The sequence below is a fragment of the Patella vulgata genome, chromosome 3, assembly GCF_932274485.2.
Source record: "Patella vulgata chromosome 3, xgPatVulg1.2, whole genome shotgun sequence".
Classification (NCBI taxonomy): domain Eukaryota; kingdom Metazoa; phylum Mollusca; class Gastropoda; family Patellidae; genus Patella; species Patella vulgata.
The window spans coordinates 14,786,773-14,858,861 of record NC_065881.2 but is presented as its reverse complement, the minus strand read 5'-3'; the positions used below and the strand labels follow the sequence as shown (position 1 = coordinate 14,858,861).

The window sequence follows — 72,089 nt, the reverse complement described above, 5'->3', positions numbered from 1 at the left end:
AAGAGGTTTTGACTGCCTCCATGTGTATTTCTTTAATCAAGGGTTTTTATTCTAAATATATCTATCAGTCCGAAACTTTGTATTATTTTGTTAATGGTGTATCTACCGTTTTTCTTGACTTTATAATTGCCTCCTGCCCGATCTACATTTAAGTCCTTTATGTTGTTAAAATCTCCCCCTACGATGAAAACATCAAGTTTTAAATCATTTTCTAGTTTTAACATTAATTCATGTAAACGAGTAAAATATTTATGTTGTTCAGAATCAGTATTCGGGCTGTACGTATTTATAAGAATATAATTTGTATTAATATATATCTATTATGTATAATAACCTTTTTCGTCGGTTATTTCACTAACAATATTTACATCACATGTATCTCGAAATGAAATAGCTGTGCCTCCCGAGTTGCTTTTACCGTGTGAGTAGACTATGTGCCCCCCCCCCTCCCCAGTCTTGCAACCAGAGATTTTCTTCAGTTTTAGTACTGTGTGTTTCTTGTAAGAAAAAAATATCAACATTCTGTTCTTTTAACCAGATAAATAGTTTGACACGCTTAAATTTTTGCCGCATACCTCTAACATTTAGCGATAATAATTTTATATCAGCCATATTGAGCTTTACTTGGTAATCCTGTTATATATTTATAATTATTTGTATCCTCTGCAAACAAATGATGATATACTGATTTAAAAATAATCTGTCTAAAATATATAATAGCGCATACAATAGTCTCGAATGTACAGTTTACCCTTTTAACATATTTACTACATAAATTAATAGCAATTTTAAAATATATTACAACATATACAATATCCCGAATAATTAATCGAGTGTGTGGAAACATCCTTAAACTATATATTTTTTTATCGAGGTATATATTTCAATACTGTTTGAAAGGCATTTAGTAATTGAACTCATAAAATTAAACACAACAGCTCCACGTATAACAACAACCACACCTCCGCCAAAGCCACGCCCCAACAACGACTCTCCCGTCGCTATGAAGCGCTTGATAACGACAAGAGAATCACCGCTGAAAAGCAGCCCCAATGTTGTTCTCAATTTATATATTTCTACTTTGAATTTCTACTTCGATTAAGCGCAAGGCATTCATCTATAAATGAGGCGTGACGATACACCAGTGCTATTGCTGCTCCGGTTATAGCTGTGCTGATTTCAATAACATTACTAAAGCTAGCTTGTAATTCTTATGAAAACTATTTATAATTTGTCATAATATTCTTAGGTAATCCTCTGTTTAATATCGGTAGTGGCTACTAACAAAAAAGCGACAAAACAAAACAAAAAAACAAAAAAAAAATAAATTAATAAAAAAAACCAAAACAACCCAAGAAAACTAAAATAAAAAGGATAACGTCACTTGTCGCTATTCTCCGTTCAGTGTTTCAGATAAGTTAATTATCCTGGTCGTCGTGAATTTCTTCAAAAGGGGTCGAGATCAACTTTTCATCAAGATCATCAAACAAGTCAATTTGTATCTTCTTTCGACCTGTTGATTTAGCGTAAACACACTCGTTAAAATACCATACTTGATCAACTTGTTGATGGTTGTAAGCTCTATTTATCAGACTTAAGTTTCTTCTCGTAATGTCGTCTGCTAATTTTATATTATTTATAAAGAGAGTATTTTTACATCTCATTATTTTGGATTTGGAATCAGTGTTTATCATTTTAACTAAAACAGGGGTAGGTCTATCAGGGTATTTAGTGGGAAGTTTTAGGGCAATTATTTCTTCCCTCCCAATATCAATTTGGGTTATTCTTTTGATATGATCTATAAATGTTACTTTTAAATCCTGTGAAGGTAAGCCAAAAACTCTTATGTTCATTTTACGTGAATATTGTTCATTGAAATTGGCCATTTTTATTGATTCGTTTAAACGTTTATTTTCTTTGTTTAAGCCTGTATTTAAGTCTTCAACTTTTCTCTGTTGCGCACTTTTTTCGACCGTTAGTTGTTCACTCTTGATTGTCGCGTTTTCATATTTTTCGTCTAGCTTTGCTGTGGCCCCCATGACTAAATGTTTTACTTCAGTCTTCATTTCCTTCCTGATTTTATCTAAAATTCTTTCATTTATTTTGTCTATATCACTTTTTTTTTTATCGTATTCATCATTTCATCTTTTATCGTTTTTAAGATTTCATAGATTCATGAAATGTCCTTCCCCTGCCAATATTAATACATTGCCAAATCACAGTTGATAAGTCGACAATATTACAAATAAGGTGAAAATAAAAAAAATAAGTTGGAATATTATCGCAAAATGGCTACTCTCAAATAAGGGCCTCCCATACTAACGTTAACATTGGGTTTTTTTTATCATTAAACATCACAACGTTCAAAATAAAGCGGATTCCACGATTTCTACCCGAAAAGCCGTCGGATGGGAATTATGTAACAAACCTAATCGGACTAATTACTAAATAGAATCTTAAATAATTATATCTCTTATAATTGCAATATTTAAGCAATATATCGTCCGGGCACACCACAGGTTTGCTCTTTAGAAACAAGTTTATGGAGTACTGTTCGTAGCCTTTAAGCCAAACACCCGGATATTACCTTGAGCATTGGTATGGTTCGGAAAATTTTCAACTGTCGCTTATCTCGCTTATCCTTATAAATTACAAATATCATACCTCTACGCATTAATCGTGGCAAGCTCCGTTTTATAAAACATGAATTTAGTATATTTAAATACACGGTATCTAGAGGGTCCCACATGGTTATGTAAAAATGTGTTGTCAGTCCACTCAAAACTGGGCTCTTCTATTTAAACATTGATTTAAGGGCTTGGGTAAGTTCCAGAAGTGCAATATTTATGTCACAGTAATCTCTATCCGACTCTGTCAGGGTTCTATTAATCGATTTACATATATTATTAATTTCATCTAAAGTTTCATTTACATCTTTTGTATATAGTCATTTATAAAACGCTACGCATTCATGAATAATTGAGCAACTATCTGTTAGTATTTCTCCTTTATCTCTGAGATTTATCAATGTAATTTTTTGTTTTTTGTTGGGAGCCACGGTGGCTACGTGTGTGAGACTTAGCCTGCATGCCGTGGGTTCGTTCCCGGTGTTGGCCGAGAAAGTTCATCGAGATTTTCCGGTGTGGTTTACCCTTGTCAGTGGTGCAGGGCAGCTGTCTACTCGTTCAGATTGGACGAAAAACAGATGTTCCGCGTTCACATTGGCGTGCACGTAAAATATCCCATGGTAGTTTGAATTCGATATAAGAGTAGGCCTTAGGACGTTAAACCCCATTTCATTCAATTTATTTTGTCGATGCTTTTCTAGATTCATGAAGTATTGTGTATCGGTTCCGGTCGCATATTTGACATCTTAAAATAACAGCGCCACACCGTTGATTTTCAAATGTTACCAGGTCGATTTCTATCTCAGTTATAACAGTATAATCTGCCCTAACACCACGTGCCATTAAACTGTATTCCTTTTCTAGTTTATTTGAAGATTCCAAAAATATTTTTTCTTCTTGTGAATTATAGCTTTCGAAAATCTATAGTTAAGACCATACTAGTGGTTCAGATATGTAAATAGGGTGTTCAACTCCGTGTCTACATCGAATCGGAAGGGAGGGGACGAATAGGTCCCTGACCCCCGCCCCCCCCCCCCCCCCGCCATGATTTTGATGGCCAGGACAGATTTTTATAGGTTTATATCCACACGAATGTCCCGTTCTGAAGGCTATCTAACCAATGCCTTGGGTCTCGCCACAGTTACTGATCTTCACGATATCTTCCCCCTTAATTGACCGATCGCAGCTGTTAATCAAAATAATAAATCAACCAATTAAAAAACGCCCTCCCTTCTGCGTGAGCCGGCTATATTTCATGGTCTACGAATATAAGCAGGTAAATTTGTTAAGGGCAAGGTAAAGTGACAAAAATTGTCACAACACCTGAAATAGGGGTCCTCAAAAAATCCTTCACAACACTTTTAGTGCCTTTATTTTGGTGTCTAGACGTGCTTGAGATGATACTGAATAATAAAAAATGGATGAAAATAAAAAAAATAACGTCTATGGAATTTGTAACTTTGGAAAATATGAAGCAAATATATCATTCAGCACTGCGCAGTTACAGGGTAAACAACTCAACATGGGAAATCACAAAGTCTCACAGAGATACCTGAATATATAAACTACAACCATCAAAACTTCAAATTTTGAAACACCACGTCCATAATTATATGCTTCCATATTATATGGCATTTACACCAACGTTCCAATCAATCAATATGTTCATATAGAAATACAATATTTATCAGCTATGTTAACTCAACTAAGAAGGGGTATCTAGTGTTCTAGAATGAATGAATGGAATGGGGTTTAACGTCCTACTTTTCTATACAAACCGGGATAATGAAGAGGTGTAAATGCCATACAGGATGGAGGCCTATAACCGGGGACGCCGGAACCCGGGTACCAGGGTATAAAAATGGTACCCTGCCCTTTTCTGGGGTATACATGTATACCCATGCCCTAATGATGAAAGTTTTCAACCTTCTTTTCTAGTCTATTCATTTTTAAAGGATAGATATGTAATTGCTCTCTGGTCGGTCGCGAACCGGCTCTCGCACTCTTTATTATCAGCTATCAGTGCATGCCTTGGCCAGATGCCTATAAGTGGTTAATCGAGTTCATGAGATGATATATAAAGGCAAGTGATTTAGTGATTGTAGTTCCTGTTTATAGTTATTAGCCTTTTCAATTACACAATTTTTTATGAGACGAATTGCTCATGATACGAAAATTGTGAATAATCAGGCTTTTGTCTCTTTCATTATCATGTATTTTAATGCTAGAGGCGCTCTAAACAGCCCCTGCCTGTAACTAACATTCGTAACTTAAATTTTCACCCCTTCAGAACGTTTAAGTAAAAAATTCAAATCTACGACAAATAGGAGGCGACAGCCCGCTACACAAGCCAAAATCATCTCGAAAATAGGAAATTAAGAAGTAAACACACCGGGATAATAGCACCCCTCGTTTTGTGACTGCCGAAACACAGACAGTGACCAACTACACCGCTGGAGTCTATGGTCCGTACCTATATATTAATTCATACCGATTACTGATCTTGTTGTCTATACCTATATATTAATTCATACCGATTACTGATCTTGTTGTCTATACCTATATATTAATTCATACCGATTACTGATCTTGATGTCTATACCTGTAATTCATATCGATTACTGATGATACTAAAGGATGATAAGCTTGAACCTGTAAGTTAATGATCCGTCGGAAATTAGACATTTTTTAAAATTTAATAACTCTTTAAGAGTAGAATCTCTTAATTTGTTGACTTTGGTTGCTGTGACGCTTTGTCCTCATCCTCAAACGTTTATTGAAAATTATAAATGAACCATGCACTGTGATACACAGCATATCGGTTGGTATATTAATGTAAAACGCTTGGAGAAATACAAAACGTATGTTTTGTCTTAAATTTATTACAGGACCTGAATATCTTTTTGTTTTCTGAACAACTGAATATGATGATAGGCTAATATCTAATAAGTTGGAGGCTAGCTGTTATTTTACATGTTTATCCGTAGGTTAGACCCTAAAATGACTTCATTTGTCCGTCACGGATTAGCTACCGGCTTAGTTTGTCTTGATATGGAGTCTAATATTAACAGTGTTTTATTTAAAATACTGGAACACTGAGTAATTATGGAAGACCAAACGGCTCTTTATTCAATGTTCTTAATTCTTAGTTCTTAATAGGTATGAGGTTCAACTTTGAATGGCTTCTGATTTAAACTCTTAATTGTATATAACCTTCTGTAACATGTTTGATTGTATTATTGCTTGATAACGTTGAGAGTATCCTCATTGAAACGTTGCAGTTAATAAACCTAGTGAATGTTATCCATAAAGTTGTCAGTTTAGAAGGGTTTCACATTGCGAAATCACCGAAGATGTGGTTTTTTGAAATATTGCCGTAATATTGTCGGATTTTAACATTTGATACATTTTGACATAGCCTGAGACACGGTAAATAGCTACGATTGTTTTGATTTTTGATTTTCGATTAATCTTCGAAGATATTAGGCGCCAAATTTTTAAAATTTAAATTTTGACAAAAATCTTTTTTATTTATGAATATTTTTTTATGGCGCTTCACCCATAATTATAGGGTCATGTGATTTGAGCAAAAATATGAAAAAAAAATTGTATCGATAATTCAACTTGGCCGCTATTGGCTAATTCATTTAATGGTTCTAGGTTAATTATTTATTGCTCGATTTGTATAAAACAAAGTTCATATGCTCAATGGTGCAAAGTCTCAACTTTTTTTTATTACCGATAAAGCTTTCTGTCAGCAGTGGAAATGACGGAATTTTGACCAAAACTACAATTTTGGCGGTTAGGAACGTCTTTTCGCAAGCAAATATTATTTTTTTTAAAATAAGTAAAAAGTAAGAAGATGCGCCATGTAAAGGCGCAAAAAAAGTCGGAAGCAGTTTTTTTAATTTCGATTACATTTTTGCGCCATTTCGATTTAAAGGTGAAAAACGGTGTAAAATTGAACTATTTACAACCCTTTCAGGCGTTTCATATTTTAAAATGTTTCTTTGTGACTTTCATAAACTTGTAGCATTAATTCATACGAAGAGAATCTATCTCAAAATAAGTTTGTAATATGAGCAGTTGCCAAGAAATGGTCAATTTTGCAAGTGTCACTTTTTACGCTATTTTGCCTGTAAAAGAGTCAATTATGATTGGATTTTCAAAAAAGAGATACCATATGATGCGTAATGTCAGTTGTGACTAGGTCAAGCCAATTTAACATTTTCAATATCGCCGGAAATGACGTAATTTGCCAAAACTATATTTATAGCTTTCGAAACAAATAATTTATTTGTTATTTGTTTAAAATTTGGATATTTGATTCCAATCAACTAATAGAATGAACCCATAGGATCATATAGATATCACAAAATGGTTTCTAACTTGTACAGTTGCGTAGAAATAGGCAATTTTCAACAGGTCACTTTTCAAGGTTTTTGGTCCATAAGAGTGTCAATTATTATTCGATTTTCATAAAATTTTGACTGTGTGATACCTAATGCCTTTTACGATTTCATTCAAGTAATTTAAGATTTTCATTATCACCGGAAGTAACGTCATTTTGGCAAAAAAACTGTATTTTTAGCCTTTAAAACAGATATTTTATTCAAATGAGTCTGATTTGTAATGTTTTTAAAATTATGATATTTGATTCCAATCAGCAAATAGATTATTTTATTCAAATGAGTCTGGTTTGTAATGTTTTTAAAATTATGATATTTCATTCCAATCAACAAATAGATTGAACCCATACAATCATACAGATACCAAAAAATGGTTTCTAACTTGTACGGTTGCAGAGAAATAGACGATTTTTTACAAGTCACTGTTCAAGGTTTTTGGTCCTTGAAAGTGGAAATTATTATTAGATTTACATAAAATTTTCACTATGTGATGCCTTATGCCATTTCTGATTTCATAAAACTAATTTAACATTTTCATTATCACCGGAAGTAATGTAATTTTGTCAGGATCACTTACATGTAACAAATGTATACAATGAATTGATATTGCTAGATTTGGTTGATTCTGCGTACATTTTATTAAATGTGTGCTGCTTATATGGAAACCTGTTTAATGGTTTCATCGGTACCGGAAGTGACATATGTTCAAGGGTAACGGGGCTCCGGTGAAACCCGTCATTACTGCGTCGCAGTTCTAGTTATATATCCCGTTCACTAAATGCCTTTCAAAGATAATATAGACTGTTGTTATATAATATTGATCGGGTATAGTGTTGAAGGTGGTATATATAGGCGACTATATACTGTATAGATATATATACCTTTTATACGAGTATCTGGTTTAATGGTATACGTCACGTATGATAATCTGGTAACATTAGATGTAATCACCATTTTTTTTTAATCCTTTCATCTTGTTGTTGTCATGCATGGTTTCTGAATTGCTGTTATTGCTTGTCTATATATAATTGCTCTACACATTTGTTACTACTTGAGAGAATACTCTTCGAAACGTCGCCCAAATAAATCAGTAATTGTTCTTCCATAAGTATGTGTTATAGTTTATTGGTATATTTATACAAGTGTCCATAGATATAATAGTTTATAGCAAACATATTTTTTTATTATTTAGTTTAATTGGTAGATAGTTCTCCTTAACTAAGACAATGTCCCGAGGGCATAGTTTAAATTGCTTTGCCTTTGAAATGAGCATAAAACATCTTTGAATCCGTGATTCCAATTGTCACGCAATTCAGATTAACTAGGAATAAGGTTATCTTAAAAACAGAAATTTACGACGAAAAAAACACATTTTAAAAAACTGACTACAAAAAAATCAAATTGTGGATAATTTAATTCAGGACAATAAATGAATCTTTTTTTTTAGTTTTAATAAAAGCAAACCTATTGTGAACATAATGCTACGCCAATAGTAACATTTGACTTTTCTACTTTATATACCATGCTTTAATAACATTCCGATCTCAAAGATGATTTGGATTGGTTTGGATAATTAAACGTCGGAACACTGACACTGCTGCTTTTGACAGAGTTAACATTCCAAAGATAATACATTTTCTTAGTGAGCACGCTATATATGACCTTGGGGATCAGATAATAATAAATAATAATAATTATAGTTTATTCTTATATAGCACATTACATAGCAGCATAACAATGGCATAAAATCTCAACGCGCTTTACAATAATAATAATAATAATAATAATAATATAATAATTATTAAAACAAAAATTCCATTTAAAAATTTAAAAATTAAATTAAATTCAATGAACCATACATTTTTAAAAGAAAAATTAATGTATGGATGAAAATTTAATTGTACGTTTAAACATAATTATTTAAAATTTAAATGTAACATAAAGAAGAGATTAGTGTATGGGTGAAAGAACAAAATGTCGTTTGAAAAGGATTGTTTTAATTGTGGATTTAAAAACATCAATATTAGTTTCTGAACGTATTTCAGGAGGTAGAGGGTTCCATAGAGTAGGGGCATATTGACCAAATATACAGCAAACGATTTGCTTACCAATGGGAATTGACCCCGCCCCATTAATGGCAGTGCACATTTATAGATATGAATCTGCTTTCAGGAATATAAAAGAAAAACTGATTATAAAGTATCTAAAAGTCTAAACTATACACTTCGATACATTGTTGCCATAACAACTCAATAATAAAGGAGTTATGAAGCTCCAAAAGTACATTTGGTGGATGTTTTGAATTTATGCAAATTAGACCCACGACAACAACGGAACAAAGAAACATTCTGTTGCAATTTGTTCTAGGTTGCCCTAAATTCAACGTAGACTGACTGGGCTCTGACCAATAGCTGCATCGGTATTTTCAACAAAATGGACAAACTTGGTATTGGAGTTGTAAAATATCCGCCACTTTATAGTAAAGTACCAGATTTTACTATATATAATGTATTCTATTTACAGGCATAACGATGTTTAACAATATTTAACAATCTTTCTAGAATAACATCTCTTTATTTTAAATGCTCTGCTAAAGGTAGAATACAAATACGTTTTTTTTAAAAGAAATTTCGCAACTTCTATTTCTTCATCATACCAAGTTTGACCTTTCTTAAAAACATACTATAAAGCTGATTATATTTTGTGAAATTATAGAATTGAATAATACCCTGTTTTTTCCTAAATTGTTAAATCTAAAAATGTTGGCGTATGCATAATTGGGGGATGGGGTGGGTATGGATGGTCTAGTGGTTTAACGCGTGCAGGTGGAATCACGAGGTCTGTCATTGAGTCAAATGGCGTGGTTTCGATTCCCCACATGTAAAGGAGGAAGGTCGCCTGTCCAACCTCGTGGGTTTTCTCCGGTATTTCCGAAATCCTCCCACTGCTAATGACCCCTACATCTGAATTGTTGCCGTTAGTATACGGTTTTTTTTTAAAACAAAATACTTGTCGAAGGTTCCATTTCATAAACATACCCAGTTTGACATGTATTATAAGTAATAGTTTATCATATTATATGTTTTGTAGAAAAAAGGACTGTCCTAACAAACTTGAATTTTTTCACACGCCTTTAATGTTTTGATCCTTATTTTTGACTTAACACATTTAATGTTTTACTACATTTCACGAAAATTGTTATTTAAATGTTTATTTCCTTGAGATATGTTTCATTACATAGCTGATGATGATTGACACAAGTATGATATAAATACCAGAAATTACTTATGATGTAAATCAGACAAAATAATATACACCTTATTCCTATATACGTCACGGAATATTATATCAAATATTACCTCAAAATATTATATTACCGTGGACCTTTATGTTATACGCATTGTGTAAATTTCTTCTAAAACATCGATTATTTCCCCGTAATCCTATTTTAGATTGAGTCACCATGATTCAACTTCCATAGTTTTTATGTAACGGGGAGCTACGGTAGCTCGGTAAGTGTTGGCCGGGAAAGTTCATCGGGATTTGTTGTCATGGTTCCCAATTGCCAGTGGTGCAGGACTTAGGTAATGGCAAGAGACACCGTATAGTCGTTCGGACTGGACTACAAATCTAGGTCCCTTGTACACGTTGGTGTGCAAGTAAAAGACCCCTTGGCAGTTCCAATTGGATAAGAGTAGACTCATAGCACACATTATAGCGTTCGGCCGTTTTTATTAGCCCAATCGGAGCAGAACAGCCGAAATATTGTATCCCTTCCATAAATAGATTTAGACGTTTTTGTTAGAAATATATAATCTGTTGGCATATATCGTCAGATGGCGCTATGGTAAGACCAATGGTTAACTCGAGGGAACATTACAATGCTGCTTACAGGCAAAGACAATATTGGGTCAATCTTGGGTCAAAAGTGTCGATAAAATTCAATTGTTATATCATCATTTCCTGGAGATATATTTATTTTTTAGTCAAATTTTAGTTCGAAGAAGTCAATTTTGAAATCAAATATATCTTTTTGATATTTATTTAGCTTTTCTAGAGGTATAAATATTTTTGTATAATAGAAATATCTCACCCGATATTTCAATGGGGTTAAATATTAAAGAGGCGCCTGATTTGTTTTAGCTTCTTTATTGTAGTGGCACTCTTTCCTTCATTTAATAAGTTAAAAAATAATTTGGTGGGGTTTTTGTTCACCATTTTCCTACCAAGTTTGTTTGACCCTAAGTATTGCTCCCTGTGTCCCTTCATATAACTTTGTCTAATGATTGTCCAACCGCAGTATATTGATTATAAAGTTTTTCGATAATTGTAATGTCTCTGGGTTCAGATCTGCAGCAACAAATTTATAATTGTCGTCATATGTATCAAGTTGAAAATTGAAATCTCCACCAATTATTAACGAAAACATGCCAAGTTCACAATATTTCAGTAATTTTATATACTACGCTTATTGGTCATTATCAGTTATAGAACTATATATATTAACTAATACTAAGATGTCATAACAGATACTTATTACCAAAATGTTAAAATAACCTATATCATCTGATTGAGTTTTAATAACGTTTATGTTGTTGCTACTTTTTAAAACAAATGACTGTTCTGCGGAGTTAGTTCTACCACGTTAAAAAAACAATATGCGACCAGCCCATTCTCTCTGCCAATCGGTTTCATCGCATACACTGCATTGAGTTTCATGAAGGAAATTAACAGCGCTTGATTGTTTGTTTAAACAATTAACCAAATAACGAACAAAACCACGAGGGACTAGACCTTTTTCAGGTTCCCCGCCCTGCACCACTGACAACTGGATACCTTGCCGGAAAAAATCAGAGGAACATTCACGGTTAACACCTAGAAGGCAATACGCCATGCAATGTGCTGTGACGGGCAATTTTGTCCTGAGGGCTTCGGTTCCGCCTACTCTTTTTCAAGATCTGGGTGTTGGCCTCTGTCTCTGGCGTTGGAGTGCACATAAAAGAAACAATCACTCTTGGAATTCCCTATAAGAGATGTCGTAGTGCCACTGCCTAGGCAACATTTCTATCTATTTTCCATGTGCACATAAAAGAAACAATCACTCTTGGAATTCCCTATAAGAGATGTCGTAGTGCCACTGCCTAGGCAACATTTCTATCTATTTTCCATGTAAAAAGAATATGGGAAGCATACATTTATTTGGAACGGCTTTCCTGAACTCATTACTGATACGGATTTATAATCTTATTTGGCGCAAAAAATGAACTTTGAATAAAGATGGAGGAATCTAATTGGACAGTGGTTCTTCAAGGTTTCTTCTCCGTACACAAATGTGTACACGGACACTCGATATTTCGTCCCATCCGAAAGATTGACTATACGTTGTCTCTTGTAAGATCATTCGTCCGGCACCAATGACGAGGTGGCACCACGCCGGAAAATCCTGATGATAGTTCTCGGCCAACAGCGGGATAGAATACTGGACGTCCGGCTTACCGAGCCACCGCGACTCCCTGTGGAACGCAACTGATTCACGATTCGCACTAGAGCGGAAGAAGATAATAAGAGCACCAACATAAATAATCCCCCATAAAACAAACCCGCCACAAGCAATTCCTGATAGCACTGAGATCTTGTCCTATGTGAACTAAAGAATGATGGGTCTAGCAAGGCTCTTGACTCATGTGCCTAACTACTAGACATAGACACATGGTTCCTTTTCTCCGATTCAAAGGTCCTTTTTTATTGGACTTGATGACCCTTTTTCTGTACTGGGGATGATGTCAGGACAGACTCTACCGATATTCAGCGTTTACCTCCCCATGCCTAAAACATCGAGAGCTCTTCATACAAAATGGAAGTTAAAACCGGAAACTGGTTTCGTGTTTACAAGGTTAACACAAACGGCGGGATAACTTGAGGACGCAAAGTTACGGAATGCAGTAAATAAATAGGATTCGTCCTCTCATGACCAAGGTGTAAGAAAAGGCTGGGGATAACTTCAGGACGGAAGGTTACGGAATGCTGAAAATCCTCTCATAACCAAAAATTCTTAACACCAAATTTATGAAAGATCGTGTAAAAACTGTAGACTCTATTGCGTTCACAGGGTGTAGGGACAGGGCGGGGTAACCCCAGGACGCAAGGTCGCGGAATGCAGAAAATCGATATGGATTCATCCTCACGCCAAATAAACAAAACTACAGCCTCATTACGGCTGTTATTATATATATCTTCATTAATTCAAAAGGGGGTGGAAGAATGGTTAAACGCCGGCGCATTAGATCGTAAGGTCTGACATTGAGTCAAGGGGTATGGCTTCGATCCCCGCCTGTACGTAACAAGGAGTAGGGTCGCCTGTCCAACCTCGTGGGTTTTCTCTGGGCCCTTCGGTTTTCTCTCACTGCCAAACACACCTGCCCGTAAGCGACTTATTCAAATGAAATCAGACCATAAATCAGTCCAAACATGACCTAGTTTGTGTCTAATGGACGTTTCACCCCACCCCCCTTCTCTCTCTCTCTCTCTCTCTCTCTCTCTCTCTCTCGTAACATCCCATCGACACAAAAAGATCCACAAGTTTGGACAAGAGGCCCTACTCTTTCCTACGCACAAACTTATGCTATTAGTTTATAAGATAAGATCAATTTATAATATATAAAATAAACAGTTATAAGATAAGATCAATTTATAATATATAAAATAAACAGTTATATGATAAGATCAATTCATAATATATAAAATAAACAGTTATAAGATAAGATCAATTCATAATATATAAAACATACAGTTATAAGATAAGATCAATTCATAATATATAAAATAAACAGTTATAAGATAAGATCAGTTTATAATATACACAGAATATGGTAAATAGTCGTTACAACGAAATGAAATGAAATGGGGTTTAACGTCCTACTTTCTGCACAGCCTGGGCTATTGAAGACGGACAGTTTATAACGGGTTATCAAGATAAACAACATCTGGTAAGTACTAGATAGAATAAAAAAAAGAACAATTTATGACACGTGGTAAATATTAGATAAAAGATTAAAATAGTTAATAACACGTGGTAAATACTAGATACAATATGAACACGTTGTAAATATTAGAAACAATACGATAAGAACAATTTGTAACACCTTCTAGATACAATCAGAAAACAACAATTTATAACACGTGATAAATACTAAATAAGATAAGAAAAGAACACGTGGTAACTACTAGATACAATACGATGAGACCAATTTGTAACACGTGCTAAATACTAGATACAATAAGAAAAGACCAATTTATGACACGTGGTAAATAATAGATACAATAAGAAAAGAACAATTTATAACACGTGGTAAATACTAGATACAATAAGAAAAGAGCAATTTATAACACGTGATAAATACTAGATACAACAATTTTTATTGATAGATAAACAAGGCGAGGTAAACATTAATTTAAATCAGTTTAAATCGGACTGTTTACGACATTAAGAACACGGTGTCAACAGTGGACATAAATTATATAAGTCGCAATACTTTCGAGACCTTTCATTTTGTTGTCCCCGAAAAATAGCCAACACCTGTTTAGTCTAGTGTGCACGCATGCGTGTTCTCAAATGTTGTATCAGTTTGGGAATATCAGATATGATTAGAAGGGCGAATGGCAGGACAACGAATATCAGCCCAAAATAACCAATAGTAGCTGAACTTGGTCTCTCATCTTTCTGACTGACTTTCTTACGAATAACAGCCGATATTTTACTTTTGTTGAGGGTTAATTCCTTGTAGATGCTGCTGACAGCTGCCTCCTTCATTGCTGATTCAGATGTCACCACCACAACGTCTTGACATACCTGCGATCTCAAAACTCCGTCAGATCCTAATACAGCCACCCCTGTTGATGATGGTTGAAGATCAAAGTCAGTGGTCTGTGTACATGGCATCACTAAAGTGGTGGTTGGGGAACATGGCTCTACTACTGTGGTGGTTGCAGTACTTAGTTCTACTACTGATTTGGTTGCAGTATTTAGCTCCCCCACTGTGGTGATTGCAGTACTTAGCGCCACTACTGTGGTGGTTGGTGAACATGGCTCTACTACTGTGGTGGTTGCAGTACTTAGCTCTACTACTGTGGTGGTTGCAGTACTTAGCTCTCCTACTGTGGTGGTTGCAGTACTTAGCTCTCCTACTGTGGTGGTTGCAGTACTTAGCGCCACTACTGTGGTGGTTGGTGAACATGGCTCTACTACTGTGGTGGTTGCAGTACTTAGCTCCACTACTGTGGTGGTTACAGTACTTAACTCTACAACGCTGGTGGCTGCAGTACTTAGTTCTTCTACTGTGGTGGTTGCAGTACTTCGTTCCACTACTGTGGTGGTTGGGGAACATGGCTCTACTACTGTAATAATATTAAATCTTAATATGTCTATTTATAAGGCGTTAAGAACGCGTCCGCGAGAGAACCATGCAAAAATTGAAAAAAATGATAACCCTGGGGGTCAGCAATTTTCAATCATACTTGGTCTATGGGGACCCCTAGACGACAGAAGTCACGAGATGCAGTGAAAAAAATTTAAATGACAACTTACGGTATAGCTGGAAATTGTTGTTTTAGGTCAAAATTTGCCATATTTTGATCATTTATTTGCCCAAATTTCAAAACACTCCTACTCGAAATGTTGTGACTGTAAAATTTTGATATTGGTCAGGTATGATAGGCCAAGTGGTTGACTTAAAATCCTACAGTCGTTTGGGAATAAATGGATCGTGTGGAATTTTCTGTGAGTTATCTTAAAGTGGTCATTTTACGTATGTTGAAAACTCTGTCATCCTAAAACGCATGTAGCTGCTTCTTGGCGGGTCTGTGGTTATGAAGGGCATTTGTTCAAGTATATGTCAGAAGAAACAAACTGATCGGCACTAAACCCCTAGTGTGCTACAATATTCTGAAAATGTGTAAAAATCAGTATTTTTCATGCGATTTTTCTTTTACTGATTACCGACGACTATCTTAAAAAATAACAATGACCATTGATTATCAACATTAGTACTATAGTTTGTTATTTGAGCGTTCCTCGTACCAAATATGTTATTTTGGTTAAAAATCATACAATTTTTGTAAAAAAATCGGACGTTCACGATCATCGGAGGGAAGGGGCGTAACTGGTGTACAATTTTGCAGAATCAGACACCTATTATTCTCATTTGTATTCTGTTTTTAGCAGCAGGGAAGTGTAAAAATGTATGGACTGGCATGGCAAGCTTTTATATCAGCACAGTCTAACCAAAGCAGCGCTTTTTCACCAATGACCAACGATTATTTCTAAATGACCACAGATCATAATCATTACTACTATATGTTTCGTTATTTGAACATACCTGTCAAATAGGGTATTTTGGTCAAAAATCATAATGTTTTCGCTCGCTGGATAGGTGTAGGGAAGGTCATAAGTCATGCATAATTTTGCAGTGACCAGACTACGGTTAGTAAGATCATGGACCGTATAAAGATGGACAGGCAACGAACCCCTTTGGTTGAATTCTCTGCCGCTCGCGCGAGACACGACGAGATCTCAAACCAAGCGAAGTGATTCTAGACATTTCGGGATTTCGTTCAGATTAATTTCTCGAATTCCTCCTTAGATTTTATGGTATTCTTATAGTTACACGGTAATTTTTCAACCTAATAAGTATTTCTATCCGGTAGTGACAAATTTCTCCAGTTTAGAACGTTGAAATTTCCAAAAGCAGCAGTTCAAAATTGTGAAATGATCGATTTCAATATTTTCGTAGTTTTTGTAAGCCTTTGTGTTTTGCTTAATAATCCAAATTCCCATAAGTATGAAGGATTTTAAAATAAAGTTCAGGTAAAATAATGTCCGGGATGATGAATAACTGGCAGAAGTAAAAATTAAAACGGTGTTTTAGTACGTTTGCTTTTCACGAAAGCTCGACATGGTTTTTTTTTCGGATTCACATGGGTGTGTTCGCAGTCCGAAGTACACAAAACGATGTTTTGGTACATTTACACCCCAATCACCAATATTCAAGTGTTCATGGAGAGGCATTTTATATCTGGCGGTGTCCTTGTTTAGGAGATCGTCATGCTTTCCATATTGAAATCCCCGAAGGGGAAGATGACATCGATCACAACAGGTTTCATGACACTCCAGACAATCAAGGATAATTCTGACTACACATGCCAACCTCCGGCATATGCCTATGTTTCAGCAGATGTGTTCACTTACTTAGATTATGTTTCATTTCATTACTATATTCTATTCATATAAGAATTATTCTGTGTAAATTTCATTGGTCATTCGTGAAACATGTCTATCCAATCTCACGGATTCTCTCTTTTCGCGCACGCGAATTATTGAAATAAAACGTGTCATATGTTAGTCCCAAAATTACATAGTTTGTGTCGAGTGGACCTTAAACCTTGTTTCTCTCTTAAGTCAAAATCATCCTTGATGACGACTGAATTGATCATATAAACTTTGTAAAGATGACCAAACATGTGCAATGGTGCATCACCATATGTTCGTCCCAAAATGACCTAGTTTGTGTCTAGTGGACGTTAAACCCATTTTTTTTCTCCCTCTCAAGTCTAAATCATCCTTGCTAATGATTAAATGGAATATATTAAATTTGTAAAGATGTCCATACATTTTCTTCATATGGGATATTGATAATCATGACATTTTATCCCAATTTTTGGTGTTTTTAATTTATTTCTGCTTTTTTTTTTCATTATGCCCGTGCCGGTCATTTTTATTTTGTATAGTGTTAGTAGGAAGGTTGCTAGTTGTTGGTAACATTCAACCTTGGTCCTAGTCCCTGCCAAGAACGAACTGTAGCCTCTCAAACTTTGGTTTTTATTAAATGTAATTCTAAGAGCGAGTTGCGTATCTAGCCAGTACCAAGATATCATTGGCAGTAGAAACTTGAAACTCTGTGTGTAGGGGGAGCCTGGGTGATCCTACTAATGCCCAAAATTTCGTCTGTCCAAATCAATTATTGTCAGAATAACAGATCATACAAATTTAGTTCCAAATTAGCCTATTTTTGAGTTTTTTTCTATTAAAAAAATATTTTTCCAATTTGCCAGGTTGGTATCAACTGAATCAACCTAATATTTTGTGTGGATGTATCTGGGTACTAACCCATCTCACAGAAAAAATTTGGTCTAAATCCCCGACCTACGGGTTATCACCCTCTGCATGGTGCTCTCGCGGACACGCTCTTAAATCCATTGGGCATAATACAATAATATAATGCAAACAGTTCACTTTTCAAGTCAGATTTAAATGGATTGAGTGATTTTTTTTGTGGTGGTTTATTCCACTTTGTAGATGCAGCGACCTGTAAAGCGCGACCATGAAACGGTATTAACTTCCATTTAGAAACACAAAGTTTTATCTTATTTAGAATGCGACGGGACATTTCAAGAGATATCACACGTACTTCGGAACACATCCAAACATATATTGAAAGGCAAAAAACAATGTTTGGAAATTGATCAGAGACTTGGACAGACAACCAGATCCTCTCTCTTCCAGCTTATTCTTCAGATCTACCTCCTCCCTCTGACTTCTTCCTCTTCTTACAACTCAATCTGTTACATAGGTTCGCTGATGTGGGCGGATGATTGGGTCATCAATGCTGTGGAGGGGTTTTAAGGGTCAGGTGACAAACTGGTTTTCTGACGGGTTAAATAAGTTGGTGAAACGATATATAAGTACATTGATCTCAAAGGGGATTATTTTGAAGAATATATATAACAATTTCTATATAGATTGTATATTAATTGGTGGTAGGGTACACCCCTAGTATACTTACATATTGACTTTCTACAGTAAATGGTGCCCCTATCCATTGCATTATCATTCGTCCAAATCCAATCAACATTTGAACCCTGTCTAAGTTTTGCTTTATTCCATGCACTGTCGTCAAAACTGTAATAATGTTATTGAGATTAGAAAACTATTGAATATAAAAAAACGCTTAATACAAGACGACTTGCTCTCTAACATATTCGTGAGAAACGAAATTGGGTTTAATGTCCTTGATTTCTGCCAACCGAACGACTAGAGACTGTTCCATACCCGGTCCTCCATAAAGGCACCAATGCCATGTTGGAAAACCTAGGATCTCCAGGTTAACGAGTCAACAACGCACTCACTGAGCCACCACGACACCCCTTATAATGAGCAGAGACATGCTAAGTCTTACGACATTATTATTATATAGAACACCAGCCAACGTTTCAACTTACCCTACCTTTACCCTTAAAGTTGAAGAGGTGGACGTATTAGGTTAAAAAGCACGAGCGGTATATGTTTCCCACACGAAAATGTCCATTTTGGATAAGAATTTTCTCTTTTGCTTTTTATTTTCTACTTTCTACTGCAGATAGCATTTTGAACCTGATACCCCGCCATAGAGATATGGTTCTAACGCACATTGGTTAAACCATTGATCCACACAACTCTTCTGGTCATGAAACAAGTCTGGATCAAGCTTTACGTGGAATAAAACATGATATATCGAATATTCACTGCCTTTCACGAACTCATTTTTTTTTCAAAATTAGTCTGCAACCAAATCGCCGTGTGGTTACAGTAAGATATCCACAGCAGTGAACATTCGCTAGTCCGCTAGAACTGATATGGATGACATCGATGCGGCTTAATCGGTCCCAAATATTCACTTTTTTTCTTGCGACAAACTCAATTCTAAAACATTTTTTTTTAAGTATTAGAAAAATAAATAAAGACGTTTGAAGTATATGTAGCTAAAGATTATTTCCTATTTGGCGTAAATGGGTATGTAAAACGACTAAAAGGCGCCAATCTGTCCGGACCAGTAACGTCTTAGGCAAACAATGCACGCGCCATTGAGCCAGTAATTGACACCCCGTGATGTGACGTCACATGTTAAAAGCAGTCATCTTTTACAGAGTTGTAAGTATCTCTGTGAAACAGATTGTTAGATATGTTATCACAGCGATAAACAGGAGATATCGTTCGAGTGCGCTGCATGTAACTTGAATAAACCGTTAAAATTTCCAGATTAATCAATATATTTATTGAATTGTCTTTACATTCTTTAATAAACAGTATTAAATATTAAACCAATTTCAATGTCAGATAGGAGATACCCAAACATGTGTACAGAATGTCCAAACGGCTTTACAGTTTTGGTAGAAAACTCTATTGTTTTGGTTATGCCTTGTCAGCCCAAAGTATCCGTAATAGAAATAATTTTAACAGTCTAATGAAAACATGTCTTACTGATACAGAAATTCTCAATTGGTCGGCTAAGCTAAACGACAATATTATTATAAATGAATATAAATCTTTGTCAAGAAGAACATTTAACATAAATTATGAATCTAAAGATCTCACGGAATATTACAAAATTGGGGTTGAATCTTTTACCATTAGCTACAAATTTGTTTAACAGAAATATGAAAAATAAAGATAGTTTCATGATGTAAGATACACCATGAAGATAACAAATTAAGCCATATTAGACGTAAATATATATCTACATAATTTGTTCAATGAGTCATTTACAACTAAAAATAAATCTCTTTAAATTTCACTTTCACGTTGTATTAATGTCACTTTAAGTTATTGATCAAACTATGTATTATCCTTATGTATATATAAACAAACATTTATATGTCAATTACTTTCGTTTTGGGTTAAATCACTTCTGTACATAATAGTATCTTATTTTGTAACCATTGGTTCCAGACCTACTTACTGCAGTAAACCATGTATGTATTATTTATTATTATTTATAATCTCCATATAAGTGAAGAAGACAAATGAACATTTCTTGCAAGCCCATGCATAAACAAATAACAGTTTGTTTTCCCAGTAACTATGGCATGTTAACAATTAGTATTATTGCAGGCGAATCAGTCTTGGATAAAACCATGACATCTTTAAGGACATTAATCTCTATATAAAGGTTTAACTTACCCGACAGTGTTCCAACGGTCTTCCTTTTCATCTGAACATTTCCAGCTTGTATCAGTTTTAATCCCGTTACTCAAGGCAGCACTGATACCATTCAAAGCATAGTTATTCGTACATTTGATTGCTATCAGTTGTGTACTACCAGATATGTTGATGGGTGACGGAGCATGCCACGTGTTATCATTATCATGTCTATATTGAACACCGTCCGCGTACAAAACCATTGGGCCATAACATCTTACATTTCCAGTTATATTTGGATGGCCTACATAAACAAAACAGAGAGAAGTGAGGTTTAACGTCCACTCGAAATAAACTAGGAAATCGGGGAAACTAGGTTGGACAGGTGACCCTTCTACTTGGCACATGCAAGCGGGAAATAAATAACACGCCACTTGACTCAATGACAGTCCTTATGACCTCAAGCGCACACCCACCCCTAATAAATGAAGACTTTATTAGAAAGAGCCTGGGACTCACAGTCCGTCTAAGAGTATTATCGCACCAAAAACAATCTCTTGAGTACTAATTAAAAGCACGAGTGCAAGGTGAGGTTGTTGCTGTATGGTTATGTAAAATATATCTATTTTTCTTAAAGTTTCATTGCAATCATAGTCGGCAATCATTTAAAAAAAATAAATGAAAGAAAAAACAACCAACTTAAGCAATGGACTAGACATACACAACCCTTATGGATTAGACTCGGATTTAAAAAAAATCTCGAAGGTTCTTTTTCTGGTTCGAACCCTGGACGCGTGGGGAATGTTCTGATCACCATACCCTATGTCATAACATACTGTAGGACGTGTTAAAAACCCACTCCATTTCATTTGTTTATAAATTTAGATATAAACTCTACGAATGGAACGCTGAGTGACACAACAAACTTAATATCGATGGTCGATTCACCCCTAACTATAAAACTCATATTTAAAACTAAATATATTTAAACTTACAGATTGCGGTATTAACAGAGCTCTGTACAACAAATAATATGACGACAATGGCCACCGTATATTTAACGCCAAATTCCATCTTTTATCAGCTGATTATGAAAATAAATAAAAACATTGGTAATAAGATTGATTTTATTTTTTTTAAATAGTGGAGGTAACATCTTTGAAATAACAAAATATGGTATTTTAGGAGAATTTCTAATTCTAATTAGTGGGTTAGAAAACGAAAACCCCTTTTAGCGTAGACTACATGACACACTTTAATCTGTTTCACGATGTGCACACAATACCTCTGTATAACTTTATTTTACGTCCGCTTCAACCGAAGTGATATCGCAGACAATAACATGTTATACATGCAAAGAATATAATTTTTTTTCTAGAACAGTGATTAGCAGAATAAGTGAAAGGATTGATGAAAAAATTTATATATATATTATGTCATCTGACCAACCCTAATATAAGTTCTTATTTTATAATCAGTCATGGAATACCGCGTTTTATCAGTGAAATAAAGGTGTTATTTCACTGGCTAGTTGTTTTTACCTAAAATGATTGTAAAATCATAAAATAAATAGAACATTTGTCGTTTTGTCGTGAATAACATATTTTATTTCATCTCTAAGCAAGAAAACGTTTATATTGTCACTCATGCTACGCATTCGTGAAAATATAAGTTTTCTTGCTTCTCGATGAAATAAAATATGTTATTCACTCTAAAACGACAAATATCCTCTATAAATTTCTTCTAGATGTGACGTCACATCACGCGGCGTCGATCATAGGCTTGATATCAATGTTTACACAACGGGGACTGGTCATTTTCTATACACATTTACACTAAACAGGAAAATATTTTTTAAACAGATATACTTCAAACGCCTTGATGTAATTTTTAATGCTTCAAAAAAAAAAGTTCTAGAATTTAATTTGCACAAGGAAAAAAGTTAATATTACGAGTTCATTAACCCGCACCGATGTCATCCATCTTAGTGATATTAGCGACCTTCGAATATTAACTGCTGATCAGTTTGGACTTACCTTAGCATTCGGCAAACCTCGACAGATTCTACGCATCTAATCTCGGCTGTATGACCATTTCCGCCATATTTGAACTATTTTAAAGGTTCCGAATGAAAAATGGCTGCCCCCATGGAGATTTCTGTGGAGAGTGTATTATATCAACAAACGTCACGTTTGGCATTGGGTTTGGGGAATTACCAGGGAATTTTATCAAACCAGCAGCCTTGAGACAATATCTCTGCTCATTTAGGTATATACACTCTACAAAAGACGCAATTTGGGACTTTTTTTGTAAAAGCGACACGTTTTCCTGTTTAAAGTAAACCGGCAGCCGCATCGCAAATGTATGGGCGTAGGTACATATCACTTACTGTCATACAGCCGAGATTAGATGTAGGGTAACGGAATCTGTCGAGATTTGCCGAGTGTTACCTTAGATTAGACGTTAGGTTTCGGCACCTCTTTTAAAATATAAAAGTAGTTTTAATTTTCGCATTTTTGTTCTAAAAATGTGCATTAACTACACCTACTCCTATTGTCTTCTGACAATTTTATCTTCAGTTTTATTTATGTATAATCGAGACTTAAAATCGATTGACAAGTACCGCTACTACGATAATGAACAATCTACTTCAGAATAAAGTAATTTGAAAGAAAGTGTCAATACATTAATTTTTCATCATCTATTTTTGAATTATTATAGCAAGAAGAACAGTCAGCTCTTTATCTAAATCTTACATAACGCATTTTTAACTTTTGCTGTCTCAAACGATAAATATACATGTAAGATTAAGTGAATGAGGGATGGAGGCGGGGCGGGGGGAATCTGCGCCACACACAAACAATTACACAAGACAAACTTATTTTATTCAATAATTCGCCTGCGCGTAGGGGTCTTTAGCAGTGGGAGGAAACCGCATGACCCGGAGAAAACCCACGAGGTTGGACAGGCGACCCTACTTCTTGTCACGCACAAATGGGGAATCGAAACCACGCCACGTGACTCAATCACAGAAATCATGATACAGCGCGCACACGCTAACCATCCGACCATTCAACCCCAACCCGACCCGAGGGCCCCCCCCCCCCTCCTCCCGACACCACAACAACAAATGCACATTACCTACCTGTGTATGTTAATTCAACATTGTTCAGCAACAAGTATCCAAAGTTTCTAATTGACACCTGTTAACTTGTTGAGAGAGTCGCAACAGTTTCTATCCTGTAGTATAATTCTGGTCTGTTATAGCCAGTTAAAGTATGATCAATATACTAATTCATATTCATAAGTCAGCCAATCATATGGCTATGATCTGTTAAAGTTATAGTATCAGTGACGCCCACGGATATAATCAATATACTAATTAAAAATTCATAATTCACCCAGGGATATAACTTTGATCTTCTCCAATATTTGTCAACCATGTTAACAGATCACATGGGAAGTGGTATCTAGTGTTCTAGAACAAATCAAATGTGGTTTAACATCTGTACCAACCGAGATAATGAAGACGGGCCAGCGTCATACGGTGTGCTAGGGGAGCAATTTTGCTGCGCTTCGGTATACAAAAGCATTGCTAACTTTGCCAACTTTTATTAGCCTTCGTGAAGAAAGAGAAAGAATCATATTTTATTTATATAAATTGCAATACATGTACTAGTACTTTGAATAATGGAATGATTTGTAAATGCCATATAGTGTGCTATGAGGAAAACTGAGCCCGGGCATCAATTCAATTCCAACTGTCAAGGGCTCTCCAAGTGCATGCCTGGGTGCACACAAACGACTATGCGCTGTTCCTGGCCCATTCCTCCGTCTTGGACCACGCCGGAAAATCCCAATGGGACGTCCTCGGCCAACGTCGGGATCGAAGCCTGCAACCCCCTTGTTTATAAGCCAGCGCCTTACTTATTGAGCCACAGTGGCTCGTTAGTGTCCTAGAACGAGTCCAGTCGAAACAGAACAGTAAGGCGTTAAACCCAAGGGGCGGATCCGGGGAGGGGGGACAAATCCCTCCTGCTCAGCAACATAAAAATTGTAAAACAACACTTTTTATGTGCTTTATCCTTTGTTGGGATGGGATGGGCATTCAAAGCGTGAGATAATGTGATATCACAATTAATGCTTTGCATTAATAAAATTGAATCACAAAGTCATCGTATTAATTCATAATAAATACTGACTTCAAACGGGGTGTTGGATTTCTCTCTTTAGAAAGATCAGTGTTAGCTCTCAAAACTATTCAATGGGGGGGGGGGCAACCCCATTCCACCCCAAACCCCCTCCTGCAAAAATTCCTGGATCCGCCACTGAACTCAATCTCATTTCTAGAACGAGTCAGCATATCATGTCTCCTGCACCATACCTGACACCACCCATGGAGCCAACGCGGCTTGCTAGTGTTCTAGAACGAGTCCAGTCGGAGTAGGACAGTAGGACGTTAAACCCCATTTCATTTATATTACGAGTCAGCATATCACGTCTCGTGCACGATACCAGACACTGCTTATAGCTGTATTAAGTAGAATAATAATAAACAATGATAATATACGAGTATAATAGTAATTATTAAAGCCTTATAGTTTTCTAGTTTTGTAGATTTCAACATATTCATTTATCACCCAAAAACACATTCTATAGTAGATATCGGATGTGCGATAACTTTCATATTCTACTGGGCGATATCTACATCGCTTAATATACCAAAAGAATTATATTTATTTATTTGGGTGCGTTCTTGGCATGTGTTGATATTTTTTGATATCAAAAAAGACTGGCAAGAGATTCTCTATATAAACAACAAATTTATTTATCCGGTGTTTTGAAGAAATCAGTGTTAGGTACTAGCACAGAGTGGCATAAACCAATCACAGAGCGCCTTGTATACCAATCACAGAGTAGCATACACCAATCACAGAGTAGCATACACCAATCACAGAGCTCCTTGTATACCAATCACAGAGTGCATTATACACCAATCACAGAGCACCTTAAATACCAATGAACGTAAATACAACCAGGGCTATTATGGAAGGTTTAGTAAAAAATGAAGGAAATTTTGCCCGGGCAGCGGCACTATGACCTACTCTTATATCGAATTCCAACTGCCAGGGAATCTTTTACGTACACGCCAATGTATATTGTTGAATATGAAATATTTCATTTCTTTGTGACTTGTATGATTTATTGATTTATTGACCGGTGTTATAATCATGTTCTACCATAATGTTAAGAATTTATTATTTTTAAAAAACCGGAGGCAGTATGCTTGGCTTGAATTATACATTTAGAAATATAATAGATTTACTTCGCGTTTCAACCGAATGTTTTAGGATAATAATACATAGCAACAGTATAAAATCAAGTTATAAAATATTCATATCGTATTCGTATCTCCTATGAAATCAGTATACCTTACATCGCATAGATTTAAATTACAAAATCGTTATTTATAATGTACGGTATGCCCAATTCTGTCAATGACACAATTGAAAAAATAAGAAAAACGAACGAAAGTGTGTGTGTGGGGGGGGGGGGGGGCGGTAAAAGTACGGTGTACCCTGTCTACCGCTACCCGGGGAATTGAGCGTGAGTCTTTATAAAATTATGAGTCTTTATATAAAAAAATATGTTTAAATGTAATGTATAAGGTGTATAGAATACATTTAAAATAAATATGTACAGATTGTTTTCATGATAAATGTGGTGGCCTTTGCTTGATTAAGGACTGGATGTTTCAATCTCGGCGTCCATGCACATTGGGGAGTATAAATAAACCGTCGCCAGCTCCCTTTGAATGATACATGACGCCACCAATCAGTTTGACTAGAAGATTTTCTACAAGTGAAGTTTCAAGGTGTTTCTTTTCCCATACATGTGCCGATTATCATTCAATTTTCATCAAATGTTTGCTATTTGATGCCTTATGAAATCTTTGATTTTGTAAAATCAATTTAACATTTCATTTCAACCGGAAGTGACTTAATTTGGGAAAAAACTGTATTTTTAGCCTTTAAAACAAATGTTTTCTTTATAAGAATGTTATTCAATATTTATATAAATTTATGATATTTGATTCTACCGAACATATAGAATGAATCAATACCATCAACAGATATCAAAAAAAAAAGTTTCTAACATTTAATGGGACATTAGAATGGGTTAATTCTGTCCAATGGGTAATAAATATTGAGAGTGGTTTTTTTTCGATAGAAATATTTTTAATGAATCAATATGTTTTTTTTTTAAAAAAAAAACAAAAATGAATGGAAAATGTGTATATAATCCTAATATCACGACTTGTTTTCTTTTTTGAAATAAACTTAATGCATCTATTCGGTTTTAAAAAAAAAATCCCCCCCCCCCACTCACCAAAAGAAAATAAATACATAAATAAAATCTTTTACCAACTGACCTTTCGAATCACCGGTTATACGTGACAAGGAGTAGGGTCCCCTGTCCAACCTCGTGGGTTTTCTCCGGGTTCTCCGGTTTCCTCCCACTGCTGAAGACCCCTACGCGTACGTGAATTATTGAAATAAAATTGAACCATGTGTTAGTCCCGAAGTTTGTGTCGAGTGGACGTTAAACCCATCTCTCTCTCTCTCTCTCTCTCTCTCTCTCTCTCTCTCTCATATGAATATTCAATAGCGTCATGTAAACGTTGATTGAAAATAATAATTAAATCATGCACTGTGATCACACCGTATCGGTTGACAATCTCTTTGTCAGTTCCGAAAATGGGGAGCAGCCCTGAATGATCTTCTAGGATAGGACAAGACCGGATTTCGTTACTGGGTGTCGCATAGTACCAGTGTTAAATAAAATGAATATTACCAAAATCAAAGTTTTTCCCACATTGCGCCCCTGCTTCTCCAACCATCTTTTATACGGATTTCTTCAAAATAACTGATGCACAAGCAAAACAATAAGACCCATATAATAATTTCGAAATAAAATAGCAAAAATCTTGATGTAGGGTCTCTAATTTATATTTTTATACCTAAATAGCTTTATATACCCTAAATTGTTATCAATCAATCAAACAAGAACATCCACACGTAAATCAATAAATATAACCCGAGTCGATCAATTGGGGTGCTATAGCATTCAAAAGTCCGGAAGTGCCAGTTTGAGGTAATGGTAATGAGCGGGATATAATAAAACTAAACAAAAAACCCTCAGGTGGGTAAATAACTGGAACCCCTCGGGATGGCTTTGGGATGTAACCCGAACTGACAGATAGTAGAGAGTGGCCTTACAACAGACGATGTTTATGAGAGAGAGAGAGAGAGAGAGAGAGAGAGAGAAATGGGGTTTAACGTCCACTCGACACAAACTAGGTCATTTCGGGACTAACATATGGTTTAATTTTATTTCAATAATTCGCTTACGCATAGGGGTCTTTAGCAGTGGGAGGAAACCGGAGGACCCGCCAACCATTCAGCCATCCACCCCCCCCCCCCCCACGATGTTTATGACCTTGCAAACATATAGACTGTTGTTATATAATATTGATCGGGTAAAGTGTTAAAGGTGGTATATATAGGCGACTATATACTGTATAGATATAATATATACCTTTTAAACGAGTATCTGGTTTAATGGTATACTGCCAGATAGTAGAAAGTAACCTTACAGCAGACGATGTTTTGAGCTTGCAAACAAATAGTATGTTGTTACATGATATTGATCGGATTTACGGTTTGAGGTGGTATATATAGGCAACGTATATACTATATAGATACATGTACATATATATATATACGGTGGCTAAGTGGGTATGACGATGGCTCGTCTGCCTGGAGGTCGGGTTCGATCCCTTCATTGTCGAGAAAGTTCATCCAGATTTTCCGGCGTGGTTCCGCCTTGTCGGTGTTGTAGGACGGGGGGCCTGACAAAGACAGCTGTCTAGTCGTTCGGAAGGGACAAAAAATCGAGGTCCCATGTACACATTGACCTGCACGTAAAAGGTCCCTTGACAGTTGGAATTCGATATAAGAGTAGGCCGTAGTAGCTGCCCTCATGGCGTATGCCCGCCTTCATTAGACTAGTTCGGAGCAGAACAGTAGGACGTTAAACCCTATTTCATTTCATTTCAGTTTAAACGTATGGAGATCTGGTAGCATTAGATGTAATCTCCATGTGGTATATACTAAATAAATATACCTTTACAACGAGCATCTGGTTTAATGGTATAGGGTCATTCCATATCAAGTTGACTAAATTCTCAGAAAGCTGTAAAGTGATACCCCTCAGAAAATTATGAACAAAATATATGTAATAGTACACACAGCCGTATAAAAAAACTGCAGTTATATGACTCTAGCATTAATATTGACAAAGATATGACCATTTGAATCGGGGTAACCTTTCGCAATGTTTGAAACTAATGTTATATGACTCGATTTTTGTGATCTGATTTTATTCCCTCTCGTCAGTTGTATATTCACGACATTATGGGGTTTGTAAGAGAATGTTATATAGATTAAGAATTTACCATCACATTTTACAGAAAAATTGATACTTGTTACTTATCACACTATAATTGTCAATGGGTATTCTTTGAACAAACATTATTAAAAAGGGTATCTTTGTCAGTTTCTTGTAAAATTAGCTTTGAAAATCGACTCACACAGGAAAATTGCTAAAACCACTGCTTTTCAAACGCTAACCATATATAAGAGCCTTCTACGAAGAAATCTGAAACTTTGGGAAAATGTTGGATGTATACATGTCTATCAATGATGAAAAGCCCAACTTTGATAATTTACTCCTCCATTTCTTAATATTGAACAGTAAATTGTGATTTCTTTTTCATTTTTTGCCAATTGATTGATTATAATACTTCCAATTGCCTGATTATCGTGAAACAAAGCCTAAGAACATTTTGTGCATACTTAACATAGAAACCATATTTACTAAAAATGAAACGATTAAAGATCACCTATGGGTCAATGGCAAACCGAATTCCACCTTCCCTGTTCCACCAAAACGTTGCGTTTACAAAACAGATTGTTCGTGTGGAGAGATATATGTTGGCGAAACGAAAAGTCCTCTGAATGTTGGTGAGAGAGAGCGAGAGAGAGAGAGAGAGAGAGAGAGAGAGAGAGAGAGAGAAATGGGGTTTAACGTCCACTCGACACAAACTAAGTCATTTCGGGACTAACATATGGTTTAATTTTATTTCAATAATTCACTTGCGCGTAGGGGTATTTAGCAGTGGGGGAAAACCGGAGGATCCGGAGAAAACCCACGAGGTTGGACAGGCGACCCTACCCCTTGTCACGTACAACCGGGGATTCGAAACCACGCCAGTTGACTCAATGGCAGGTCTTATGTTGGTATCTACCTATAGGCTGTTTGGAGAAGGTGACAAATCCAGCTTTGTGGGAAGAAATTCCTACCCAAATGATTTCTTCACTTTCTGAAACAACTATGTCCCTAGTGTTCCAGAAAAATTTTCCCCGCGGATCGGAGTTGAGCAAAAATTTTTACAGCACTTTGAACTTTTCACCCCCTGGGTCAACATAATGAAAATGAAAACCATTTATAACTTCAAAAATACCAATTTTACAGCCTAGAAATATATTATCAACATATAGGAAAGTGATACCAAGGAATCCAGAAATGACGTCAAAAGTAACGTACGACCAAAGCCGTATATAGATAAAGTTGCGACAACTGTGAAACCAGAAATTTCATATGACGTCAAGAAAATATGACCTCAAGTGTAGTAAGACGCCATCTTGGGTCCCAAGTATTTGTACCTACTCACTATCTATTTTATGTCCTATCATATTGTTGTGTCGAAGTTGGCTGCCCCCGACAAGGATGTATATATATATGTCATAGAATACATTTTTTAAACGAAAAGTATAGCTGAACAAACTATTATTATTATTATTATTATGCAGAAAGCGCACATTATTGTTATAAGAATAGTCTAATTCGTAAGAAAGTGAAATAAAAGATACACCAAATAAAAGCGCTATTAAATTGCATACGCTTTTAAAAATCAGATTTTTTGTGCAGACGGGTAAAGTGAAAAATGAAAATGTAAATAGTAATTTGGGAGATACAACCTTTTTGCCTTCTAGCCGGCAAAATAAATGCCTGAAATTCCATGATTTTTGGTCTGGAGTCATTCCGGATTGTGTGTCAGTTTTCTGTCATCGATCATTAATTGTATCATCAATTTTTCGAAAATAGAAATTTCTTTAAATTGACTAATGGATAAATAATTTAAAATCGGTGTAAAATCGGTAAAATTTAAATAAAGCGTGACATGTGTCTCGGGCATATATTTCATCAGTGACATTACTGATATACGAGATATCGCTCTCCGAAACTTTCTGGTTTCTTTTGCAATTTGTTTGGGGTAAGACGTTATCACTCCCCGCCCATGGGTAATAATAATAATATTAATCTAATATATAAACCGCACAAATTTAACAGATACAAATAATGTACATGTTATTCCACAGGTAGACAGACATTGAAGGGGCCCAGTGAAGGAGACACAGTTGGTTTAGAGTTTATCCGACTCTTTTGGCTATTTGCGCCCCATTTCCAATGAAATAATCATGTTGTTCTGATGCTCAACTAGTATCAAATATATATCGTGTCTGAGATTTGTTACAAATCGCCCCGAACATGTTCTACACATCTCAATATTTATCAGCTTTTTGTTCAATCTATAAAAGCCTCTATACATTCCTACAAAATTTTTTGTTTAGTTGTTTAGTCAAGTGAAACAAGAAAATGCATAGGCTAAATGGAACAATAGAACAAGTACACCTTTATAATGTCGACAAATACGTAAAACTATGAAATAAGATACTTCTATGATATGATTCAACGGAAAGGTCCTATATATGCAACATAGATATAATATCTACATTCAAGTTAAACGAACTGCATGTAATCATTTTAAATATTGCGTCGAGCTGAATAAAGTATATGATTTATTATCATTAAAGGATCTATGGGCGGTTGGTTATCAATGTGTAACTAAAAACTATGATATTATCTTTACTGCCAACATTTCAATGTACCTAAAATTTTCTACACCAAGTCTATTGCATCTTGATGTTTAAAGCGCGTTAACAATATATTCATTTAAGAGCAACTATGTCATTTCGGGATTAATATACCACATAAAGTCATACCCAGCGGAAAGAAATGACGATTAATTAAAATTCCACCAATTTGGATTTCATTTTGCCAGCCATTGTGAATTTCTACCATCAAGATTTCTCGAAATTAAATTTTTGAGATTATATCTGCCCTTTTATTACCAAATTAATGTTGTTTTTTTTTCATTTTTATTTTTATTTTTTAAAGTGATATTCTTTTACCAAATTTGGCAGTCATATTGAAAGAAATGCCCGCCACCAAATGACAAATACATTTTTTTTATTGATGTTTGTCAAATTCGATTTTTTCACACATTTCGCTTGCATAACCACTCTGTGTTTGAAGAATTTAAAAAGAAATTATTTACACCCCCCCCCCCCCACCACTAAAATACACTGATTACGAGATATCGCTCTCCGAAAATTCCTGAAGAACACCCAATTGAATTCTGTTAATCATGTAATTTTGGCCGATTTTGAGTATGATTTCGTCTGACATATTTATCATTGAACCAAACTGCATTGGTTTCTTTTGCAAATTGTTTAGGATGAATTGTAGCCCGTAAAACGTTATACCAAGAAAAAAGTAAAACGTTTTGTTAAGTAAAGCTATATGACGCCATGACGTCATAGTTTTTATGGCGTTATAGTTGGGACACCAAAATGGCGCCTGTAAATGAGTTGTCGTAACTTTCCCTATACACGGCTTTGCGTACGACGTCACCGTTACGTCAGAACAAAAAATGGCGGAACTATGACGTCATTGTGATGTCAAAATTCAAGATCGTTGACTACCTGATTGATTAGACGGATTTTGTTTTCAATGTTGGCCAGAAACTGGGCTTGACTATAGATAACTGTGGTGTCCAATTTCAGAGAAATGTCACTGCTCCTATATTTAGACGTAGCAGCTCGGCGCTCGTGCTGATGACCTTTAATATTTGGTTCATAGGTACCAGGTGTTAAAGTTCAAGGCAAGACAGTGCGAGTGCAACCAGAAGTTCTTTTTCAAAGATGTATTACGGTGGCACAGCGCACAGGTACAGATATTCAACAGTTCTTCAAATATGAGTTGAGTGCCTTCCCGTCCTCACTGTTTGCAGGAGCTTTCATGCGACATGTAACCAAGTCCGATCTCGCTGAGCATTTGCTCAAGAACGTTTCACCCGTTTCGAACACTTCCCTCGCCAGTGAAATAACTGTCATTGATGGAGGTCTGCTAATTTTTGTAAGGTGGAATAAGGGTACGAATATCTCCAACATCTTAGAAAACTATCGGTCATTTGTAAAAAAGATTTCCCTCGCCAATCGTCGTGTTCGACGGCTATGAACCAAATACGACAATTTGGCGAGGGAAATCTGGTTGTTTCGGATTCAGTAAATTGGGACTTCTTAAACATACGAACAGTGACATCTTTCAGGAAGCTAGCAAGACAATAGCTTCACCTGGAAGTTCCCAGTCCGAAGTACCTAAGGTACAAAGCTATGATCGCTGAAAAAATTTCCATTCAAATCAATAGACTTCCTCCAACAGCTGCCGCGGCCGAGCGGCATGCTCACCACGTTCATGTTCAGGTTAGAATTTGGGATGAACTAGACGATGGCGTCGATCCTGTGAATTGGGGTTGGCAAGTGATAGATAATAGATACGTTCCCATCGCGACTGTTCTTCCATCAGCACCAGACAACGTTCTGAATTTCATCTGGTGTAAATGTAAATCGTTGAAACACCAATGCTCGTCATGTTCTTGTACACAGAATGGTTTGAAATGTGTTGAAGCGTGTGGAGGATGCCACGGGGAGGGTTGTCTCAATAGCGAACAAATCAGCATTGATTTAGAAGATGAATTTGGTACGGGGTAGAACAAATGATCCGAATGAATATTTTATGGTGTCCAGAATATTCCTCTTGTCTATTTGCTTGCTGTTATTGCTTTATTCACAACACGTCTCCGCCATTTTGAATTTTGACATCACAGTGACGTCATAGTTCCGCCATTTTGTATTCTGACGTCACGGTGACATCGTACGTTACTTTTGACGTCATTTCTGGATTCCTTGGTATCACTTTCCTATGTTGATAATATATATCTAGGCTGTAAAATTGATATTTTTGAAGTTATAAATGGTTTTCAGTTTCATTATGTTGACCAAGGGGGTCAAAATTTCAAAATGCTGTACAAAAATTTGCTCAACTCCTATTGGCGGGTAAAATTTTTCTGGAACACTAGGGACATAGTTGTTTCAGAAAATGAAGAAATCATTTGGGTAGGAATTTCTTTCCACAAATTTTCTACCCCGACCAGACTTTAGCCAAAATTTATGACCCTTAAGAAACAATTAATGTCAGGAACTGTTTTACGTCATAAGATATACCATTCTTTTAGCTTTATATAATTTCAAATTAGTTTCCAAATAAGGAGTTATGTGTATATATACATATGTCTTGTGTATCGTAACACTGAACAAGTAATGAAATTAGCCAGTATGCAAATTAGTTCACACGGTACCTATTTTTAATTTTGCGAGATCTAAGCTATATGACTGTCTCTTTTTGGTGCTGTCATCTTTTGCATTATAATGATATCCTGTTTATAAATTATATAATACCCATCCATGGGCCATTGTTCATTCTTCTCCTTTTATTTGTTGAGCTATTATATTTTGTATTATGTATACTTCTCATGAAGGGCAGGTTGGTGGTTATGTGGCAACTTTCTATGTCCACATTGCGCATGGACTGTCGCACACGTTCACACAAAACCCTGGCGACTTCAGAGTAAAATTCTTCGAAGTAAAGTCTATGAATTCTACGAACAACCTCTTATGTTATATGTGGATGCCTAGATATTTTACTTTTCTTTCTTGACGTAGAAAAAAAATCATGAAATCAACACCCGGATGCAGGTCTCATGCCGGGGGAAATTCCCTGCTTGAAAATTATGTTTTCTTCACGCGAGATGTCACGTGATTAAAAATAGGTACCGTCTGAACTTATTTGCATACTGGCTAATTTCATGTCGTGAGTTCTGTGTTACGATGTAAAAGTGAAATGTTGAACGGTACAATACATAGTGCGCGTGTCATATGAGAAGATGTGAGAGTTCAGTGTTTAAAGATCTAGATAGATGGAGTTAGGCGTGTTGTGGAAATTTTGAAATGTCTAATGTGAAATGTTTAATGACAAAACGTAGATGTCAATTTACACGATGTATTTGTCAGTATTACAATTTTTTGTTAAATTTAACGTCCTCCAATTTACACATTACATTCAACATTTGCAACATTGTAGATGTAAAAGCGCTAACAACATAGCACTGACTTTTGACTCAAATCCACCGTCATAACAATACACAAATAAGTCTTCTATTTAGCTACATATGACATGTATGAATTTGTTTTTTGGGGTTGTTTTTATTAAGGTGTTTTTTCACTATTTATATTAAGCTCTTTGCTTCACCTAGTAGGTTTCACCCATCATCTATGTTTTCATTAATTCCTCTTTAATCCTTTATCTGCTGTTTAACTATGTTCTATCATAATTAATCTTAGTATACCTTGTGACGTGGATAGGATTAGAATCGGATTCTGTCAGTCGACTTTTTTTTTTGAAAAATTGGTAAATTAAAAACATTAAGCCATCTGCCCAGTCCTTCGCGCTGTGGAACCCCAGCTCGTCCTCAATCCGTTTAAAGCTGTCATCACCGTCAGAGTATCCGGGTCCCGGCAGGTAATCTAGGCCTCGTCCGAGACAGTAAAACGAAACTAAACGGAAACTTTTACTTTCGTCTTTGTTTTGCTCGCTTGCTTAAAATTTCCTGTCAAAATCGTTTACATCTGATTATTATTACATCAGTAAAACGTAGTACATGTATTTGGTACGTCATGATCATGTTGTGTTAAATTTTAGTTTCTGTGTTTTAGCAAAGTGACCTCAAGTTACCCCAGATACTCCAAAATGACGCTAGAGACCATGTATCTTTCAGGCGTCCTACCTTTTTTTTTATACATCGACTGAAGACGAGCATACGACATACAGTGTCTGGACAGCGGCACCACAGCTCACTCTTATGGGGGGTTGGATGGCCGAAGGGTTAGCACGTGCGTGCTGTACCATAAGGCCTGTCATTGAGTCAACTGGCGTGGTTTCGAATCCCCGGTTGTACGTGACAAGGAGTAAGGTCGCCTGTCCAACCTCGTGGGTTTTCTTCGGGTCATCCGGTTTCCTCCCACTGCTAAAGACCCCTACGCGCAAGCGAATTATTGAAATAAAATTAAACTAACGTTAGTCCCGAAATGACCTAGTTTGTGTCGAGTGGACGTTAAACCCCATTTCTCTCTCTCGCTTACTCTTATATCGAATTCCAACTGTCGAGGCTTATCTACGTTCACGCCAACGTGTACACGGGACCTCGGTTTTCCGTTCCAGGCCCTCCGTCCTACACCAATGACGCTGTAAAATCCCGATGACTTTTCTCGGATCGAGCAAGTGATCTCTCCAGGTTAGCGAGCCAATGTCTTACTCGCTGGGCCACAGCGGCTCGGTCATTAGTGAGAAACATGTTGTCTCTTGTCAGTTAAATGAACTCCTTCTATATTCCAATTAATACAACAAAAATGAAATGAACTGGGGCTGCCCCGACTGGGATAAAGAAGACAGGCATACGCAATACAGTGTACTATGAGGGCAATTTTGCGAGGACAGCGGCGCTGAAATTAAATATGTTTATTTAGCCGCCGAGTGTATGAAAGATGTCAAACTAATCAAAGCCGAATCACAAATTAGTCCTCTAATTATTCAATATGGCGGCGCCCATGAAAGATAATTTCACAGAGGCGGTTTTGTTTGCGAAGACAAGTTTAGGAGTATCTAACCTTGTTTTGAAAGATAAACATATTGAATCTCTAAAGACAGTTTACAATGGCAAAGAATGTATTGCAATATTACCCACTAGCACATATTATATATCGCTTTTACCTGAGTGGCAGAAGTTGACATTTAGCCAATGACATGTGTTTACATAAAACACATGCTTGATCGGGTTATTTTTACTCTGTTGTGTACACAAACAATAGTCCAGTCGATAAGTCCCGCCCCAAAATGACCACGTGAGCGTTTTAAATGGAGGCTAATTAGGGCAGTGATCATAATCTCGAAGTATGACGTAGATGGATCGCTGCGTGCAGTTTGTTGGAATTCGATATAAGAGTGTCCGGGCCGCTTCTCCTTCATAGCACACTGTATGGTGTATGTTTGTCTTCATTAGCCCAGTCAGAGCAGAGCAGAACAGTAGGACGTAAAACCTCATTTCTTTGAATTTTGGTACAAGAGCAGCCACAAGATTTTCAAAGTGATCAAGGTCCATAACTCTAACAGTAATTATCGGAAATCTTTTCGTATTGCGTATAAATTTAGAGTCAAACAGATAATAACTTTAGTCTGTAGAGCGTCCTGCTCCATATTCGGGGGTGATAATTCAACGTGGTTAATAAACATCAAAAACTGCTTCTCCATTTATACATTTTTATTATTCTTTTTTCAGTTTTTATTATATTAATTTTTTTATTTTTACAGGGTTTTTTTTAGTTTACACTATTTAGGTATGTCTATGTCCCTGTAGATATGTACACAATATATTTGATTTTATTCAATATGGATTTAATACAGTCACAAGGATCTCAATTCAGTTGCATTCACCAGACATAATGACAGTAAAAACTGACAGACCGGAGAACTTTCCTGTCTGACAATTTACATATTATGGTTTTATTCAATATGGATGGCACACAGTAAGCATGACTCTCATGAAAATTGGCCGACTCAGAATTAGAATGTCCAAGAATAATACGATTTTATTGGATACGGATCTGATACAGTCACAATCAGGGCTTTTAATTCCAACATAATCACCAGTCTTGACGGAATGACAGTGAAATTTGACCGACTTGAGAATTTCACTGTCAGACAATTTACATGGACAGGCCACCATTCTATGGAATACAACTACTGTTTGTTACTGAGCGGGGTTTCAACTAAGCTTCTCTAATCATTGCTTGTATTCTATAAAATGGTGATCTGTGTATTCCAGTTCAATTACTAAACAATTTACATGTAAAAAAATTAAGACTTTCAAAGAATCTACATGGTAAAAAAATTAGACTTTCAAACTATTTAATCTTAAAAGATGAGAAACACAGCTAAAATGATAGTTTTTATGTGTAATAGATAAGATAGGAGTGGGGTTAAACGTCTCGTCCACACAATACAATGGTCATTATGAGACTAACATAGGGTTATTTTTTCTTTAGTTGATTGTTTTGATGGACATTAAGTTTAACCAAGCTCTTTTTCTTTATACATAAACTATGTCATATTTTATACAGACTGATAAACCAGACAAGAGTAGCATATTTAACAGTAAATTGTTTAATTTTACATCGTTTTCTAGCCACAGTGGCTCAGTGGTTAAGGTACTAGTTCACAATGCAGGAGGTCCGGGATTCAATCCCGGTGTCCCCACCTCCCCCTCCCAAGACATTTTAATTTTTTTTTTAAACAGTACATCCGTTATTATTGATTTGTGATAATTTGAGAGTTTGAAGATATTTTGAAATGTACAAATTGTTTTTGATGATTGGGTGAGTAAAGGCGAGTCAAAATATATTTTTCATAATATTTTATTAAATTGATTTTGAGTCTAAATATATTTCAGATAATACAGTGAGTCTAGAATTTCTTTGATAATTGGGAGAGTCTTAAAGATAATTTGACAATTAGAGGAGTCCAAAAACACTGTTTATAATTTTCAGCTTCTTCAACCTTTCAGTGGATAAGAGGGATTAGTGCTGGCTGGTAATTTTGCTTTGCCATGATTCGACTATAAAGATCCATACAAAATGGCAGAAATACAAACGTTTTAAGTCACGAGTCGAAACTTTTTTGCGGTTTTCAGGGAGTTCAATCAAACTTTTTAAAAAAAAATATGTGTTACTAAAATTAGGCCAGTACTTAGATTTTTCGATAACTTGGTGAATTCAAGGTGTTATTACATTTATTTTCTTGCTTAGAGTGATAACACCTCCTTAAAATGTTTCCATGACAACATAAAACTATTTTCAAATATATATGTAAACACAAAATCAGCAAGCATGCACCATTTATAACCACTTTCTTACAACAATTCCACTTGGTTAATATACATAAAAGACTTATAATAAATACAAAAATTTATGATAATCGATAAAAAAATCTAGCAAATAAAATGATTCTTATACAAAATAATAAAAGTGCACTAGCCATCTTCACATTTCATTGGATCTGATTGTTGTTGATAGTTACATTTTAACATCGGAGCTGGGGCCACTTAAATATATGCATTTTTCAGTCAAACTAACTTGTTTCCAAATACAAGCATTCTATCGAGACTTGTATTCAAACCACAGATGACGTTAACATGTTTGATGTCTTGGCCACTCCGATACCAAATCAAATACAAACATTCGATTGAAACTTGCATCCAAACAACTGCCGACATGCAGGCATTTAACGTGTTGGTCACACCCAGACATGTTGAAAGGTATTTATCTTGTAAAATACACACATCAAATCTAACCACATCACCCAAATACAACATGTTGTGTCCTTTTTAACTAGCCAAGGGGTGCATTCAAAATCTATTAAAAATTTATGAAATGTTTTGTAGAATATACAAAAAAAGAACAGAAAATGCCCAGTTAAGACCATTTGTTGCATTATAAAAAAAAAGTAAACAGGTTCGATCAACTTACGAACACGTTTAAAATATCTGTAAAAAAAATATGGTGTAGAAAACTAACCAGTGCCCTTTAAAAGTTGATCTAAAATACACTGTACATTATGCTATTATTAAATTCCAATCTTTACACTATGACGATCAGGGGAGTTAAGTTGTTGATTGGTCTAAGGCTTGCACTTTAGATCATAAGGTCTATCACTGAGACAAGTGATGTCATCATGTGGTTTAGATTCCTCATTTGTACGTGACAAGGCATAGGGTCGCCTATCCAGCATCTCCGGATTCCTCCCACTACGAATAATTGAAACAAAATTGAACAATTTTAGACCTGAAATGACCTAGTTTGTGTTGAGTGGACATTAAACTCCATTTGTTCATGGGAGACGGCGCGGTTATTCCTATTGTTTGCTTTTTACTTGTATTCGAATTTCAGTAGCAAGGTTACTTCAGCGCATGTGAGTTACATGGCCGATGTTATAATCTAAAAGAATATGAATTAGACCACAAGACCAACCCAACTTCTAATGTATTTGGAACATAATGTACACAGGTTACTAAAGATTGTTTCAATCATGTTAGCATTAAAGGAGCAGTACATCACAATAAAAAAAAAAATTAAGAGTCTACTAAAAATCAACTCAAAACACAAATTGATGTAATATATAAAAATGTTTTGTTAAAAAAATACTCAAATCCATTCATCCTGACTGAAATTATTGCCATTTGAATTAGTATTTTTTCATCTTCATTTCACTCTTTGTCTCAGTTCAAACAAATAATATATTTTGGTCTTTTTTCGATTCAAGTAAGTCCTTTCTACATATAGGTCTACTTGATTCAGGATTTTATTTATTCCATACAAAAGTAATATTCTGGTTCTTAGACAATTCTTTCCAAAAAAAAAAAAAACCCAGATCATGCTGCATTTTTTCATGGTGCAAGATTATCTGAATATGAGAATATTTTTTTTTATAGGACCTTAAATTGAAATAATACTCCAAATATTGATATACCTGTTCAATAATACAGGTGTTGATATACCTGACAATATTAACCACCTGGGGAGTAATTCACGAGGAAGCTTTTTCATTGGTTGAGAGATAAAATCCTAGTACAAATTTTGGCTATCTGCACATGTATATCAACCAATGAAAGAAATGAATTCCTCAAATATTTTAGTTGAAGTATTTGTGAATAAAGCTCCGGAATATACCTAATCGATAATACTGGCCTGAGGAATAACGATTTTGGACGTACCTGACCAATATGTCTGACAGGTACCCCTATTTCCTAGCATGTAATATGTTAAATAAAGGTTTTAAACATTTCCTGGCTTATAATAACACGTTAAAGAATTACAATTGTTCATTTTTTTAAATTCAATGACCCCTTAGTTTATTGTGCCCATACGTATACTTATAAAACAGTTTGACGATTCTATACACCTAGCAAGTTCAGTCTCAATAAAACTAGCAATTTCATTTTTTCTGAGTTCCGTGAAATATACATGTAAACAATTACCATATTTGGAAGTCCATACACGACTTCAACACTAACAGATTCAATGATTGGTGGAACTTAAAATAAAACCAACCATTCATTTTTTTCTGAGTTCCTTTAAACATGAGATATTAACAATTACCATATTTGGAAGTCCATCCACGACTTCAAATTTAACTGGACTCATTGATTGGTGGGACTTAAAGACTCCAAATAAAATACACTTTATAAAATAAATAAACTAGTCGATTCATCGAAACATCTGTTTTACGCTGGTAAGAAAGTCCATCAGATGACAAACACACGTATAGAGAATAAATCGGACAATTTCAATGGATGATAATAAATGTTAATCAAATTTCTTTTCGAGCTCGCGAGTCCACTGAATGATATCAAATGTCAATCAACTCTCAAGTTTCCTGGATGACATCTGATGTCAATCATCTTTTTAACTCAAGTGTTCATTGGATGATATCACATGACAATCAACTTTGTAACACAGGATTCCACTGGTTGATATCAGATGTCAATAAACTCTCGAGTCCATCTCGATCAGCATTCTAACTTGTGAGTCCATTAGCCTCCTTCCGATCCATGTTGACATTTTGTAATCTTCGTAGAAAATTACCCTGACAGATTCGTTTCGACGGACTATCGAGTGAATCGTCATCGCGATCCACCTCCAATAATCTCTTTCCAGTTATTTTCTTTTCTCCCATTTTTATCATATTATTAATGGCACGGAGGTCCTGAAATAGAATCGTGACGTAATTAATCACAACGAATATATAACTTTCACCTGTCATGGTTGGTTGGGATATTTTCTTGTTCAGCCGGTGCATGCTTTAAGGTCCCAAATCCCCCATTTCACTTGATTGTCACTCACACCACCTCAGTTGTCTGGACTGAAAAAACTGTGACATGACTGAATTCTGGGTTATTCAATTGCAATTTTTTATCCAAACTGACAATCGAGCATCCCCCTTCACTGTAACTCGGTTATCATTTAATCTTGTGTATTTAGCACTAATTTCTTTCACATTCATTTAATATCAAATCTTTATTTAAAAATTTGTAAAAATCATTTAATATCTCCCACTCCCCGAAATCTTCTAATTTGTACTTGTGTCCAGTTTAAATCTGACTGATTAATTTTGCTTATGAGTGTCTAATTTACAAGTATTTAATTTCTTGACCACTGTTCAAAAATTAGTCATTAAACATCAATAATCAATTGGGTTGTTATGATACCCAGATCACAGTGTTAGTACCCGGAGGAAACCCACAAGGTTGGACAGCTGGGAAATCGAAACCACAGCACTTACAACAGGCCTTATGATCTAACGCACACACATTTAACCATCCACCCAACCCTGGAGTATATAAAGAGTAAATAATATACTTACATTAGCTGGACTTTTATTGATACAGAACGACATGCCCTTAGGTGAGTCGACTCTATTCTGAGCTTTATGAGGGGATATGTACACTGGACAACTTGTTGTTACACGACGAGGTGATACGATGTGGGAACGAACTGATGGTAGGGGAGATAAGCAGGGCTGTTTCTGAAATAGACAAAAATGAAATGAAATTGGGTTTAACGTCCTACAGCTCTGCTCCATGTGAGCTAATGATGACAGGCATAAAGGAAATTTTGTCTGGACAGCCGCACTACAGCCTACTCTTAAGTGCATGATAATGTATACATGGGCCTCAGTTTTTCTTAACCATTGGCATGGGTATACATTTTCTCTGGCACTACTGACAAGGTGGAACATCCCGCTTAACTTTTTCAGTCAACACCAGGATCGAACACCGAACCTCCAGGTTAGAGAGCGACTGTCTTACTCAATGAGTAACCGTGACTCCACAAAATTAATCTGAACCGACAACATGATGACATAACTGGGAGTTAAAATAACATAACTGAGAAAAAAAAAGGGAGTCTTAAATTCAATTTATCAATTTTTGTTGAAATTTTGACAGCTATGGGATCCTTTACATGTGCTATGGTACCCAGCCTAGATCTGTGGTTGCCATCTGTGGGATGTTTAATTCCTTGCAAACAATAATATTGTGGAAGTTGGATCTCTAAGGGGAGTATCAATTCCGTTCATATTATGTAAAGGCCTGGTGAACTAAAAGTTTGTCAGCATTCGGCATGCAGTACAGATGACCTATTGGCTACAGTCAACACAAGCCAGCGTCACCTTGAACTACTGCTGGGGGTTTGGGTGGTCGAGCGGTTTATACCCATGCGCATTTTTGAGTTCACCAGACAAATACAGGAAATAACGACACTACAACTGTCACTAAGGAGGTGCCACTGCAACATGGGTATCATTTAGTTGTGCTGTTTTAACAGGAGTTTCTGTATTCAATGTTTAGTTTCAAAACATTGTTGGCAAATTGTTCAGTTTGTTGAGAATCATCAAAATATATTTGGTCTCAACAGCTGCATAGTTTAATATGGTCTCTCTAGATTAGATACCGAGTGTGTTGGGTTTACAACTGTTTATTTTCCCAAAAGGTTTGAGTAATTGACGGACAACAATGGCTGTCCTGATTGTAGCCTGTAATAATTGATTAAAACATTCTAACTTACGTTACTCTGAGTCTGTGAAAACTGTAAAGCAAACTCTCGTAATTTGTCTACAAAAACCTGGTGAGAAAGAAAGAAATGGAGTTTATCATTACAATATTCAACACATAGGAATTCTTTGCATATTTAGCCACTCCAACGAGGGAAACTTTGCCCCTAATGAAGATTGGCCACCCAATGCTCTCTTCAACGAGGGAAACTGTACCCCTAATGAAGATTGGCAACTTTTCTTTTATCGAATTCAAACTGTTGTCAAAGATTCTTTCACATACACGCTAGCAAGTAGTCATGTAGACCTCTGTTTTTGTACAATTTAAATGAATAGTGACCTTTTTCTTGCCATACTCTCTTGTAAAAAGTTTTTTTTTACATACACACCACTGAATAGGTAGTTTTTCGCACGATCTGAGTGAATAGTTGCCTTTTGTTTTGCCATAGTAAGATCACAACCAAGTAGTTAGTTTCAACCAACTATGACTTTCTTTGAATAGGGGCTGACTAGGGCCCCCATTGAGGTGAATAATGTGACATGAGAAAACGAAACTAGCACCCCAATCATAGATCACATTTCTCTTCGGATTTAGTGGATGCTGAGATGAGTTTTTTAATTTAGAAAAAGGTATATATGCAGGGCTGTCGGTAATTTTTCACAGATGATTAGCAGCACTGCTAATCAAAAAGTCCAATTTTGCCAAATTTGATTAACAAATTTAAAAATTTATTAGCAGTTTTTCAGTTTCAACATAAAACACCTAAATAACAAGATTATTTTAATTTTAATTGATAACAAATGATTAGATTTCATTCTTAAGATTTTTTAGAATTTTAGCACTTCTACAGGTAGCTGTGAACATTTCTGAATGAATGTAGACTTTTGGTTAGGCCTTATGTCTGAAGCCAATTCTTGGCAGTGGCTTCTTATTTCTTCGTTAGAAAACAATTTCGTCTGCTTTTTATCGTGTGTTATTATTTTTGTTCAATCGGAAGCAAGCGGTATTTTATGAATAATCTCGATTAACTAGACGCACGCGATATAAACAATAATAGTTTACGGGAATTCTTACTTTGATTTCTTATTTTACAATACGTTTACACGTATTTATTTTTTATATTTTATTTACAATACGTGGAGGATACACTGAATTTATTTTTTTTCAAATTGAATACTGATATAATTACTCGAAATTGACATGTCTCGCAACGTGAGTGGTACTACTTGATTCCATATTTCCGGTTTAATAGTCCTGATTCATAGAGTTATGTCCCTGTATTATATAGTATAATGAATTGAGTCTGGGTAGTTTGAGAAGAAAATGTCACACGGAGAATTCCGTTTTGTTTATAAAATTTATTTGATATTTTATACACGTTGCAAGTGTTGAGAAATGTGGATAAATCTTTGTGTCAATATCCAAAATGACAGGCATATTAATGATTCGCAGTTACTGCAAATCAAAAATGTTAGATTTTAATGTTTGATTAGCAACGGACAAAATATGTATCGCAAATTGCGCTGAGATACTGGTTGTCGGCAGCCCTGTATATATGTCAATTTCTTTTCCAATTGGGGTTGATAACTGATCCCTTAGACCACATCCGATAGTCCAAGGCCTTCACAAGTCTATTTCTAGTTTCTTACCATATTATAAAATTGTATAAGATCTCCTCGTTCTTCACCAAAATCAAACGTAGCAGCAGCCCCAATTAATTTAGTTGGAGTTGGGGGCTGACTGTTAGGTTGAGGGATTGGAAGGGTACTTGAAGATCTAATATTACCAACATCTCTCTCTGAAATACACGTGTATATAATAAATGAAATGAAATGGGGTTTAACATCCTACTTGTCTCCACAAACTAGGCTAATGAACACAGGTATACCCTATACAATGAGCTACGAGTATCAGTGAAATCTTGCCAAGAGATGTGATACGGCCTACTCTTATATCCAATTCCAACTGTTGTGCGTGGGTTCTTTACTGTGCACATCCCATCCAAACAACTTCAACTACAGGTTTTGTCACAGACAAGTGTGGACATAACTATTTACAGACCTTATGATCTAAAGTGCACATAAGATCACTCGTCATCGAGACGTACAGGGCGGCGCAGTGCGACCGACAAAGTCTGTAACTGGAATCTGATGACGACATGGCACACGTACAACCACGGGGATACAAGTAAATCTGGAGCTAGATTGGTGGAGGCAATCACATTGCGCTGTCCAACTATAGTGAAATGTCAGAAATTTTTCTTACTTTTATCCTCTTTTTCTGTATTAACGGGCGAGGACGTCCCACTTGCAGCACTTTTACTTCCTTCACTGGATCCAGACGTATGACGTCTTCGCCCACTTAATAACACACTTCTATAAATCTACAATATAAATCACAGTAATAAATATTGGTTGCCAGGCAATACAACACACTTAATAACACACTACTACAAAATATATCACAGTATTAAATATAGGTTGCCAGGCAATATAACACACTTAATAACACATTTCTATAAATCTATGATATAATATATAGTACATTAAATATTGGTTGTCAGGCAATTCAACATATACCCAAGATTGAGAGAGAGAAATGGGGTTTAATGTCCACTCGACACAAACTCATTTCAGAACTAACGCATGGTTCAATTTTATTTTAATAATTTGCTTGCGCGTACAAGCAGGGAATCGAAATCATGCCACTTGACTCAATGATAAACCTTATCACCCAATGCACATGCATTAAACCATTCGGCCAAACAAAGTTCCTCTTGAAATGATTTATCTTGACTATGATAAATGTTTAACTTACATGACAATGTGATTGTTTATCAATTAGGAGATAAACACCGACTGTTTAGAATTTAGAGGACTGTTATTGTCCATTTGATACCGCTTAAATCATTAGAGGCCGAGATTGCGTAGCGATCAAGCGCCTGTAATGAAAAACTTAAGCGGTATCAAATGGACAATAACAGTCCGATAAATTCTAAACAGGAGGTGTTTATCGATATTGTAACCCAAAATATTTAACATTTTTCTTGGAATTCTTTCTTTCGCGATAGTTGACGGTCGTTTTTTGGTTTTAATGACGTAAATACCAAGGAAAACAATTTTGACGTAATGAAAATATCCGTGACGTAATAAGATAAACACTCATTTCCATTCTATTTGGTTCACTAAGCGACTGGTTAATTGTGTCTGTTTGGAAAGGGAGGTCACTCTGCGATAATTTTAAAGATCGAAACAGAAATCGTAAGTGTATTTTATGTACTTTTTAAATGATTTTGAACTCCAGCAGTGACTAGGTTCGAAACAAATTGCATATCGTGTTTGATAAATGTCCATACACTCGTGTGACCGTGTAGATATATGCTGTGTAGCGTACGCATGTGGTTGCTATGCTTGTTTACGTTGTCATTTCGACGCTGTGAATGTGATTCTTTTTCTTCTGAAAAAAACATGGCCTATGTATGAAAATCAGTCTCTGTCCTATTCATATCAGTATCAGCCCGACTTGTATATTTTAAAAAATATATTACGATCCATACGGAGTTCAATAAATTGTAGTATTTTTATTCACTTGTTGAAAATCTTCGATTTTGACCAGTCTGATTATGATAGAATGACCATAGCAACCGTTATTGTCAGACCAGCCTTGAAATTAAATTTACTTATTATGCTTCAAATACACTCACTAACTTTGTTTTTTATGTGTTTCAGGTGAGTGTTTCAATAAGCCAATGGTTGAATTTCATTGTTGATGACATACAAGAAAAAATTCATGAAGATTTCCAAGAATAAAGTTTTGAGGTGTAGAATTTTTGGCCACTGCAAACAGAGTCTAGCACCCAGAAAATATTCATTCGCAGTGAGTCGCCCAGGAAATTTAGGGGACTGTTAAACTCATTCTACGCCACTTTTCGACCAATCAGAATTCAAGAAATTTCCATTTTGGGCTACAATCTATGATAAATGTATAACTTACATGACTATGTGATTGAGGTTGATATCGATAGCACTTCATGATATTCTGGAAAGTTACTGGTTTACCAGTTACCTACAAATATACACAAATAAATTAATATATTTATCATCAGTCCTTACACAAATATTTTAATTCTGTAACTGTCTTAGCCCTCACACACATATTACTGCACCAAGATCTCTTTCAACCTTATACTCCTGCACGATCCTTATAAGAAAGTCCTTGTAGTTTAATTATGTAATGATATAATTCTTGTAATATAATTAACTCTTGGCCAATCCATTTAGAAAAAATATGCCTCAGAAAAAAAATATGCAAATTCTAATTGCAAAACTTAATATTCCATAACAATTTTTATCTAACCCATCCTTTCTGACATAGCTTTTGCTAGGTTGCCACTGTCGTGCGATGTGTTACGATACGATTGTCCCTATTGAGACCATGATCTGGTATGTGAAGATACGTTCGGATACGGTTCGATATGATCAACGCAATTGCTACGACTGACTTTAATATATGACAAGACCTGATAGGATCACCACGACTACTCAGCGATGAATCGTGATAGTGAGAACCTAGCATTAAAGCCTCAACCAGAATGTGAACACTGTCATGCCAGCATCATAAGGATACAAGATCAAAGCATTACCAAAACACTGCCAGACCTTCCATAATTTATTTGCCCAACCTGATCAATATTTCAGAACACTAGACTTTGATATCATTTAGCCTGTCTGTCTAAAGTCAGAGAGAGAGAGAGAGAGAGAGAGAGAGAGAGAGAGAGAGAGGAGAGAGAGAGAGAGAGAGAGAGAGAGAAATGGGGTTTAATGCCTACTTGACACAAACTAGGTCATTTCAAGACTAACACATGGTTCAATTTTATTTCAATAATTCACTTGCACGTAGCAGTGGGAGGAAACTGGCTGACCCGGAGAAAACACACAAGGTTGGACAAGCGACCCTACTCAATGTCACATACAACCGGGAAATCGAAACTATGCCAGTTGACTCAATGACAGACCCTATGATACAATGCACACGCGCTAACCAATCGGCCATCCAACCCCCCATCGTATAAAGCATCATATTTTTGGTGCAATACAGCCCAGTTGGAGCTGATGTGCCCGATCATACCATTTCATTCATTCTATACCATAGATGTAATTGAAAGTTAGTAGGTATACCCAAATGACAAAATAAAAAAAATCCTACCTTAGCAATTACATAAACAGCACACATAATGATTTGATCAAGATGTCTGTCTTTCATCAGTTCGATGTGTTTCATCATCGTTCGTTCAAAACATGTCCACATTTTACGTCGTAAATCATCACCATCCATACTCAGATGATCACATAAATCTCTTAATCTTACACTAGCTAGATGATACACCTATAGATAAATACAAGATTATTACTACAAAAGTAGGAGGTTAAAGTTAAAGATCAGTTGATCATCATCTGTAAGGGATCATAGCAAAATATCAACACTTGTGTCCAAATCAATAAACCTGAGATACATCTATAATTTGTATAATGACTTATTCAAATGTAACTGAATAATGACTTACATATCTAAATAGCATATGAACAAGCCCACCATGAGGCTGATGTCCCCTGCCGAAATCCCAAAATAAACAGATGACATATTAACTAATTGCACATTTATCTTTTTCAAAAGGATAGAGTAATCAAACTGGAAATATAATATGGCGAACATATTCATATCTCAAGGCCTGATGAATTGCATGTGAAAAATAATTTATTCGAATAGTATGTAAACATTAACTCTCAGAGAGAGAGAGAGAGAGAGAGAGAGTGAGAGAGAGAAAGAAAGAGAGAGAGATATTGTTTTATTACTTTTCTGAAGAATAAAGCTAGTGAACCAGTTTTCTTTGGTTTAAAATGTTTAGCTGGTGACTTTTCTGGTGTGGACATGACTCGAGCTTGTATAATGGACTGAAGTGGTATCAAAACCTGAAATATTAATTATACGTTAAATAAAACAAGTCATCAGTGATGGATACCGTTTGACAGTCTTGAGCTAAAAGTCAACAGTGGGATGGGCCTTACACTGAAAAGTCAAAGGCTGCAATCTCTAGTCTTGGACCTAAATTAAATAGACGACACTCATTCATCAATTAACAAGCCAACAGTGACGGTGCTTGAACCTTAAATAGTTGACACTCATTCATTAATTAACAAGCCAACAGTGATGGTGCTTTGAAACTTAAATGGATGGCACTCATTAAGTAATTAACAAGCACTCATTAAGTAATTTACAAGCTAACAGTGAGGCTGTTGTCCTCCACCTTGAACCTAAAATTGATGATACTATCAGAAGCCCTTTATCAGTTGTAACAAGAAAACATCTACTTCAAATAAATATAAATGATCGACATATCTAAAATCCAACTAGAAGCAGAGCATTAATATAATGAATGAAAGCTGACCTGTCGTCCGTCCACTATGACAGCGATCATTGATTCTCCTTGTTGCGGGATAACCACTGTTTCCGACGCTCCAGCAGCCAGTTGTTTTTGAAGTATTGTCTGTGTAGGAGTCTGTGTGGTCGATTCTGATTTAGCCGTAAACAGTTGTCGTCTGGCGGTTCCAGGCTGTGGAGAGCTGAAACGATCGGATATCGTGGGGCCTGTAGGGGACAATAATGGATCTGAAGCTAAAAAAGAAACATGCAAAATGTTCATTAGAAAGATTTTGGTTTCCTGATTTTATTAATCATCTGATGTAAAATTATAGCAGATGGCTCAGTGAGTAAGGCGCTGGGTTCGATACTGGCCGAGAAAGTTCCTCTGGATATTGCAGCTTGATTACCATGTCAGTTTTGCATGATTTTCAATTTTTTTCCAGACATGGGTTATTTTTAAGATTACGCCAATGTGTACACGCGTCCCATATGAACAACTAAACAATGTTTATTGCCAATCCGTCCATCCTGCATTAAATAGAAGGGACAAGCCTGTTGGAAAAGGGGGAAACCATATTGAAAACGGTACAGAGATTACTTGTATAATCCTAGCCCAAATGAATCAGTAATTATTTTTCCCTAATTATGTTGTTAATGACTTACTTTTGATAACTCTGACGGGCGATAATGTTTGTTTACCAGCTTCAACAGTAAGTGTTTTAATACGTGGATGTAGAAGAGGTGAATTGTTGGACGAGTTTCCTAGATCTACATGATTAGCTGGCGTCACCTAAAATAGTTCAAATATAAAATATTCATACGCTCAGGTTATCTTCTCGGTGTCGACATATTCATACACAGTACATCAAGTACACGTCAAGAATATGTCTGGGTTTATATTTTTACCAACAAAGAGTAGACAATCACGAAAAGTTTCTGGGAATTAAATGACTAGGATAAGAAACAGTTGTTCCAAACTATTTCTTACTTCTATGTTGCTAAAAACGAAGCTAAAAGAGGCATTATGTAAGATTTAGATAAAGAGCTGGTTGTTCTCGCTATATTAGTACCAAAATATATAATGCAACATGAATATATTAAAAATTTCATTCAAATTACTTTATTCTGAGCAAAGTTATCACTGTTTGTAGTTTTGACAAGATGTGTGCATTGACTGTTTATTATCGTAACCACGGTACTGGTATATTCAAGGCTTGGGCTCTCTTCTCCATTTTTAAATTAAATCATTAAATGGCCAAACCATTCTAATCTATTTAAAATCGGAGCTATCCAATTACTTTGAGAGTTGATTATGGTCTGGATAAGTTAATGAATGTCTAATTAATAATTTATATAACATGTAATGCCTAAAGAAAGATTTGTGATAGGCTGATTTAGTTCTTGAATAATGTATCATTATGTTGAGGGTTTTATGTCTGACAAAGTTTGTGACAGATGCCCTATGTCCACGTTTGTATCTATGACTTACTTCTTCACAAGTAGGTACTCCTGATTCTTGTTCTCTGATGGCATCCCATAACGGAGACTCACTCCTCCATGCCAGCGATTCGAGAATCGTTTCTTCAATCTACGGAAAAATAAATTAACATATCAAAATTTTCCATAAATATGTAAATATTTATTCATGTCTGAACATCTGCATTCCCCTAGTAAATGGTGCAGAATGGAGAGTCTAGCAAGGACCAGTGTCCATTTGTTCGGATGGGACGACAAACTAAGATCTCCTGTATATATTGATATTCACAATTGTAATTTGAAAGAGTAGGCTGCAGTGCCACTGTCCTGGTACTGTCAGAAACAGCCCTGCTTATCTCCCCTACCATCAGTTTGTTCCCACATCGTATCACCTCGTCATGTCCCTCACAGATCACTGTATGGAGAATGCCAGTCTTCGTAAGTCGAATTGTGCATAAGAGTAGCAAACAACACCATCTACTTGATAATTCACAATTGTGCATAAACGATAACAGTGTTGGCCGAGAAAGTTCGCGATTTCCTGGCGTGGTTTCCCCTTGTCAGTGGTGCAGGATGGAGGGCCTGACAAGGACAGCTGTTTAGTTGTTCAGATGGACGAAAAACCAAGGTCCCGTCCATGTACACATTGGAGTGCATGTCAAAGATCCCTTGGCAGTTTGAATTCAATATAAGAGTAGGCTGTAGAGCCACTGTCCAGGCCAAATTTAACTCATAGCACACTGTATGGGACCAGTCGGAGCAAAATAGCAGGGTTTTAAACCCCATTTCATTTCATATCATTAGATCAGTCAGAGTGGAACATTAGGGCGTTAAATCCCCATTTCATTTTTTTCTTCACTACGATAAACAAGAACTTACATTAAAAATAAAACACACTTATATGGATATACTACTTCTGAATTTATTAACATGCTACGTTTCGATACACATACAGATATCGTTTTCAAGCAAACGATATCTGCTTGAAAACGATATCTGTATGTGTATCGAAACGTAGCATGTTAATAAATTCAGAAGTAGTATATCCATATAAGTGTGTTTTATTTTTAGTGAAATCTATTTCTATATGTCTTATAAGGATTAAGAACTTACATGATTTAAATGTTTTACAACATCTCGTGATAGGCCTTCTTCAGCTCGTATGATAATCTCAATGACTTTATAGAAATGGTATGGGCTTAAATCAAACATATTTACAATCCATGGGAAAGACCTGAAAACATACATCGTAACATATAGTAGTCTTGATTTACCTGATATACTCTCAACATTCTCATCTACCCTCACTGAATTCCAGTGGCAGCTACTAAACCCCAACGTGGCACTGTTACAAAATCTTAACCCCATTGCTATACACTACGATAAGTGAAACATCCTGCATGTCCTGCAGTAAATTACGATAAACCATGCATGCTGAATGGTGCACCATGATAACTACAACATCAAGCACTCTTCATGTTATATCGCTATATTATTATCACTATTGTATTTATAATGTTATTTATTTAGTAAGGGGAGTCACTGTGGTTGAGTGAGTAAGATGTTGGCTCACTAACCTGGAGGTCGCGAGTTCGATCCCGGCATTGGCCGAGAACATTCATCAGGATATTCCAGCATGGCTCCCCCTTGTCAGTGGTGGACAACAAGTGTCTGGCAAGGGATACATAGTTGTTCGGATGGGAAGAAGAACCTGTGGTCTCACGTACACATTGCTGTGTACGTAAAAGATCCCTTGGCAATTGGAATTCGATATAGGAGTAAGTCGTAGTGCTGCTGTCCTGGCAAAATTTCCATCATAGCACACACTGTATGGCGTATGCCTGTTTTCATGAGCCCAGCCGGAGCAGAACAGTAGGACGTTAAATTCCATTTCATTTCATATTCATTAAGATCAATATACATACCTTTGTGAGTTGTATGAAAATATAACAATTTCTAAACAGCAGGCTAACAAAGAACGATGTAATATATCTTGTTCTAATAAACTCTGAAAAATATCAATTTCAATAATAGTCATGTTAAATAATTGAATGGTGATTGTGTTTTAATCCAGTCAATACCACGGTCATCCGATGGTCTAGGGAATTGGTTATGGACTTGTCATAAATCAACAATCTATACTACATTTGAAGCTAAAATAAAAGAGATCTGCAGATTTAGCTCTTACATAATGCACCTTTAATCATTTGGTATAAGAGACAAAATGTGCAATGGCTCTTAAATAACTTTAAAGGAGCTAAATCTCTATTCTTTGGCACCTAGAAATGGACACAAGTGGGTCACAATGGATATAAAAATGTAATATGAATGTATATTAACCGATTTACAATCAATCGTATCTGTTTTACCGTAATTTCTAATCAGCTATGTTCGGCGAAATACGCAAAGAGTACAAAGTGAATGACAGTCCTTGGCGTCTGGTTATTCCAGTCTGCATCTGTATAATTCTCCTGTGGTATATGTTTAGCCTAGTTCATCAGGTAGCTACATTAGAAATAGCGCTCGAATGCATTCTGGTACGCGATACGTATGCCAATTTAAAAAAAATTATTTTTGTCTTAAATATTGGATATCAGAAGTCCATTTTTTCACAGGACGATAACAACATCATTTTTGATTTAATCTGACCAATAAGTCGTGCTTGTAATTGTTGAAGACTGTGGATGATATTGAGTTAGAGACGTGCCTCCTTCATGTCATAATATTTTTAGAACTTTATTGAAACTGTATGGAACTTACTGAAAGATCTCTTTCTGCTAGTCTCTTTCTCTCTCCTTCAATAATGTTCTCTAGAGTTTTATAATATAAACTCTCACCGAGCTGTAATCTACGACGAGCAAAATCTATATGGGTACCGGGATGATCATTGGACGGCTGAAACAAACAATTGAAATAAATTCATTGAATTTAGTCTCTGGGCGGACTGGGTAGCCCTGTGCCCTCGAACCAACTGGTTTTATTGGGCTCCCATTGTGGTGAAGTATATGTGACATGACGAGAAAATGAAACTATCTTGATTCACCTTTCCCACACCCAACCCATACACCATTTTTCTCCTCAGATTATATCTTTCAGTGGATGCGAAGATGAATTTGATTTATTTTGAAACAAATATATGTCACCTTTTTTTTCCTTTCCAATCATGGCGTTGGACTGAACAAGGCCAAGTCCACTTCTGTTTAGTTTTAATATGTTGATACTAACAAGATCATTTCTTGATGAACACTGAAGGGGACCACATCAGATTCAAACTTGTTTCTTTTGCCAGTCCACAACATTTTAAATTCAATATATTACTTTAACATTCTAAATTGGAAGCAGTGATGGCTCAGTGATAGCCGAAATTCGATGCCAGTGCTTGGCATGCAGAAAAAAAACACGATATTGGGCATTCAACCCTATTCCTTTGTCACAAACAAGATTTGGATCTAAAGCGAAGTTGTTAGACAACAAGCCCTGTCACTATGCCAGCGACGTGAAGCTAACAAAAAAAATGTTACATTAAACATAACACAATTTTTATGGGAAATCAATCACTGGTTTTATAAGAAAAGCATGACGGTTCAAAAAGTATCCTCTTATCGTTATCATTGTACTTTTCAAATAAAACCAGTAAATGATTTCCCATAAAAATTGTGTTCTGTTTAAAGTGTTTCTCAATACCACCTAAAGATTAACTTAACTGATTGGTTGTTGTGTAACATAATCTCTTACCTGACAATAATGGGTACAGAAAGTCTCACCCATTTCTTTAACCCTGGCGATGATTCCATCTTTAGGATTCCTGCTACATTCACTGAAAAACACACAATTCATCAAATTTAATACAAATCTATTTCATGTCAGGAGACATTTAGGCATCGACTTGGCTAATGACGACAGGGCCTAATGAGGATGGGCCGACACCGTGTAGTGTGCTCTGAGACAATTTTGTCCGGACAGCGGCACTACGGCCTATTCTTTTTTAAAATTACAACTGTCAATGTTTTTTTTTACGTGCTCGCCAATGTGTACATGGGATCTCGTTTTTTTTTTGTCCAACCCAAAGTACTAACTAACCATAACATTTATCTACTTAAATGTGAGGAGGGAAAACATACAACAGTTCATTGATTGCAGGGTAGAGAGAGAGACAGAGAGTTAAAGGTCCGCTCGATACAAATTAGGTCATTTCGGGACTAACATATTTTATTTCAATAATTTGCTTGCGTGCAGGGGTCTTTAGCAGTGGGAGGAAAACGGAGGACGTGGAGAAAACCAACAAGGTTGGACAGGTGACCCTATGCCCTGTTACGTACACCGGGGAATCGAAACCACGCCAGTTAACTCAATGACAGACCTTATGATACAGCGTCCACAAGCTAACCATCCAACCCCCACCAGAGGGTAAATATATGACAAACAAGTTGAAATTTATTGATGTGATCATCGGCCTACTTGCTATCACTGTTAATCTGATTGGTGAACTAGGCCTTTTAGTAATAACAATTCCTGTCATTAAATGACACAAGTGTTCATTATTGTACTCTAAACTTACATGGTGGGTTGTGTTATCTAGTGGTTTAATGTACGTATGTTTGATCATAAGATCTGTCATTGAGTCAAATGGCATGGTTTTGATTCCCTGCTTGTACGTACTTGGTAATGGGTTAACAAAATGAAATGGGGTTAAACGTCCTACTGTTCCGATTCGACTTGAATTTGGTTAATAAAAGAAAAAAGTACCTAAAATATTCCAGAAGTTTATCACTCGGACATGTTTTACGACCTGATAATAACGCTTGTAGTCGTCCTACACTCTGTGTTGCTGTGGAAACGGGTGTAATACTCAGGTCCTTTTCTTTTAGATAACGGCGACCTGTTAGGGGTGTGGATGGTGCCAATGTCTTCGTCTAAAAAAAAATAAACATACATATTTATTAAATTATAATCTAATCCATGATCTGATCTGAAATTCCAAATCAAAATTTCTGCACCAATAATATAAAAGTAGTGATGAGTATCATGAATAAGGCAGGACATGCTTCTATGAACACCCGACAATACTTTTTTATCTGAGAAAATAAATTTTCTTTTACAAATAGAAATAACCAAAGCACAACAGATAAATTAGTTTATGAAAACATGATCAATCAATTAGTTTATTAAACCATGGCTTTTAAATTAGTTTATGGAAGTGGCCAACATGAAATAGTTTATGAGAGTGGCAACTTTGACATAACATAGTTTATAAAAGTGACTGCCATGAGAGATAAAATAGTTTATGAAACCATGGCAGCTAATTAGTTTATGAAAATGACAACCACAGCATAAAATAGTTTATTGAAATGACTGCCACGAGAGATAAAATAGTTTATGAAAGTGACTGCCATGACATAAAATAGTTTACGAAAGTGACAGCCACGGCATAAAATAGTTTATGAAAATGACCACCATGCGAGATAAAATAGTTTATGAAAGTGTATTATAAATCACCTCATCAACATGTTGTTTTAAGGTTCGTTTAGCCTGCATTTGTTCAGCTAGAGTGGTTCCAGGTTTTCCTGGTGTACCAATCTCTTCTTCCGCATCGTCTCCTAGAAATATTCTCTCATCAAAATCACCCACACTCAATACATACTCCTCGTACGCATTATTTACAGATTTACTGAAACAACAAACATAGAAATGATTTTCAACAAACGCTTAAAATCACCAGTTAATTTCGTTAGAGCTCCTTTCCCACCCAAGCGTTTTTTTGTTCAATAGTTAACTATTTTCTTGTTAGACTCCCAGTTTGTATTGATGATAAAACCAATCTTCAAAAGAAGGCTTGGATACTGAGCCAGCTGGGGAGCCTATCAGTTTCCTTGACCATCACAAATACCAAGTCTCGCACTTTCCAGCTAAAATGTCTACTTGTGTTAATCGAGTTGCCAAGTTCAAGGATTGGTTGAATGACAAGGTTTCCGTGGAGGTCATGTTTGATCTGCGTTCGTGTCACAACCCCTGATTAGACTATCGTCTGGGTAAAAGGGAGATAACATAGCTATAGATTTGGGAATTGCAGACCAGTCTAGAAACACGGTCGTAGCTTCAAGAACATGGGTAAAACAATAACCTGCATCCTAACATTACATAAACGCGTGTCGATAATTGGTTATAAAATCCCATGGCACAAACAGTGCTGTAGGAATTTTGCAAAGACAGAATTAAGCGTTCAAGCTGGGTTAGATGTGGGTGGGGGGGTACTAGGCTGCGGCCAGGAACCTCAATATTAAAGGGGAACCCACAATCAGCTCTCAACCAAATTTTCGTATCATAAATTATAGCTAGGCGACATGCCTAAAACAAATATCGCCATACCAATTTCTACACGTTTTGACATCAAATATGATAAAATGAAACAGAATCATCACAAAATAATTACTGTAATAAATTTACCTGTTAAATTCAAAATTCCCCACTTCCAACACAGCAGATAATGTATCTATTTTTCCTTTCAAGCTCTGTAATTAAAAACAGGAGATTGAATTAATAGGATTAGGTAGTGCTACTTTCTCTCATGTTTAGGATTCGAAGCAGAACAGTAGGACGTTAAACCCCATTTCATTTCTAATGTTTAGGAAACTGGCCGTGTGAATTGAGTGGTTTAACGCATTGCCAACTGATCTTTTACTGATTTGTACCAATCATTTCTTTTTGTAAAATCTAACACACATTTAGTAGTTATCTTCTAGAATGTTTACAAGATTCAGATATTCCCACAAATTTCTAGATTTGATTTGTAATGTTCTGGATGGGTCTGGAAAAAACAGAGAGAGAGAGAGAGAGAGAGAGAGAGAGAGAGGGGGTTAAGTCCACTTGACACAAACTAGATCATTTAGGGACTAACACATGGTTCAACGGTATTTTAATAATTAGCTTATGCGTGGGGGTCTTTAGCGATGAGAGGAAGCCGGAGAAAACCCATGAGGTTGGACAAGCGATCGTACTCCTTGTCACGTACAACCGGGAAATCGAAACCAAGCCAGTTGACTGAATGACAAACCTTATGATACGTGCAAGCGTTAACCATCCAAACCCTCTGGACATTGCCAGGTACAAATTCAGGTTTTTATCAGGCACAATTGCTCTGGTGTCTGTCATTTTGTCAAGACCTTGATCCCGTTGTGGTCTTTGAGAAAGTTCATTGTGATTTTCTGACGTGGTTTCGCCCTGTCAGTGGTGCAGGACAGATGGGACAAAAAAACTAAGTTCCTGTGTATATATGGGCATGCACATAAAAGATCCCTTTGCCGTTGCAATTTGACACTAGTTCAATAAGGCCTGACAGTTTGTCGGATACTACTTAAATCATCATCATTGGGCCTGCTGCTTGAATCAATCTATCTTTTTTTGCAATCATTGTTTTCTAAGTGCCTGGATTTTTTTTTGCAACCTTCTCGCATCACTCTATTTTGTCAGGTAAAACTAAAATCATCATGAGACTCGAAGCATTCTATATTTTATACAAACCTTTCTTTCGAACAGTCGTTTAATGTGGGGTTTCCACCAATGTTCTTTGATAGTTTTCGCTTCTAGACCGAGTCCATCATGTTTATCGCTGAGAAGTTTAATAATACACGGAGCTTCAGCAGGTGGTTTCCACTCACGACTTTCATAGCCTTCTGGTAAACCTGTCAATACAACAATTTGTTTAAATGAAGTCTATTGGCAACAGGGAGTCGTGGTGGTCCAGTAAGCAGTAAGAGAGTTAACTAATATGGGGGTAGTCTTGGTCACCCAGATCCCCAAAGTCTTCAACATATGGGTCTGGGTCTGTTGTCAACATTAAAATTTGCTAAAAAGTGCCTATTTAAATCGGTTTTTTTTAAAATCTTTTTATGTGGTTGATTATCCAGTAAATTTCATCAAATCAAGTAAGAGTTGTGCCCCTTCCCAAATCAGCATTTACAAAGTTATGTTTAACTAAAATGTCAATGATCTACTCAAGCAAACAAGATGCCTCAATCTGATTCAATCCAAACCGGGAGATTATCTAGTGTTGGTATTTTGACTGAGAAATTTGATATTTTAGTGAAAATACAAATGACACATCAAGCCGTTAAGATTTTATTGCGTTTCACAGTTTCACACTTACCTGAGAATTCCGGATTAAGGAGATCTTTTCTACCTCCTAATAAGGCATTAGCAAAGAACCAATCAATACAGCAGAGAAGCAAGTGATATGAATTCACAAGATCATCACTGATTGCCGGGAAATTACCTACAAAGATAAAACACCTTCTAAATGAAATATGTGTTTGCCCGCCAACTACTTTTTTCTGAGTGAAGTTTTGACAAGATGTTGTATAGATTGTTCATTATCGTAGGAACAAGACTTGTTAATCGAGACTAAGTCTTGATTCACCATTTTTAAATTAAATCATTAAATGGTTACTGTGTTTCAATACGTTTAAATCTCTGCCATCCGATGTTCTAGAGAGTTAATTATAGGCTCGTTATGTTAATAAATTTAGCTCTTATATAATGCACCTTAGGAACTGTAACCAAATTTGAAATACATTCAGTTCCCTCATTTATCTCTTCAATTATACCATCTTCTAATAATTTTTCTATTTCTTGATTCACTGCTTCTTCCATAGCATAAGGAATCTTTCTTAACTTCTGAACTACAGGTTTTTCCTCTTTATTCACAGTAACCTTGTGAACAAAACCTTTCACTTTTCCTAAACCATGAAAAATGTCATCATATTCTTCAAGTAATTGTTCTAATTTCTGTTTTTCTTCAGCTCTAAGGTTCTTCAATTCACTTCTTCTTTCTTTACATGACATTTTCTTCGACGTTTCTTCACTTGGTTCTTCATTTTCAAATACTGCATTGGTTTTTCTAAGGATTCCCAAGGCAAAACTACTATTACAACTGAGTAATGAAGCAGCATCTCCTTCTATAACAAAATAACCAAGGCAATTTAAAGGTGTATTCTGACCATAGGCTATAACTTTCGTTTTGGATTCTTTCAGTTCCATATTTGTAAAATGTTTATGATAAAGTTTTGAGCTTAGTATGTTCTGTTTTGCTCCAGTTTCTACAGTAAGTTGAAGATCTTTTCCATTGATGGAGATTTCAATATGCATATCAGACTTCATGAAAAATACATAATTTTTATTTTCATCATCTCTGTCTTGTTCATCTATGGCTCTGATTCTATTTTTCTTTTTCCTATCTTCCTTCTTCTGTGGACACATTCTAGCTAAATGACCTAATCTATGACAAACTAAACATTTGGTTTGTTTGGCTCCACATCTATCAGCTAAATGATCTGTCCAGCCACAGCGATAACAAGAAGTAGTACTAACATTTCTATGCTCTGTTCTTGAATTCTGGGGTTGGCTTATTTCTTTCTGTTTCCATCTTTTCTGTGTTTGGTTCTAGTCAATTCTATTTCTTCCTTCTAGTTTCCCATTTTGTACTTTTTCATTTCTGTTCTTCCATGGGCTCCATTGAAATCTGTTCTCTATATAATTAGTTGCTTCATGATTTCCTGACATCGAACTAGCTTGATTCTTTGCTCTTTCAGAGTTTCTTGCTATGGTCAATTTTTTCTCTAGAGTCAAATCTTCTTGCTGTAACAGCTTTTCTCAGAGTGAATGCGAATTACACTTTTCTACTATTTGATCTCTAATCATTTCTTCTTCTAATTGAACAAATTCACATGTTTTCACAAGCTCTCGTAGTTCTACAACATATTCTTCTATAGTTTCATGTGGATGTTGTATCCTTCTTCTAAACTGATATCTTTCAGCAACAGTATTTCTTTTCGGATTAAAATGTTCATTCAAAATCCTAACTACATCTTTATATGATCTCTTGATCCCTGGCAATGATGAAAAAATTATCTGACAAGGTGGGCCCAAACTATGCAGTAGTGTACGTAGCTCTTAATTGTATGGCATTTTCTTATCTGTCTAAACCACTGACTATTCTAAAATAATCAAATGATTCCATCCATACTGTAAATTCTGTATATAAATCAGATGCCTGACAGTTAAATTCTTTCGGTGGAGGAATAACAAATGTACTTGTGTTTTCATCACCCATGCTGAACTATGACCCCAAAAATGGCGCTTATTCAAGTTATTTTCTTGTGGTCATTTCTAGAATTGACTATTTATTTTAACCTTTCCTTCTATTTCTATTGATCATTCTTCTTAGATATCTTGATTCTCTTACATCCTCGTCGCCATTATGTTGTGTCGTGCGTTCGTTTGAGGATAGATTATCTAAGATACAATTGTTTATTTATTCTTAATTGTCTACATTCTGGTTTCATGCTACCGGTCTCCATCTTTTCTTTAGGATAACTCCTTTCTTTTGTTTACTGTATTTATCTCCCTTATATCAATAACAACATTGTGATTTGACAATCCTACAAACGTCCTACTGTTTTGCTCCGAACTAGGCCAATGAAGACGGACATACGCCATACAGTGTGCTATGAGGGAAATTTTGCCAGGACAGCGTCACTACGGCCTACTCTTATATCGAATTTCAACTGTCAAGCGATCTTTTACGTGCACGCCAATGTGTACACGGGACCTCGGTTTTTCGTCCCATCCGAACGACTAGACAGCTTTCCTTGTCGGCCCCTCCGTCCTGCATCACTGACAAGGGAGAACCACGCCGGAAAATCTGGATGAACTTTCTCGGCCAATGCAGGGATCGAACACACGACCTCCAGGCTAGCGAGCCAGCGTCTTACCCACCGTGATCCCCAGCCCATTTATTAGTCGTCACTTCATATAAGCAACATATTGAATATTGAATACGTAGCGCAGGTAAATATAGTTGGTTGATCAGATGATCTTAAAGCACCTGCGATGTAAATACATGGGGGTAGGAAAGGTGGTGAAAAAACGGACGAAACCCTGTGAATATGGTCATACTACCCTATACACAATCGTGGAATCGCGTACAAATTGATGCAAGATATTACTATTGGGTGGTAGCCCTTTGGGCAATGTCAAAGGGCGTCAAGGTTCCGGAAACACAGATAAAAGTATTGTCGATAACTGACTGACCGAACAATACAAAACATCTAACACACTTGGAGATACAGTATGGTCTATATATTTTCGTTACAAAGGGAAGGGACTCCAATTGCTAACGTCGGTAATCACTGGCATCCTCACTGATTTAGATATTCTGTATAAATTTGAAACCCGTGGGATGCTAACGGTGACGTTTAGGTGTTAACGTGTTGTTAAAAGAGTCATTAAAGCGGGAGGCGGGGAGATGGGGTTAACGTCCATTCGACAAAAACTAGATCATTTCGGGACTAAGATGTGGTTTAATTATATTTCATGAATTGACATGTACGTAGGGGAGGAGAAAATCGGAAAACTCGGGGAAAACCCACGAAGTTGCACAGGTGACCAGACAGGTGATCTAACTCGCACGTCTTAGCCTATGTGATCGTACAAAACATTTGATAAACAACGTTCGAAAGTAAACAATATTTAAAATAAATGGGATTAAAAATTAGAAAGTGTACAATTGGATATCAGAAGCCTACCCTTTCCCGGTAAGATTTGATTTGAATTGACAAATAATTCGTGTTTTCAACGTGTAAGACTTTGGATGATATTGAGTTAGAAACTTAGCTACTTTAAAATATATTTAATTAAAATTTCGAAAGTTCACAATTATTAATATGCATAGGATCAAAAATTATGCATGCATTAAAATACATGAGATTAAAAATTTAAAATTACGCAATATTTGAAAAAAAAACAGGATTAAAAATTAGAAATTACACAATATTTAAAATACATGGAAATAAAAAAACTGACAATTACACAATTTTTAAAATACATGGGATTAAAAATTAGAAATTACACAATATTTGAAATACAGGGAATCAAAAAACTCGCAATAATATAATTTTTAAAATACATGGCATTAGAAATTTGAAATTACACACTTTTTAAAAGACGTGGGATTAAAATCAGGCAATTACACAATATTTGAAATACATGAGATTGAAAATTAGAAATTAGATAATATTTGAAATACATGGAATTAAAAATTCGAATTTAGATAATATTCAAAATACATGGGATTAAAAAATCGAAATAACACAATATTTAAACGATATGATATTAAAATTTCGAAATTACACAATATTTAAAAGATATTGAAATAAAATTAGATATAACACATTATTTAAAATATTAGTGCAAAAGTGAGGTTTTTAAAACATCTCATCAATCGATCATTAGGTCCGTACTTGATTTAATGATCGGTGTAAACCGGGTACACGGGAAGTAGCTTACTACATGTGGTGCAGAGGGAGCAGGATTTATTTCCAAGATACTTAACATCGAAAACGCTTACTCCGTATGAATTTTTATTTTTTTTTTTATATTTTTAAATAAAGGAATAAAGTTGGTTATTTAAAATACATGGAATAAAAAACTTGCATTTACACAATATTTAAAAGATATGATATTAGAAATTAGAGATTACACAATATTTAAAATATATTGGATTAAAATTTCGAAAGTAGACAATAATTATTAAAATGCATAGGATCAAAAATCAGAAATTATGCATGAATTAAAATAACATGGGATCAAAAATTCGAAATTACGCAATATTTGAAAAAACCGGATTTAAAATTATAAATTACACAATATTTAAAATACATGGAATTAAAAAACTGACAATTATACAATTCTTAAAACACATGGGATTGGAAATTATAAATTACACAATATTTAAAATGCATGAGATTAGAAATTAGAAATTACACACTTTTTAAAAGACGTGAGATTAAAATCAGGCAATTACACAATATTTGAAATACATGAGATTGAAAATTAGAAATAAGATAATATTCAAAATACATGGAATTAAAAATTCGAATTTAGACAATATTCAAAATACATGGGATTAAAAATTCGAAATAACACAATATTTAAACGATAGGGAATTAAAATTTTGAAATTATACAATATTTAAAAGATATTGAAATAAAATTAGATATAACACATTATTTAAAAGTAGGCCCGTACTTAATTTGTTGATCAGTGTAAACCGGGTAAACGGGAAGTAAATCAAGTGATTACTGCAGCCTACTCCATGTGGTGCAGAGGGAGCAGAAATTATTTCCAAGATAGTAATCATCGAAAAAGTTTAATCGGTATGAATTTTTAATTGTTTTCTTTTTTATATTTTCAAAGGAATAAAGTTGGTTATTGTGAAAATTCCCGTATAATTTATTTTCTGTTGTAACAGATGTAACATTTGATTATAACCTCACCCACAGAATGTGGCAGTTTCTCGAATTCTATATCAACAAAGGGAGACAATAAATAAAACAGAAGGTTGAAGGAGGCAGACCACCATTAATTTCCCCATTGACTTCTATGTTAATTCTGGCCTCTTTGCCCACCTCCAACTTTTCCCCAAATTTTCGTTGGGCTGAATGCTTTTCACTACAGACAGAGGAACAAATGGTCACGTCTTTGCACTAAAATTTGTATGAGGTTGACCACCAAAATTTTGAGATACACAAACTTGAAGAAGCATACTAAAAACATGTAACTAGTTGCCGTACATATCGCCGTAGCTAACCTGATAACCCTCTAATCCTTCCGCCTCAAAATCATGAATATTTACCAAAACCTGGCAGAAAATGTTAATTCAAACCCTCTTCGTCCATTCTATAGACCCAAAAATCAACAAAAATGGGCATGCAAAAGGGGAGAAAAGAGAGAGAGAGAATTGCTATAAATAGACGAACGTACCGAGATGATGAAATTTAGTGGTGGTCTGCCTCCTGAAGATTTAATTATTTTACATACAGTATGTGACTTTAGTTTGATGGGATATATTCAAATTAGAAGTATGCATAATTTGGGATCGACTGAGAATCTTCCCGAAAAGTGATAATACCTTTCTCAATGGGTTTATCAATTCCTTTGTAATTGTAAATATATTTGATTCAATGCAGAATCTGACAGACTTTCATTCCAAAAATTTTCTGTTTTGGAGCCATTCATTGATCCGGTTAAAAGGCTACCGGTGCAGTCGACATGACTAGCATACCACCATCCGCCCCCGAATCTCTTGGCACATTCCCAGTTTTCAGTATAATCAACATCGTATGTAGAGAAGGAGTTGTTGTTCAAGTTGATAGTACCAGTCAAACTGTCCCCACATGATGGTCCAACCCCAGTGTAGCCACTAATATATAATGTATAGGACGTCGATTTATTACCGATAGCAAAGTTGGAGTACTGACTGACGCAAGTTGACGCATCTGGTTTAACCAGGACTACTCGTAGTTTGTAGGTACTGTCGGGATTACCAAGTAGCGAGAGTACTTGTTTCAAACCTAGCCATTTGTTAGACGTGACATTGCCAAAACCCTCTTCATATTCTTCCAGAGTTCTATTAAAGTTCTCACGTAAACAGTCCTTATTACGGCCGAGTATTCCAGTCCATCCACCATCGTCAAATGTACAGAGTACTTCAAGAGAATCAGGAGACGCAAGCGGCTTTATGGTTGTCAATACATCATTAGTTGATCTCAAACCTTTCTCTGAACCTTCGGTGCAATCTGAAACATACAAAATAATAACATTGCTCAAAGTTTAGAAACACTAAATAACACGTTAAAACATTTAAATAAAAACGGACCCATCAAATGTTTACTGATTTGTTCAGGGGCAATAACTCAACAGAGAATACTGCTGCGTCACATAAATAAAATGGAATGAAATGGGGTTTAAATTCTACTGTTCTGCTCCGACAAGGCTATAATGAAGACGGGCAAACGCCATGCAGTGTACTATGAGGAATATTTTGCCCGAACAGCGGCATTATGCCCAACTCTTATATCGAATTTCAAATGCCAAGGGATCTTTTACGTGCAAGCCAATGTGTAAGTGGGACCTCGGGTTTTCGTCCCATCTGACTGACTATACGTTGTCCCTTGACAGAGGGCCCTCTGTCCTGCAGCACTGACAATGAGGAACCACGTTGGAAAACTCCCGGTGAACTTTCTCAGCCAACGCAGGGATCGAACACGGGATCTTCAGGTTAGCGAGCCAACGTCTTAACCACCGAGTCACCCTGGCTCCCCTCACATAAATGACTGCCATACAAATTTCATAATTTAATTTTCGGTATAATATTAATCCTTTTTCGCGGTGCAGAATACGTGACATCACATATCATGTTTAGGCCATTACATCTTTCAGGGGATGCTATTATGAATTCTATTTATTTTTTAAAAAAAATTATGTGAAAATTATTTCTTTCTAAAAGTGGAAGACCAATGGAACCCGACTCCTCTAAACCCTAGGTCCAAGGCCCAGCCCAAACCCCGCCTTATAGGTCATGTAATCATCTTCAGAAATTCTGAGTCAATTGTCCCGGCACACGTTACTAGTATCTGTAACGAAGTATTGTCTTCTTTCTATATTTGGGGGATTTAACGATTAAATGTGAAATCAGAAGCTCGGTCATTGAATCAAGTGATGTGGTTTCGATTCCCCGCTTGAACGTGACAAGGAGTAGGATCGCCAATCCAACCTCGTGGATTTTGACCGGTACTCCGGTTTCCTAGCAATGCTAAAGGCCCCTCCGCGAAAGCGAATTATTGAAATAAAATTGAACAATGTTAGTCCCGAAATGACCTAGTGGACAATAAACCCCAGTTCTCTCCCCCTATATTAAGAATTTGTAATATTTACAAAGTATCTGTATATTTGAAAATATACACATACATTAAAACTGTTAAAACATGAAACAAGAAGTGGATGTTAATTTTACCTGATATGATATCTTGACAGTCTTCTCCATATTTACCTAATGGACAGGTACAATAAGCATCTTCGCAACGAATGTCCTGTGAAATAAAAAAAAACACAGCTACATAATCCTCTTGGAAACGTCGTTTAGAAATAAGCAGTAATTATATTCCAGAGAATTGTGATAACTGGGTAATATGTTTTCTCACAGAAGTAAATAAAGATGATTCTGATTTTATTCTCGACCTGACGCATGTGAAGAATAGTCGGTTAATTGAGCACGTAGTGGCGATCCAAACGACTTCATAATGAACGATCTGAGTGACCTAACGTATGTGAGTAATAGTCGATGAACTGATGAACTGAGTGATATGGATAGGATTTATGCTCCTGTATGTAAGAGATAACTTGATGTTTACAGCCCATGCCCTAAAACAGCTAAATAGAGGAACAAAGCTGGCCGTTCTTGCTAAATACTAGTTCAGAAATAGATAATGAAAAATGAATATATTGAAAATTTCATTCAAATTACTATATTCTGAGCGATTTTATGATTGTTGGAAAATGTAGCATTGATTGTTTATTATCGTAGCAACGCTACCGGACAACGGTACACGTAAGTCTCGATTATCCATTTATCGTTAAAGATGTTTTTTAATCGCGCGGGCTTTCTAATCCATTTACATCTCTGCCATTTATTAACATATCATTAGCGCTTACATAATGCACCTTTAATTGATTTTAATATAAACTACTAACCTGTGTGTAACAGGAACAACCAGTTGTGTTACCAGACATAACACAATCTCTGCCATCTTGATATAATTTACAGGATGAATTAGGTGAACAATACAAATATCGCTTACAATTAGCTTTCGCTGTACAGGCTCGGGCACAATCCATTATCCGAGAGGTGTAAATTGATTCCAGAAATCTACTTGGGTCACAGGTGTTAATCACAACACCGGATTTACTATATGAAGCCTTTCGATAATCGATACTTCGGGCTGGAAAGGAAAACAAAATATAACACATTTTAAAGGCACTATCTTGGCTATATTTTAGTGAATAGAAGCATAGAACTACGCCCACACAGCCGTCGTGTCTTGAAATCGATCCTGGCTTGAACACTCAACCAGATCCTCGCTCATCCAGCTTATTCTTCAAATCTACCAGCTTTCTCTGACTTCGCAGATAAAGGGCGGATGATGAGGTCGTCAATGCTGTGGAGGAATTGTTAGGGTCAAGTGACAAACTGGTTTTCTGACGGGTTAAATAAGCTGGAGAAACGATATAACAATTGTATTGATGTCAAGGTGGATTATGTTGAAGAATAAATATAACAATTTCTATATAGATTGCATATTACTTGGGGGTAGGGGACACCACTAGTATACTTACATATTGACTTTCTACAGTAAATGGTGCCCTTATCCATTGCATTATCATTCGTCCAAATCCAATCAACATTTGAACGATGTAGAAGTTTTGCGTTATTCCAGGCACTGTCGTTAAAACTGTAATAATGTTATTGAGATTAGAAAACTATTGAATATAAAATAAAACGCTTAATACAAGACGGCGTGCGTGAAACAAAATGGGGTTTTCTGCCAATCGAACTGCTAGATGATGTTCCATACCCGGCCCTCCACCCTGCACTACTGACAAGGGGAAACAACGACGAAACACTTGCAATATCCAGTCTAGTAAGTCAGGCCCGTACCCACTGAGCCACCACGGCTCTCGTTATAATGAGCAGAGACATTCTAAGTCTTACGACATTACTATTATATAGAACATCAGCCAACGTTTCAACTTACCCAACAGTATTCCAACCTTCCTCCTCTTCTTCTGAACATTTCCAGGTTGTATCAGTTCTAATACCGTTACTCAAGCCAACGTTGAGGCCACGTATTCCTTTGTGACTATAACACCTGATTGCTACCAGTTGTGTACTACCAGGTATGTTGATGGATGACATAGCATACCGTACATCATCATTATCATGTTTATATTGATCACCATCCGCGTATAAGTCCATTCTATCAAAGCAGTATGCTTTTACAGTTATATTTAGACTGGCTACAAAAATAAAATATAGACTATATACAAAAGACCAGAAGGGATTATTTGATTTGTAAATATCGATATAAAGTTGATCTTTAAAAGAAACAACAAACGAACGAAACCGCTAAATAATATGTTTTACACTGATCCGTTTCTATTGAGTAATCGAACATCAAAATCAATATTTAGAAGTAGCTGGGAGTTAGATTTAAGCGCGTGTGTTCGACCCCCCCCCCCCCCCGGACACATTTTTATTTTTATTTTCTACATTCAATTCTAATCGGATCCGTCTAAATGTTGTCGTATTTTAAGCGAGAAATTGTTTTTTCTTAATTCTCCAAGGCTGGAACTGATCGATGAGGCTCAGTATCTCCCCTAAACACCAAACTTTCGCCAATCGAGGTAATGTCGTTGCAACAGTTGTAGCAAGGGCATGATAGGAGCGGCGTGTCAGCGTGGTGCAGTCTTCTGGACCGAAAAGGCAATAAGATTGACAATGGTGGGGATATTGCTGAGCTCTGTGCAGACAATGCTGAGCAGGCGTGGAGTTAGCGTGCAAGAGAGAAGTGAGGACGATTGGAGCATCGTATAGTGAGAACGTGAAAAGGATGAAATTTCTGCGTTTTTGCGCGTACGGACAGCTTATAGTTGCCCTCACACATGAGGGGATTTTTTTTCGCATTTCACCACGACCTATAGAATTTCTGCGCGTCGTAAGCGTGTAGCGAGGTCTTGGTTATGTGTGAAGGAGCATTTGCCACTAGTAGTCAAAACAAAAGTCATGTAAACGAATTGAACATACATGAGCAAATGAAAGTTAAACTGCCAAACTAAGAAACTAAATCCATTTGAATACTGATTTTCAGATGTTTCAAGAAGGGTACGCATCAAATCAAATCCTTGGTGACACAAGGTGTTCCAAAAAGAGTACCAACTTGATTGAAATTATTTTGGTTATAAACATATACCATATATCAAGGTACTGCACTTATATTAAAATGCCGTGTTTCTTCTTTTTGGAACACCTGATGCCGCGTTTTATTTGGGGAGTTCACATGGCACACAAATCTACTTTTGTATACATACTTTTCGTGCTATTGATGAACTTTCTACAATAGATGGTGCCTACACCGTTTAAGTCTGCAGTCGTCCAAATCCAAAACGGTAGCAGCTTAGCATTTCCCCAGGCTGTGTCGTCAAATCTGCAATAACGTTATTGATATAAGACAAATATTCAGAAAAAGAGAGTGAGAGAGATATGGTTCTAACGCACATGGGTTAAACCATTGATCCACACAACTCTCCTGGTCATAAAACAAATCTGGATCAAGCTTTGCGTGGAATATAACATAATATATCGAATATTCACTGCCATCCACGAACTCATTTTTGTTTTAAAAATTAGTCCTGCAACCAAGTCGCCGTGTGGTTACAGTAAGATATCCACAGCAGTGAACATTCGCTAGTCCGCTACAGAACTGATATGGATGATATCGATGCGGCTTAATCGGTCCCAAATATTCACTTTTTTTTCCTGCGACAAACTCAATTCTAAAACATTTTTTTTTACGTATTAGAAAAATAAATAAAGAAGTTTGAAGTATATGTAGCTAAAGATTATTTCCTATTTGGCGTAAATGGGTATGTAAAACGACTAAAAGGCGCCAATCTGTCCGGACCAGTAACGTCTTAGGCAAACAATACACGCGCCATTGAGCCAGTAATTGATACCCCGTGATGTGACGTCACATGTTAAAAGCAGTCATTTTTTACAGAGTTGTAAGTATCTCTGTGAAACAGATTGTTAGATATGTTATCACAGCGATAAACAGGAGATATCGTTCGAGTGCGCTGCATGTAACTTGAATAAACCGTTAGAATTTCCAGATTAATCAATATATTTATTGAATTGTCTTTACATTCTTTAATAAACAGTATTAAATATTAAACCCATTTCAATGTCAGATAGGAGATATCCAAACATGTGTACAGAATGTTCAAACGGCTTTACAGTTTTGGTATAGAAAACTCTATTGTTTTGGTTATGCTTGGTCAGCCCAAAGTATCCGTAACAGAAATACTTTTAACAGTCTATTGAAAACACGTCTTACTGATATAGAAATTCACAATTGGTCGGCTAAGCTAAACGACAGTATGGGTTTAAATAAGTATAAATCTTTGTCAAGAAGAAAATTTAACATAAATTATGAATCTAAAGATCTCACGGAATATTACAAAATTGAGGTTGAATCTTTTACCATTAGCTACAAATTTGTTTAATAGAAATATGA

At 35.9% G+C, this 72,089-nt stretch overlaps 1 protein-coding gene across 1 annotated transcript; it reads right to left on the bottom strand.

The window, feature by feature from the left end:
- Positions 1–37,647: 37,647 nt before the first annotated feature.
- On the bottom strand, positions 37,648–57,540 carry LOC130010500 (retinoblastoma-like protein 2). Its single transcript, XM_056099676.1, has 16 exons — positions 57,403–57,540; positions 55,642–55,723; positions 54,667–54,801; positions 53,832–53,914; positions 53,020–53,140; positions 51,920–52,018; positions 51,094–51,220; positions 50,456–50,682; positions 49,863–49,979; positions 49,216–49,395; positions 48,004–48,075; positions 46,276–46,393; positions 45,660–45,808; positions 44,024–44,080; positions 42,822–42,983; positions 37,648–42,164 (listed from the first exon to the last, which is right to left on the bottom strand). The coding sequence occupies exons 1-16, from the start codon at positions 57,411–57,413 to the stop codon at positions 41,976–41,978; spliced, it is 1,929 nt and encodes a 642-aa protein (XP_055955651.1). The 5' UTR covers positions 57,414–57,540; the 3' UTR covers positions 37,648–41,975.
- Between the last annotated feature and the right edge of the window lie 14,549 nt (positions 57,541–72,089).

Bases quoted from the DNA above. Each gene is read 5' to 3' on its own strand.
- LOC130010500 (XM_056099676.1), bottom strand. The intron at 53,915-54,666 runs GTAAGTTCCATA...GATATTTTTCAG, and splicing joins TAGCAGAAAGAGATCTTTCA to AGTTTATTAGAACAAGATAT. The intron at 53,141-53,831 runs GTATGTATATTG...GTATGTTTTCAG, and splicing joins TTTTCATACAACTCACAAAG to GTCTTTCCCATGGATTGTAA.